Raw genomic sequence first — 72089 nt, 5'->3', positions numbered from 1 at the left:
TCGTGTAGCCCTTGGCCTCTATCACGAAGTAGGCAAAACAAGTAGAGTGATTATCATCACCAAGGCCAGGAAGGGTGGACGGCAACATTGGAACTAATCACAGCCATCTCGCAGTCCTTTTTGCGTTGTGACCTAAACTCATTTGCACCTCCTCTCCGGCTGGCCCCAGAGCATCATGTCTGATGTGAGAGGACGACACCTCCCCTTCCGCCGCCTTCTTCCTGCCAGCCTCTCCTCGTCGAATGAACTCTAAACATGCGCAATTACAGTTTAGGATCTCTGTCCTCATCTTGGGTTCAAAAGACATCTGCTCAGGCCACAAACGCACCGTCTCATGAGCTTTGAGCCAAAGATGAAGCGTTTCGACTGCTTGAGCTTTTCCTGACACCGTGTGTCTCAGTTGTCCAAAACAAGGAGCTGTTACGTGAAGAAGTCACAGAGTGTAGAGGCCGCTATCTCTGATGGCTCAGATAGCAAACCTTGGCTCCATGCTTTTGCTATCATGGACACTCATCTCACACAAACACACACAGCCCAAACAATGACTAGCAACATCTCTGATAGCACAAACAACATCCTGATATAATTACACAATCAGGAAATTAACAAGCCAGCGTGTCTGCTGCAGCAGAAGGATGGGCCCTGCGCTGTATGCCAGAGAGAAACCGGAAGGCAGAGAATGGGTGGGAGAGAGAAGGAGGGGTCAAACACCATTTTGATTGCAGAGTCCCTGAGGCCCAGGCCACTCTGTGCATCCATACAGATAACTGTCTGCCTGGGCTGAGAGATGACAACGGGGATAACCACAACGATTTGCCGTGCTGCTGTGAAATCTTGCATGGATGCTCTTTGTCCCCAGAGGATGTTTCCAACCATTCTGGTGACCCCATGACATTTTCTTTAATTCCTAATCAGGCTGACATTTTTACTTCTATGGAGGAAAATGTCAGAATGATCTCCCGAGGCAGACACTGATATCCATGTTTAGTATTTTGTTTTTTTAAATAGCCGTCCTGTAGTTTCTTTCTTCTGGTTTATCGCTCATTTTTGGACACCCTGTGAGCACGTCATCTAATCAGCAGATTGTGACAGACTCTGATATACTGATGTTCCAAAGAGAAACGGGCAGTTTTGTTACTTATTGGAACGTGACATTTAACCGACTTCCAAATTCTCCACAATTGCAGGTGCAGTTTGGGCCACAAGGCCAGCCTGTAGCCAGAGGAAGCTGGGTGGACCCTTCTTTAACAAAGAAAAAAAATAGTGGGGGATAAGTGAGCAATAAAAATTCTGATAATGGCAGCTCTGATTGAAAAGGAGAAACCGAAGCTCATGTGGCCAAAGAGGCCCCAGCAGTAACTGCATTACAAACTGCAACTACTGCAGTGTGTCAGATGGATAAATATCATCAGTGTTATTTTAATATTAATAAGGACTTGACATTATCAAGCAGCCAAATTAGCGTGTTGTGTGAGCATTCAACAACCGTTGTTACATTTGTGTAAAGCAATTATTGACCAACTGCAGGAAAATTATTAGGACAGTGATCAATGACGGCGCATTTCTCAACGTCGTCCAACACAAAGGCTGACTGCAAATTAATGAGTTCTCTCACGTTGCCTCTCCTTTCAAAGCTTATTTTTTTCCATTCACACTCGGCAACACTGAAAGGCCAAGACTGGAGAGAGCTTTAGCTAAGAGACAGCTGTCAAGCAGACTAAGAAGGCAAACACTATACTTTTATCCATGCTTATGGGTAAACATACACACACACAGACTGGCAGGCAAACATGTGCGCAAACACTATTGAAAAGGTGAGAGGTACAGCTCTCTCCGACACCCATGGGCGCTTCAGCCTGAGAATGTTTTTAAGGTTTAGGCTCCACTCCCTTGTTTGCTCTGCAGCTTACTCTCGTTGCACCTGCGTGCGTTTGTCTTGCTGTTGTATGTGTCAAAGTGTGCCCTCGCTAGGTGAGAGTGTAAGGGCCATGTTTTTCTTCAGATGACACGTGTTTACTTTGTTTCTTACGTTTGGGTTGTATGCTGAGGAGCTGACACCTTTATGACATCATATTATCAATGTCTTCTGTCCAAAGCAGCAAGTTTAACGAAACAAATCTGTTTAGTCAGAGCAGGAAGTAGAACCTAAAAAATGTACTGGTTTTAATATTTCTTTTTTTGCAAACCTACAAAACCTACCGATGGCTCTCGAATGGACCCTGGCTTGGCACAAAACATGAATAAATAAACCTTAAGAAGCTCGGACACTCTTTGTTACCTGTGGAGCACTTTATGTTTCACAGTGTACTGAATTAACTCCTTCAACATAAAGACACTGGTTCAACTCAAATTTGCAAGAGCATTGTCTTAATGTGATTATTATTTATTATTATTATAATACAAGCCCTGCAGCTGAGCCAGGAATAAACTGACCCTGGTCAAGACAGCAAAAAAAGTAACACAGGGTAGATCGCAGTGTGTGTCTACGTGGAAAAAAAATACAAACTACTTGATTTGTATCCAGTAAGGATGCCCAATATAGCCTCAAAATTATGTCACAATATTTCAAGGAAATTTGTGATTTGTGATATTTCTAATAATCCAGAAAAAAACAACATTTGATCATTTTGTCAAATCTATCAGAGCAGTGAGTTAAATATAAGAACAAAAAAAGCCTAGGTAGCATTTTTCCTGTAACTTGTAAGTTAAAGTATAACATAACTCAGTGGTGTGCAGTGACTTTTACAGAAAGCCACTCTACCCGAAGCTCACAGCTGATCTCAGAGCAGTGAAAGCAGAGCCAGCGGCAGCTTGTCTACCACACTAATCTCCCATCAGTCTTCCGTCAAAGACAGGAGGGTTATCCGCTACGTGCATGCGGAAACAACCAGAAAAAGCTGCTGGCCTCTCAGCTTGACAAGCTCAAGTGATTGTTAATGGGAGACGGGCAGGCCTGTGACATTGAGTCACACTACAGTTTCCAAAGGGATCCAAGGCAAGCGCGTTTCCAGCTACAATAGCCAGTTATGGCCACAAGATGGCAGTAATCTAAGAAGAGACACAAACAGGTGAGAAGCTTAATGACCGAATACTGTCTGAGACAAAGGAGAGAGGTCGCTTTCACGTTTGTATCTTTTAATTAATAATAATAATAATAATGACTTTATTTATAAAGCGCTTTCAAACAAAGTGCTGTACAACTAAAGGGATAAATAAAATAAAAGCGATACATAGCAATACAGGTAAGAGACACAATACAAGTTAAAAACAATAAAAATGTAAAAACTAAAAGCCATAGAATTAAGACATATAGGATAAGGTGAACAAATGTGTCTTCAGCTTAGTTTTAAAAACCTCCACAGAGCAGCCTGCCGAATATCTTGAGGGAGGTTGTTCCACAGAAACGGGGCATGAAAAGAAAAAGCTCTCCAATTGTCTTTTTTCTGGCTCTAGGAACTTTTAGAAGGCCAGAGTCCTGAGATCGTAGAGCACGAGATGGAACATAAAGATGTAAAAGGTCGGAGAGGTATAAAGGTGCCAGTCCATTTAAAGCCTTGTAGGTGAGCAGCAGGACCTTAAAATCTGCTCGAAGCTGACAAGGTAGCCAATGCAGAGATCTCAGTACAGGGGTAATGTGCTCAAATTTCCAAGTTCTTGTTAAAATGTGAGCAGCTGCATTTTGCACCATCTGTAGACCTCTGAAACTTTTCTTTGGTAGGCCAGAAAGAAGAGCATTGCAATAATCAATGCAGGAAGACACAAATGCATGGCAGTGTCGCTTGACAAAACTTGTCTGGCTATGTTCCTCAAATGATAAAAGGCGGTCTTTGTTATCTCTTTTACATGAGATTCAAAGGAGAGCACCATGTCAAACCACACGCCCAAGGTTTTTACCTTGTTCCTGCAATTTATGACACTGTCATCAATTTTCAAGCTGAAATTTTGGGACAAGTGCTGAAATTTGTGTGGCCCAATGACCATCAACTCTGTCTTATCAGTATTTAGGAGCAAGAAATTATCCGATAACCAGCCCTTAATTGCAGATAGACAACATTCTAGTTTAGAGACTTCAGCACAATTTCCAATGGTTAAAGGAACATAAAGCTGCAGGTCATCAGCGTAACAATGAAAGGTTACATTAAAAGAACGTAAAAGAACACCAAGAGGCAGCAGCTACATAGAAAACAGCAATGGTCCAAGTACGGAGCCCTGAGGAACCCCATGCCTCACTGCACAGGTCTCAGAGAGATCATTTTTAAAACTAACAGTCTGAGACCTCCCAAGCAGGTAAGATCTCAGCCATGATAAAACATTTCCTGTAATTCCAATAAAATGTTCAAGCCTATCCAATAAAATGCAGTGATGCACAGTGTCAAACACAGCACTTAGATCCAGCAGTACCATGTTCTGACTGAGATATTTTTGAAACTAATTCAAACGTACAGCTCTGCTACCACTTCCAACATAAATGAAGACAGAAACTAAACAGCAGTGACGTTTGTAGGGTTACTGAAGTTGGACTACCTGGTGTATAATGTTGTGCTACGTGATTGCTAGCGACACAGCTATGTTAGCATAACATTAGCACAGTGAAGCTGGAGGATGAACGCCAACTTTTTTTCCACTCGATAAAAGTTAACGTGAGGGATTCTGGTGGTCAGGGACAAATGCAGTCGCATAGCAGGATGCTGTACACGGGCCAAACTTCAGTCAGGAGAACAACTGACATTATTCATCCACAATATGAGGTTAGTTATTAATATACTGCAATAACATGGGAATAGAGCAGCTGCGAGAGAATTCAACATTAATGAATCAATGTTACGGAAGTGGAGGAAGCGCAGTTTTTGGCTTTCCCCATATTTCAAAAGTGCTTCATCTCTTTGCTATGACTGTCGCCCGCCATAATTTGCAGATGATAATGGTTTTAGCCGCTGCGATGCTTTCGACCAAAACAGACGCAGCTTGATGACATCATGTCTGTCGCGATAGAGCGATATAGTCAAAATCTCTATCGTTGGCCAAACCTTTCACGATTTTGAAGGACAAATAAAATGTTTGGGGAAACTTTGTAAAGGTTTTGGATCCATACGAAGTCAGTCTAAACAGTTTTCAAAATTCATTATGCAGTATTTTGAAATAAAACTGCTGCTGTAACATGACTTTTAAGACCCATCCAGACTGAATTTAACATAATTTAACACTTTCAAGCTCAGTTGGTGTGCCCGTGTCTGCTGCACTTAAATACTGTAGAGAAAATAGAAATCAGAACTCTACACACAATCTTAAATATGAATGTGAAGTGAAAGTATAAAACTGAACTACAGTAAGTTAAACCAACAAAAATAGGTCACAAAATGTACATTTTAATCATCAGTGAGGTTAAACTCCTAGACTTTACAATACAGGAGCTCTAAAAACTATAGCCTCTGTGAACTGGAATCAATACTAATACTAATAAACAGTGTGACTGAGTGTCTGTAGCAGCTGAAATTGTACAGCATTTCCCTGTGACGGTGCTTCGGTGCAGGTAAAGAGAATAAAATAAATCACATACAGTGTCAAACTGTGCATGACTGCGAATCATCAGCAATCCCTTTGGTCATCCGAGCAAGCATCCCCTGTGGCTAGAAAGCAAAAACCCAAGCAGAGCAGTCAGAAGTTATGAGTCTTAGTAAGGAGCTGTGCTGATGTCATCTGCGTTGGCATTTTTCAAAATAAACTCTTCGTGGCTTCTCTTCACCTAGTGGCACCCCAAGCAAAACACACCAGTCTGGCTGCAATCTATCTCCGCATGTTTATGTGGCAAGCTAAAGCAGTGCCATAACAGTAAATGGTTTAGAACAACCCCAGGCTCACACGGAGCCATATTCTACAGATCGGCTGTGACCAGTTCTTTTTCCTGCTAGGTGGTGTTTTGAATGGCTCATCCCCGAGGACGCCGCTGTTTGTTTAAGCCCAGAAATGCTCTGCTTGTTTCATTATAGATGGCGTCTCAGCCTGGGACCCTTGACCGCCTCATCACTTTCTTTCATCATTTTTTCTCGCCCCTAATTTCAGTAACATTAAAACTGTTTGGACAGACTGGCAAAACAAAAGTGACAAGATGAACTGAACAATGGTGATGCCTTATCTTTCAGTAAGCCACTCACTTTAGGGAGCTTTATTGGGACAGCAAATGAGCAGAATTAGCTTAAGAAACAGATGTCTCTTTATTGCTGCTGACACAATAGACAACAGGGTAAAACCTAGCAACACAAGCCCAACGCTGAAGCCTTGGCGGCTACAGCTCTATCCACAACTTAATCAGGAGGGTCTCCTCAGGAAAAGTAGGAAAACAGTGCCCCTCTCTGTCCACACTGAGTTACACAAACAGGATAGGCCTGTTCTCTGCAGGGCAGCGTGTCAAGGGCAATAAGGCTTAAAGACTCAAGCAGAAGGTGGGCAAAGGAAAAGACAGTATGTCTGTAACACCTTCATGTCACAGAAAAGGGATTATTAGGTTGGCCTGTGATCAGTATACACAGACGCACGCACACAAAAATACAGACTGCCCATTAACTATAGACGTAGCTATTAAAAACACACCAGGGGTGCGAGGGGCTTTGTCCCGCAAAACTGGGTCAAGATTGAAAATCACAAGAGGGCGGAATAAAGGAAACTGCATACAAATGAGTGGTGTGGGGGTGGGCTTCTCTTCATGGTCTCTGACACCGTCACCTGCCTATCCTCTTTGCACATGGCTGAAATTTCACACAGCTGGGATGAGACTAGCTTAAACCTCCCTTTGTGTTTCTGTCAATAATCATGTTTGCACTCTCATGATCCTACGGCTTTAGCGCTAGTAAGTTATTTGCTGCTGCACCTCTACCACCTACATGACTGACTGATGTATGGCTTCTCCGGTGCACGAGGATCAACATAGCAGTTACTGACATGTTTTCTTTGCTTTGTTTCCTTTCATCTCTTCAGACTGCCCCCAGTTTTACAGAGTTTTGATCAAACAGTGTCTCAAAAAAAACCTGAATAATAAAAGAAGAGCTTGGAAGTTCAAGTCAGGATCCTGAAAACACAGGCGCTTTGCTATTATAATCACATTAGGAAACCTGCGCTTGTTGTATAAAATGAGAGAGACTTAACTGTGGGAACTTCTCAGTCTAGTTTTAGCATGTTAAACTACTTGTTGTTAAAATGGTGCTACAAAGACAAAACTGCATTCCTCATCAGTGAAAGCAGACACAATGAAGGATGGTGCAGTGCTGACCAGCCATGTTTCAAAAGGTATAACGATGTAATAATCAGGAAAAAGATATATTTCTATGACACCATGTTCAAGGTATAAATACAGTGTTAGGAGCAAGAATGCTCTATACAGAATTAGAACCAAACAGAAAATCTTGATTTGGGTCACTTATTGGCTAACTTGTAAATTACAAACCATTAGCCAATTAGCATATTATGGATAATCCTTTTTGGGTGGTCAGGACCATAAACCGATCAGAAATGTTTTCCTACAGAATCTACAGAATGACAAAGACAGCTAATGCTATCAGGGTGGCTTTCAGATAGTAGATAATAATGTAGCTTTATGGAGGCTCCACACTGGCTTCATCTTCCTGACCTGGACGCTACATCCTAGTTTTACACTGTCTATGGTGAAGACGGAGAGTGAAGAGCTTGGATGAGCACTTTCCAGATAGCGAATTCATTTGCAAATGTAGTGTGGCTCAAAAGAAAAACTACAAATATCTGCAGCATTTGGACCAAACAAGAATTCCTACCTGTGCTTACAATTTGATATGAAGTGTCTACCAGAATTATTGGACACTGTTATGTTTTGAAAACTGAAAATTTGACATATTTAACAAATAATAGTAGCAAAGGCTGGTAGAAGACTGAAAACATTCAGAATCTGGACGGCAGTCTTAGGACGACTATTATTAATTATTGGGTCCGTTTTCTTTTTGTACCCGGGTTGCTTCCCACAGTCTAATTGAAATTGATTTAAAACCTAACTGCTTATTATGGCTGATGATACTTAAGATGGTTCTCAGGTAGGCTGTTCCAAGCATCATGGACAACTTGGCAAAGTTCTAGTGTGGATTTAGGCTATCTCAGGGTATCATCATGTAATCCAAGAATGACTTAATGATACCGAGATCCGTGCAGGCCAGACCATCTGTTGGTTGGATTCTGCTGTCTGACTCACTGTTCTTCTTGTGGCAGAAGATAGTGTTTATCAGCCTGGATGGATATTTTGGCTCAATGTTCCACTTTAAAAGAAACTTGGGACTGATTAGACATCTGCTTGAGTTTACTGAGTTGAAGGTATTGGAAAGAATTTGAACATAGAAAGTGCCTTAAACCTTTGTGCAGCACTGCATATATAGAGAAACTGTGACGGAGTACAGGTCATCTAATAACAAAGCGTGTAAGTACAAGGTATATAGAGTAACAAAGACACTGATGAGAATCTACTAATCCTTTTAAGTGAAAGACAAAGCTGAAGGAAGTGAGGCTGGAGGAAAGCCAAGTGACCTGGTGCAAGGCTGATCCAAGGCACTCTTCTTGTAGTTCATGTGGTGTGCCAGGAGGGGCAGGCTACTTCTGTAAGCTCTTTCAGCTCTTAACAGAAGCCACAACGTGCAGTTTTTCTAAACTAGCATAGATCTGACCTTTATGAAAAGGTTCTGTCTTTGAAAGGGTTATGCATGTCTTTATCCTGTCTTCCTTCTCTCACCCCAACCAATCACAGCAGATGGCCCCACCCCTCCCTGAGCCTGGTTCTGCCGGAGGTTTCTTTCTGTTAAAAGGGAGTTTTTCCTTCCCACTGTCGCCAAAGTGCTTGCTCATAGGGGGTCATATGATTGTTGGGTTTTTCTCTGTATCTTTGTTGTGATTTGGCGCTATATAAATAAAATTTAATTGAATTAAATTGAATTGAAAGGGTTAGTGGATGAAAACGACTTCTAACCAGAGTCTTTAAATCTTTTTGTAAATCTCTACTGGAGTCTTGTCTGCAGCAAGACAGTATAAAACTGTATGCTTTATCAGCAACAAGTAGTTTCAGAGACAAATAAGCTGAAATGGTACCCTGAATACTTTATAGGAAATCGTTTTCTGATGGAATGAATCCAAAAGAAAAAATAAAAATAGAACGTGAGAACAGTTCACCACTCTGAGTACAGCAAACAAAAAGAATCTAACACTAGACGGGCAATGACAGGAGGTTATTTAGAAAACCTGACTCACTTTGTAGCTTAAGGACAGGAAGGAACAAGCTAAAACGAGCGCGTTGAACAGGCAGTAGTATGCTCTTTATTGTGGCCTTCTAATATTTAAAAGCACTAGTAGGAGAGCGCTGTCTCACAACAGATCAAACTAAACTGCATTATCAGTCTTTTGGATTACACGTGTTTTTGAGCTGGCTCTGTCAGGTTGTTCTGTCTCTGCTACCTACGCTCTCACTTTTTAACTACCTACAGTCAATATTGACTCACACTGCAGTCAAAAACTCATTTTTGCTCATGAAGACTTCTAACACATTAATACTGAACTGTTGCAGCCCTGATGACAGCTAGTTGTTTCCTCAAAGACAAGAATAGGTGCAAGACTTCTGTACCTTTCCAACTGTTTACAGCAGCAAAGAGCAACTAACATACTTCACCTATTTTGAGTTGAATGAAAAGTGTGTATAACTAGACATGTCATCATTTGTTGTTTTTTAGCTCCAATCCCTTTTTCACTGAAGTGGTTACGTTTAGAAAACCATTAGTGTTAATGACACAATTCAGCTGGACCCGACCAAAACAGTGACGAGACATCGCTGCACTGTAACGGTGGAGTGTTGCATGTGCTGTATGTCATCTGTCTTTAACCATGAATGAAAAACCTAAGACTTGACATTTACTTGATGAAGCTGCCTATCCTAGCTAGATACATGCTACCAAGCTAAGCTGCAGCTCGCCAGCTAGCATGGGTAAAAACTACAGGAAGCCGCTTTACTCTTACTATTGTTTATGTGCTGCCTGAAATCAAAGTTAGCAGAAGATGAATCAACTAACATTTCCTGGTTCATTTTCCTCCATTTTCTCTCAGAATGCATGCTTTTATTTGAAAGACCAGTGTGGTATTGGTATACCAATGACCTTTGACATTCCAGCAACTTATATAAGAAAGCCATATTGAGACCAAAATGAACATTGCAACAAAAATTGCAAAGAGCTGATAATACAGAACACAAAGCAAAAGAAAAAAAGATTTGGAATCCACACGTATCCGCTGGTTGACAAAATCTGGAACAGTTATTGTGATCGTGCTTTTTGACCTAAGACAGATTTCTAGCATTTCAGCTGGTAAATGCGTCGCTTCGTGCACGACCAACTTTCCAACGTTGACTCTGTTTACACGTCACAAACAGTGCATTCATACAAATCTGTACCTAAACACAGTGTACTGCATTTTAGAACAAAACTGGGAATCATAAATGTTTTGTGCAAAACTTCTCTGAACATGTGTCACGTACAAGTTATGAAGGCTGGTCTGTCTTAGAAAATGCAAACAATTCATTGCAGGAAAAACCCTCGCAGGACACAGTGGGACTGTTGGTGGGAGCACGCCAGTGCTCATAATGCTATGGAAAGGAGCACTGAGAACATTTAAACCAGGCTGTGAGTGTTTGCAACGGGTCTCTTAACAATAGGTCAACGGACATCTTGGAGTGGCAAAGACGGGCATGAATATTGATGCACTTTAGCTGGCCACTCATGTTCTGAAACTAAGGGTTTAGCATTTGGTGCACAAGGATTTAGGGGGCTTTTCCCTAAAATAAACAGAGATGGCTGCTGTTGCGGGAAGCGTAGTAATCGTGGACCTGTCACTATGTGCATACACATATATAATCTCTATTTGCAAGCATTTCATTCAACGTTATTTGTAGATCATTTTATTAGTCACAGGACTTCATAGTGACATATTTAATCAGGAAAATCGGAGGAGATTTTTCTATATATTATTTCCATTCTGAAGATGATTTCAGGGACATTTAAACAAATATTTGTCTCACACCACAACGGAGTGTGCGAAGCAGGGTAGAGCCGTGTCATTTCTCACAGGAAGTAGTCGTGTCCCTTCATTAAAATAGCAGAACAAACACGAGCACAAACACAATTGCTCACTTACTAAGCCATGCTTTCATTGTAGCACACCGAATAAAAGGCTGTAGGTTTGCTGAGTGCATTTAGAGAAAGTTACCTACAAAGTCAGCCAGGAGGGCACTTCTACAAAGAGATGGGCTTTTGGAAACGAAGGGACAATGAATCAGACGACCAGCTTCAAGCGGCACCTGTTATGGAGCAGAAGGACCAGGGTGGAGGATTGGAAGGAACAAAGGCCGAGCATTATGCTGCCGTTGTAAAGAGCAGGTAAGCCTGTTTGCTTTAGAGGTGTTGTCCCAGTTGCCCCAGCAGCTATGAATTGCGGGGACGCCCGTGGCCTTTGTTTTCTGACACGAACAGGGGGTGTTGAGAGCAAGCTGCGGACACTGATGCGTGACTGAATTCCTATTAGACTGGTAAAACTGGGTGAGTCTTCAGAGAGCACATTAATGTCCCGCTCTTATATGGGCAAACACGCATCAATGCATCTGATGGAGCATCCCCGATAGAGGCTTCAGAGGACGAATCATGTCACTCGAGTGTTTTGGATGACATAACATTTCACCAAAATGACACGAGAACCGTGTGTGTTCGCCTTTTACTCTTCACAGGATAAAAGAAAACGAAATGTGTCCGTCGTACTGCCACCACGTCAGTCAGTAACGCTCTCTATCAGAACTCAGGTTAATTACTGAAATCTCAGAATGGAGCGACATGCCTCATCATAACAGGAAAAGAAACAGGAACAGGGAAACAATCAAGCAGATTCGAGTTAAGCCACCAGGCTATTGTAGAACGATATTGCACACTGCCCATACACGTCTAACACAAATTACAGAGCAGCTTCCTGCTGCAGCTTTCGTAGTAATCATAATAAAAACAAAAAGTTTATTAGTATGACATTTATAGCAGTGTATTTTACAAAAAGACACAACTGTAAGCAACTGATGTAGCAAGAGCAGTGTGACACATGCATGCTCAGTAGCCTGTGGTAGCTGGGATGATGTTTGCAACTATTACACATACATACAACGACGATCGCAGATATGCACATGTGGACGCTGCAACCTGACTCATGCATCTGTGAGTGTGAAAATGCCAAAAGATATTATTAATGATAAGTGCATGCTACCACGTCACTGCACATTATAAACCACCTTTTCACTGTTTGAAGCTCGTCCCTCCATCCACAGAAGCACCTTTTTCTACGTTTTAATCTAACGTTCACACACTCTCAGCCTGCCAGGCCATCAACAATAAAACACAAATCACCTGCACTTGAAAGAGAGCAGCAGGCGCTATCGGGACACAATTAGGACTTTATGTTTTTGAAGTCTGAGCTTACGCATTCAGCTAGGGTTCTATTATAACTGGGAAAAGCTGCTGAATACCCGACGCAGAGCCCAGAGAGAAAGTGGAATCAACCTGTTCAAACAGAGATGGGCTGAGAAGTGTCATTCCCACGACGAGGTGTGCCAGCAAGCTTTGAAAGTATAATGAGTCAGGGCAAGCTTTCAGGTATGTTGCCACAGAGTTAAACACCGAGTGTGTCCTGTTTGATTTGAAGAGCTCCTGTTCTTAAATAGTCTTGTCTGTCAGCACCAGCAGATTCCACTAAGAGGCCAGAACAAAGAACTTTCCCGTCATTACTGCTTTGGGATTTCTCTCAATGCTTTGAATGGCTGTGTGGTGAAAATAGGTGTGAGATAACTGGAACAAGGAGGATATAGCGTGTTGTCAAAAACAGCCGTAGAGGGGCAAATGTTGGGTCGAGTCCCGCAACTGTCGGGAGCTCCTCTTTTCTTTGACGAGCCCACATGTTGCATTTGTGAATCCTGCGATTTATTATCAGTCCTCTTGAAGCTGCAACATGTTTTGACACAGTGTCCAGAGGCTTACTTAATGTACACAGGCCCGGACCACCAACAGCATAGCGCTTTTCACTCCTCCGTTTCTCAACACATTACCTTGTAAATCTGTTAGTCCCCAACACTCACTTAGCTTTCTGACAGCTGTTAATACCCCAGCATTCACCTGCACTTTGTCAAAAGAAAGGCAGTCCATCATTCGGAGCAGAGAAAAGCAGAGCATTTAGCAGGGGATGAGTGAGAAGTTACATGTTTGATCTGCTGAAATATTTGCAGAAGGATTCCCATATGTAGAGCCAATTATGTGTGTCTGAGGGAGTTTCCCCACACCTGCCCGATGTGAGCTCCAACAGACTGCACAAACTCCACCCTGCCAGCACAGCCGTACTCCAAACACTTATTTTATCTGGCTTTATCGCATTGTGCTGCGAGCCTTTTTGCCCGAAAGCATGCTTATCGTGGATGATTGCGCAGCTCCCTGCATTACTCTCAAACTAAACTGTGATCACAGTAACTAAACACCAAAAATTACACCAACGCAGCCCATCACAAATCAAAAGTCACATCATCATCATCATCAGTGTCGGTGCTTTTGAACTTTCTGCTTGCAAAAAGGCCAGACGTCCTTTAGCCTTTTAAGACTGCAGCAGACGGAGTCCGTCGAGTTTTGACCGGTCAGAAGCCCTTCAGAAGCCAATAACTACGTCCATTATGGTGTTTTCAGCAGGACTTCTCGCCAGTGCCTTAAAACAATACAGCCTCCCAACACGGCTACCTGCAGTGATTTAGTCCAGCACTGTTTTTGTTACAATCCCTCCAAAGTCAAAGAGCTTGAGTCTCCATTGTAACTGTGAGGACTGCTGGGTAATTTACCATCTAATGGCAAATGGAAACGCACTGTTAAATAACATCCAACTTCTGCTTCTCCAGTATAAAAGTCTGTGACTAAGTATTCACAAAGCCTTTGTGCTAATAATTCAGTGCATCATAGAGCAAGATCCCTTTCCTTTGTGAAGCATGCCAGGATAATGGAGCGCTGTTAAAAGCTCGACAGGTCATCCGCCCTGACCAAAACCTCAACTTGAACCTGAGTCCTGCTCCCAAATAAGAAGCAAATGTTTTTTCTGGACAGATTTATGAGATACTGTCATTTAATGTAATGCAAACTATGCAGCTCAGTAAAACATATGCCGACTAAAAGTAGGACGGCGGTGAAAACAGGGTTGATGCAACGACCCACTAATCAAGCTGTCACGGAGAAAAGCTGCCCATGATGGTAGAATTTACCGTGGCGTGCCTGTGTGCACAGTTTACCAGGTTAAAGCTTTGTCAAAGAAGAAGCCTTATGTGAGCATTACCCAGAAATGTTGCCTGTTGTCCAAAGCTCTTGTAAAATGAGTAGTGTAAAAATTCTCTTTGGAAAACATAAACAATGCTACAGAGGGACCGTCTGGCTCGTTATCAGGGCTCATTTCAAAAGTTTGTCTTATGATGTGGGAGTTTATTCATGCCTGTGGAACAGACACACCACCAGAGTGGAGATGCTTTACACAAAACATGCGCTCCCACCTGGATGATGTCTCTATAATGGAAGGCCTCTCAAATTTCAGTAAAACACGGATAAACTCCATACTGTAGTTTCCCAACACGGCTTAGTCGTAGACAAACCCAAACCTTTGCCACATCACCGAACAAAAAAACAAACCGCAACAAAGAAGACTCGGGACAGTTAAACTGATATAATCCTGTATCAGACAAGAACGGTACAATATTCCTCTCCCAACAGTCCAACTGGTCTCCTCAGTTCCCGGGCATTTTAGGACGGTTGTTAAAAGAAGAGGGGATGCTGCCAGAATTACAAAATTGGGATCTTTGTCCAAATATCAATTGTTGTGAAAGAAATTCCTGACAATCCAATTAAAACTGGAGATATCTGAGAGATGGACTGACAAAGAGACTGAGAGACTATGATGGTTAAAAAAAACTGAATCTGGGGTAGATCAAAGCTCTTAGGCCCATCAAATTCTTCCTCTCTGTTCACAGCAGATCAATCAATGCTATCAATAGGTTTATGTGGCAGAGTGAAACCTCTTATTACACCTCTAAATGAAGAAGTTCAACTGTATTGATTGGAGAGGAGAAAGGATGAGAACAATGCTACTCCAAAATCAATACGGGATGAAGAACATGGAGCTAGATGATTGTAGATGTTGCCATGACATACACACACTCACAGGGTGAAAACACAACCAGCGGCTTGTAATCGTGCATTGAAAACAAACCCGGTGATCTCTCCATTAATTATGCGTGTAATCATCTACCATTTTAGCTACTTACGGTAGTTTTTAGGGGGTTTTGTCAACATGGTTAGACTGGAGAGTATGAAGTTATGTGCAACTAGACAACAACTACAAAAACACTTCAACGTGATACTGCACAAAGACATTAAGACGTTTAATGGATCAGAGTTTCTTATCTCTGTCAGTGATCTACCATAACTAGGGTAAGGCTGCATAAATGGCTAATTGCCAGTACTTAATGGTCTCCTGCTGAGACCCCTTTACAATGTGCGCAACTAAAAAGGCATCAGGACTTCAGTTGACAAATGGTTGCCACAATCACACTTATAGCATTAACTGGCTTATGGTGTAAGCGCACTAAGATGAGCCCTAACAAAGGATGTCTATATCAAGATTAGTCAACTTATTAAACCACATAGGCAGATTAGGTGTCTAATTCCACTGACCCTCTGAAATAAATCTGGATTTTTTTTCCGAGGAGCTCCAAACCTCTGACCGAAGCCAAGTTCTAACAGCTGCTGCAGTAGACAGACCGCTAAAGAGCCTCCACAAACAGATGATCCGGTCAAGCAATCCTCATCAGGCTGCGCTTAAAGAAATCAATTTCATTAGCTTTTCGCTCTACGTAACACACTGACTGATTCCCTTTATTTAAAAGGATGTGTCAGTGAGTTTAATTCGACTAAAAACACAAAAGTCACATAAATCTTTCTGTTCAGATTCCTACACGTTGTACACTTGCATGTTTTTATATTTTAGACTTCTAGTTTAAATATTACTGTGTAGTTAGTAAAAGGATTGACACCAGAAATATGAAATGTTATATTTAATATACCTTTTTACATTCTAAGAAAAAACTGAAGCGGCTGATGAAAGGTACAGACTTAAAATATAATAACTTTATTATAAGTCTGTTAGAATTAATGAGCATGTCGGTACTTTAAAAGAACTCAAATTGACGCATTTTACAGATTTACAGTTGTGGTAAAAACTTCAAAGTAGCTTCTGTAAAAAGACAGTCAAGGGCAACGTTGGTTGTGTGGCCATGTGTCTTAGATGGTTACATTTAAACAAGTAACAGTTAAATATGTCACTTATGAAACTAGAAACTTCAGTGATTTTATGTTCAAAGGGAAATACTGAACAGAATTCATTTTGTACAATAAAAAAAATCACTCACATGAAACTAATCACCTTTATCACCCACTGGGCGGTGAAGATTGGCTTTTATGAAAGGTCATGTGCTTGGGAGCCTCCATGTATTTCTGTAAGGAACATTAAAAAACGACTGTGATGCATGCAGTCACATATATACTGTATGTATATGAAATCAACTACAGAGAGAAACAGGTTTAGCAGGGATGTGCACACGACAAAGTGATAAATGATGAGAAGGGGAGGGGCGTGTTGTCACAACAATGGCAGATTGAGATGAACAAATCAAAATGACAATAGCCAATGATGATAATAAAGTTGTGGAGAGTGTGTCTCGCCCCACGCCAAGAGTGTTGGGCCAGTTAACTTGGCTGCAGGCTAACTGGAGTCTGGGTGTCTGGCCATTGCACCCAGACAGGCTCCAAAGCTTCACGTGCAATATGGTGTCTGTCAGTTTGAACATGAAATGTCTCGTGCAAGTGTTCAAAAAGCAGTGAAGGCCGGAGCAAAGTGTGCCCTAAACCCCCTGGTTGCAGAGGGGGGCGTTTGGCAGATGGGCTTAGTGAGATTCACACTGAGATCCAGATGGCCACCGCTCAAGCTCTTTTACAAAAAAACACCAATATTCGAAACTTTGAATAGATACGTACACACAAATTAGTCGTGCACAGCCGAGATTTAACGCAACCTTGTTTTCAAAACGAGTCACAGAGCAATGATGGCATGATATAAGTCAAATGTTGGAAGTGAAACATGCATTTTTTAAGTTTACATTGATTTGAATGCCGGCACATTTTTAAGTTGGGCCAAGGTATCTTTCATTGTACTAAGTAACCTGTTCCTTCTCCTCTTTAGACCAGAGATTTTCAACAATTCTGATTGGTCAGATCACAGCACAGGTTTCCAGTCCACCTTAACAAGCTTAAGGAAGCCAACAGTTTTTCTGGATCGTGTCTAAGTATATTTTTCTTTTTGTGAGGATTTAACTTAAAATGAACTGTCTTCACTGACTATGGTGTTCCTGAGCACACAATCATTTCTATGCATAATCATAACCATGTTCAGTGCTGACTGAACACCCAGCAACATGCTCGATGCACGCTCAGTCACCCAGGTAAGCAAATCCGGACGTTTTCAGTGGGGGACACGTTTCGTCATCCAGGTGACTTCTTCAGTCTCAGCTGACTGCAGGTTTCCAACCTTATAAACAGTGAATGAAGAATGGGCTGTGAGGTTCTTTCATTTAATAGTTGGAAAGAGGCACAAAGTTGATTTAAAATCAAGATGTTTGTGATTAAAGTGCAGTTTTAAAAACGTGTATTTGCTGGCTTGGTGGCAGCTGTCAGGGGGAAGGACAGGACACGCCCACATACAACACCTGCTGGAGGAACAGCGCGGTGTTAAATTATTTACTGTTTCATTCTGTTTGTACAAACCTGTTTGCTGTTTAATGACTAAAGTTGAACGCATTAACACTATAAATGACATTATTTATTATACATTATATTTGTTATTAGAATTATTTTCATGTTTTATTATATACAGATCGAATCGTGGGGAAAAGACTGGCGCAAGATGAGTATAAACCCAAAGATTTGAAAGTAGCAGAAACCTGAATTTTCTGGTGAGCTGGGGTTAATCTTTATAATCTCACAGGTCATAGTGTTAATCTGAGCAGCGTTCACATCATAAGATCTGCTGAAGCAAAAGGACTAAACAGACATGTCACATTTTTGGATGGTTTTCAATGAGACAAAGTGGTAGCAGTTAAATCGGTCATTAACCATAAAAAGCAGCCGATTGCATCAGAGTCACGCTTAAGTCTAACTGTTAACTATTAACTCATAGCATGTAGTGATCATTTTAAGAAACATTCATTTTTTTTATTTACTTATTTTTTACAATGCAGCAAAAAATAAAAATCTGCGTGTCTTATGGTTAATATCTGTATGAATGTAGCGCATAATGTAGCACGCTGTGCTTTATCTGTTTCCTTTTTCTGCTGTGAAGACAGCTCAGACTTTAAGTCCCGCTGACCGTTCAGTTGCATTTATAAATGTTTTGTGTGGTAAATGAGCCTCGGGTCACACAACAAACTGCCTGAGTTAACCATTAAGTATGAAACGAGTCGGTCTTATTCACACATTCACAAACAACAAGCTTTTTGCATAAATACTTAGAGTTTCTAAATGATGCCATGAACCCTTAACATCGCCTACATAACATTTTTATACTTCGAGGAAAATTGTTTTACTTTCATTAAACATGTTATATATGAGCCTTTTACACAGGACTGAACATTTAGATTGTTTTTTTTTATAAATGACATACAAGGAAGGAGCAACGCTTTAAATAAATGATGAGTTAAGTACTAACTAATATTTAATGTGTAATTCTGTGTGGTTATAAACGTGTTACCAAAAACTGCACATACAGAACCTGTCACATTTATTGAAAAACAGTTTATAAAAAGAAAAAAACATCAAAAGTATAAACTTATTTAAAACTAAAACTTTTATTGTTATTAAGCAAATAAACCGAAATCACATTTTTATACCCAAATTTGATCACAGTGTTCTTTGAAACGTCAGAAATGAATCAAGCATAACTTTAAGGCACTGAGACACTTTTCTCTGTTCAAGGATGCAAGTAAATACCTGTAATGTAGCATCATCTGAAAATGTATGGATAACAATAATGATCATATTTGAGCATTAACAGGTTTTGATGAAAGAGCTTGCACATAGAAGAAAAACTTATTAATATTTAGGGTAGCTGTGCATTAACTCTACATTTACTGTGGTCGAATAAACTTGTTATCGCTGTACATATGAAACTTTGTATAAGATTCTAAAATGTGGCCACAAAAATACAAAAGAATACAGTGGCACAGTGTACCAGTAAATAAATTAAAAAAGTTTTTGAATGTCTAATATAGTCAGGACATAAAACCAAGACATGCTGTGAGCTGTTACAGATTACAGGGAGTGGGCGTGCTCATTGATTAAAACTGAGCTCCTGCAACAGCAGTGTTCACTTGGTGGTACAAGTCAAACAACAATGCTGTCACTACCCAGATTATTTTCTTATTAAATAACAGCGCTGTGCAGACTGTCACCATAACACTGAATTTGCAGCACATTTAAATATGGATCTCTCACTGCGTTGTTTTCCTTTCAGGAAACTGAAAGGAAAACTGTCCAATAAAATGATCTTTGTGTGTCTGTGTGGATAGGGGTGAAGGGCATGACTTGCTACACTGCTGCTGCTCTGCTAATATAAACATATTGGCACAGTAAGTCCCTAACACGCAGAAGCAAAAGACATCATATATCAGAAAGAAGAATTCGCCTGTAGAGCATCTAAAATGAGCAGACAGCTGACGGGTTTAACTCCAGTCTTTAAAGTAGAGAAGTAGCTCAAGTATCTGCCTCCAGCTCTACTTTAGAAAAGGAACCACGGGTGAGCCTGAAGTCAGAGAGCAAAGAGCTGTGTTAGTATTAATAAGGTTTATGGGGTCTTTCAGATATAGCAGGTCCTGATTATTCAAGATTGAGAAGCATTTTAAATTAAATTAAATAAACTAATATGTAGTCCCAGTCAATACTCTGACTGTAGTGTTCTGGATCATCTTTAGGGTTTTCAGGGAGCTTTTAGACTTAAACGTAGATTCTCCTGCACCGTTCGGCGCATTGGGTGGCAGATCTCTGTCGGCGCATTTGAAAGTCCTCCACCTTGTCGTGCAGGAGCAGCCTGGTTTGCGTCGTCCACGTGATGGTGATCTTGGGCAGTTGGTGCGTTTGTTGGTGTAGAATGTGACTTCCAGAGCGCATATGCCGCTCAGTCACTCTCAGTCATGGAGGGGTGTAAGGACGAGGACAGGGCCGCCTTGTTACAAGGGCAATGTGTGGCAGTCCAGAGGTGGACTTCTTCATTGGTGGCCTGGTCCCGGTAAGAGACCTGCAGGATAGTCTTGGCCATTGATGTTGGGCCACATGATGTTTTCCACGTCTCACAAGCTTTTAGAGTGACCTGATAGTACAAAGAACGATTGTCCAGCCAAGAACCAGCTTTACACTGAAGTGGGCTGTTTCTAATTTTACTGATATTGTGGAACTGAATCAAGTCACACAAATGTATCTGTGTGATGCGCACGCTGAAGGACATATCCTAGTCTACAATAACTCCAGGATTTATCACAGTGTTAGTGGAGGCCGTTCATACTCTGCTTTTAACAGTCATAACTCAGTCACACGGTCAGTCCACCTGCCTGCTTCATTAGAACACATACAAACAAACAGATCTAGCATCATCCTGTAAAAATAATGTGTGTTAAGAACTGGGAGATGTGCCTGATCTCGAACCACATCCCTGTGGTGGTGCATCTCTAGAGAAGTAGCTTTTGCACTCCAGAAGCCTGGTGACAGAGTGGTCCTCAGGCACAGCATTATATGCTGTATGAATGAGAATGGGCAAATCATGTAACCGTGCTGACGTTAGAGGGGAGAAAACAGAGTGTTGACATGTTCACAGGAAATCTGAACTAAATCAGAGGCGACGTGTAAAGATGTGCGTTTACTTTCAACCCACCAGTTAAACTACTGCTGAGTCGGCCTGCAGAGCAGTCTGCAGGGCATTCACCGCTGAACGATTTACACTGCAAGCTTAAGTCTGCAGCTCGCACTTTCAGACAGCTGAAAGTCAAAGTTGTGCTGCACACAGACGTCAGTGCAGCAGGATGTATCCACCTCCTGTGAAAACATAGATGCTCTGATATACAAAGCATGCTGTACTGCACCTAAATTAAGACCGAAATAAAGAAACAAAGGGCTTGACTCATATTCTGCATCTGCGGTGAACAAACTGAAACTAAAGAGGAATTTCTCAGAAACCACCACGAGCCACAGGAAGTAGCTCCTTTTCACACACTGAATACTCGAGTCCTAAGAAGCTCAGATTTGTGTCTCTGGTGATGATGTGAGTAGAAAACTTTATTGTTGTTTTAAAGTTCTGACTATTAATCCAAAGCTTTGTCATGCATCCACAGCTTTACTTCTGCCAGGATTTAGCTAGTTATCAAATTTAAATTGTTTCAAAACATGAAGGATGTGAGGAGTTTTTCAGCATTCCAGCTTTTAGGGAATAAGGTTACAAATATCTAATCTGGCCGTGCAGTTGATTAGTTCTGGTTATGATAACAGCACAAAGCACTGAATCTCACACAGGATGTGAAATGTGCTGATATGACTCACCAGTGAGAAACCGTCCTTTCTCTGTGCTTGTGTGAAACATAAAATCTGTGTCGACTTTAAGGCTCATGAAGAAATCACAACAACGTTTACTGTAGGTGGACGCCACACTCACAGGGCTCAAACGCTGCCTCCCATTTGATTGCAAACTTACTGCAAGGTGATAAATTATGTTTCTGGTTATGGAGTTTGTGGAAGCTCAGCAAAAGCTTGCACAGCGAGACATCTGCTGTGGTTTGACTGGTCTGACATCAGAGTTTAAATGCAACATGATGGAAAAATCGACTGTTTGTGCCGTAGTTCACAGAAATCTGAACCAAATCAAGGCAAGCACAGCGCACAAACAGCAAGCTCATCTCTGCTGAATGCAGCTAAAACTTACCACTGCTAACTAGACATTTGTGTCAACCCTTGACAGAAGTGATGGAATCACCACATTTAAAAGCTTTTCATTCATCCTTTTTGTAACAAATAAAAAAAATCTCAGATATGACAATTTCCCATCCACCATAGGGCGAGAGGTGGGGTACACCCTGGACTCTCCACTAACTGCAAGTCTTTGGTCTGTGGGAGGAAGCTGGAGTACCTGGAGAGACCCCACACAGAAAGATCCCGGCCAGGAGGTGGAGTCAGACTCACGACCTTCTTGCTGTGAGGCAAAAGTGCTGAATTAAGTTGTTTTTATTAACTGTATATTTTTTGTAGATCAAGGAGAAGATAAAAAGACAGAATCATCATGTCATTTTCATTTCGGGGGGGAGGGCACCTGCACACATCCAAATATGTAAAATAGTTTGCCGTTACAAGAGAGTGTTTGCAGACCTTAACAAGCCTGACTGACAGGAAGCATTGCAGCTATACAGGTGTTACATGAAACAGTGGCGAGGATTACACAACACCTCCAAGAAGGAGATCCAGCACACAGCACAGCAAAGGATGTTGGCTGTTCCCCCACAGCTGTAACTGGAGTAAGTGCAAACAATATGAGAAGGTCATAAAAGGAAAACATGCACGCAAGTATCAGAGCAACAGGACAGAAAACTCGAAGCAATACGCCCTGAAACTGGAAAACAAAAGGTTTGGTGTCTCTGCGGTTTGTTTATTAGGCACAAAGTAAAGAAAGCTGAATGAACATCCTTATTTCTGCCCTGGGTTGAGTTAAGCTCCCTGCACCATGTTTTAATCTCTTTACAGTAGAAACAAAATCCCAACCTGAGTAGAAAAATGTCTCACTGTGATTCGACACACACATACGAGTCAAAGATATCGATGCGTTACGTTTGGAGGACGAGACAGAGACAGAGTGCTTTCACTCTGACTCGCCTTCCTGTTGACGACATCCAGCCTGCTCCGGCATGCTCTCTACACTGTGAACAACAAAGTGAACAAGACAAACGGTCTGCTTGTAATTCGGATCTTTTTTGTAAGAAATCTGAATAAAAAACTTAACAGAGGCGACACAACACAAATGTTTCCTGATCATTTCCTTTTTTCCTTATTTATTCAGTAAGACTAAAATTCTTGAAATGCAAGCAAAGACTAAAAAGCCCATGCAAGCATTTGACCTGCAAACCTGGTAGGGGAGACCGGGGATAGTTGTAACGTGGGTCAGTTGTAACACTTCCAGTTTCTCCAATCAGGGCTAAGTTTCAAATGATGTGACTCATCCTGTGCATGCCCAACTCAGTTCTGCTATCACATGTGAAAAATCAGCACATTTCGTCAAACACAGACAATTTAACATGAAAAAAAGTAATTTGTATGCCAAAAAGTAAGTTTTTCTACTTTATTTCAATTTGTAATAGCATTATCTGCTTTGCAGTTAAACTCATCAAACTTAAATTATGTTATTTGTATGTCTATGGGGATATATTCTGTGTAGGTCTTTAGTGCTAATGTTTTAGCCGTTGGCTGTAATGTTAGCTAGTTCATGGCTATAGGAGTCTGGGTCAGTTGTAACAGCAACAGTCTGGGTTAGTTGTAACAATAATGCAGATGTTACAACTTACCACACTATTACTTTAACTTATATTAAACAAGTTGGGGCAACAACATCAGCAGAGAGACGTTCACTGGTCGCATTTGTATATGTGGTTAATGCCATTGGCAACACAATTCCTCCACTGTTTGTGTTCCCATACATACATTATGCAGACCACTGTGTCAGAGATGGACCAGTAGGACTTACTGGTAGTGGAAATAAATCAGGATGGGTGCAAGAAACAGATTTCCTCATCTTTCTGAAGCACTTTGCAAACCACACCAAGGTAAGCCATGATAAAAAGTAATGGAATTGCGATGCTGGTGAACAACTACATTTTTAGGCTTCATTGTTATGTTTAAAATTGGTGCAAGAGTTGTAGGTTATAATGCCCACTGAGCCAATGAGGCCAAACTCAAGGAAGACCAACCAAAATTAATGAAATATTCAGTTGCAGAAAATTCCATAATTTGTCTTTTTTGGGGGGTTGGAATATGTTCAAAAGCTAGATTTCTGCATTCTGTCACACACACACACACACACACACACACACACACACACACACACACACACACACACACACACACACACAGCTACATAAATGGCTCTCAGTGCATTCATGTGTTGAATAAACAAAGATTACATGTTAATGTTTTGTTAGTACCCTTATTTCATTGTGTTACATTTCACCCCAGGATATGTTACAACTAACCCAGAATAGCTGACCTATTTAATAGCAGAGACATGTAAATACTTTGCATTACATTTTGAATCCACTACCTTAAAAGAGCTCCAATTTACAGACAGAAATGTCAAAAATGTTACAACTATCCCCGGTCTCCCCTACTAAACTGGTGGTGGGAGGTAACAAATATCTGTATGGTTTAAGCACAGTGGTGCACACAGAAGGGCCGAATGCTACCACAGGGCGAGAGGCAGGGTACGCCTGGGACGGGTTTCCAGTCTGTCGCAGGGCTAACACACAGAGACGGACGGACAACCATTCGCACTCAGATTCACACCTAAGGGAAGTTTAGAACGGCCAATTCAAACGGCGACTAACTGCATGTCTTTAGTCTGTGGGAGGAAGCCAGAGTAGCTGGAGAGAACCACACAGACTCGGGGAGAACATGCACAGAAAGCCAGGTGGTGGAATCAAACTCAGGACCTTCTTGCTGTGAGGCGACAGTGCTGATGCAAAAAGCCCACATTAAATACCCACAGTTGTCTTCAGCAGGGCAAACATTTGGACAAAAACCATTCTGAATCCTACAAACTGCAGACAAAATGTGACATGCAGGAGAGCCAAGCAGCGTGTTGATAGATGAAGGGGCTCTGTTGCTATAAAACTGCACTATAAAAATGAGACTGTTGGCATTGATGGCTTTACCGAGTCCGAGCGCTCGTCTTTCTCACAGGCGCGCGAGTGAGGCGAAATAAAAAGCACAAACAGGCAGCGTCTGCTTGGAGTTCTGTGCCTTTACTTTGTGTTTTTCAGTTTCTATGTTTTTGATATTGAGATATTTTATGCTCTATTTACACCTTATGGAAGAAAGAACTACATGCTATCTAAATAAAGTGATTTGACTTCACCCAAGCTTTGCTTTGAACACACATCCAGAGCTTTGAGATCAGTGGCTCAACAAGGGAACGTAAGGAGCTCTGGCATGAAGTCCCTGAGCGTTTGAAAACAAGCATTTAGTTCCACTTTCTCTCACTTGGTGTGAAACCAGATGACCAAAAAGTTAGCTCAGCATTGATCATCTAACAGGTTATAATTGTTCTTTTAGATGTATTTCTTAATAAATAACTTTTCGGACGTATTTGATGTATGGGACTTGGTATCTGAGTTATTAGATCACATTTGTTCCTTAATAATAGGATTTTATGCTTTTTCATTGGTTCCTTCACCCATCCAGGCAGTGCAGATGCAAATTAGCTAAATCTTACATGCATCACTTCTCTGAGGACGTTAATGTTCTACATGACTCCTGACAGCCTACCCACCCTTTGCTGGCAGCAGTCGCGACAAGGCGCTTTAACTTCTAAAGCACGTTGCTGCAGTATTAAAAAGAAAGCTCACACGATCCCATACAAACAAGCACCTGATGACAATGGGACAGAAAGAGGAAAAGAGCTCAGGGAGGGCGAGTGAAGAAGCGCTCAGAGCGTCCCGTGAAGACCCTCAGCAGGGCGACCTTACCCAGCGCTGCTATGAGCTTCATCAAAAAGTTTTATGCTTAATTTAAAAGCAGGGTCCAAACTGGGGGTAATGACTGTTTGCACTTTGCTTCACCATCACAATAATTAATGACTTCAGTCTAAAAAAGTGTGGAACGAGCAGAAAGAGCACGTTATTGAAAACCTCTGATGGCACAGACCATTTCCAGCACCAAAATTGAATTTAGGCAAGCAGCAAAAATCTGTAAAATTACTGTTTTTTCTGTTGCATTTCCAATTTGTGACTTTGGCTCCAGTGTGTGTCTCTTAAATAAAAATGTTTTATAGTGTAACTTTAATGACTTGGTTAGGGAAAAGGCTGAATTAGGTTAATGGCAAAGAACACAGTCATCCACAGCCATTACTGGGCCTTCCTGTAATGCGGGTTCCCTATTAAGTGCTTTTAATACACATTCGCCGGCCTCTCCGCGCTCCGAGTTTTGATTATGTTAACGAGTGGTCATGCACGATTACATGTACAAGGGTCTTGGGTAGGCAGCTGACGAGCAAAGAAAGGCTTTAATGGAACACTTGTCGACTCTGCTCGTCTGTGCAAATCACACATTGGTGAAGCTCATCCCGTAATGAGACGAATCACATCAGCGTAATCACGTTTAATGTCATCGTTCTGCCTCCTTTCAACTCGGCCCGTTTGATGATTCTGTATTTAGCATTGGTTTGATTAAACGACATGCCCTCTTTTGACACAAACACTCAAGTCTGACCTTTACACTGATTACACACAGTCTGCTATGCACACGCACGAGCCACAAATACCAATTGTTCCTCTACAACTGGAGGATGACGGCAGGAGTTACCGTCAAACTGCGAGTCAGTCACACAGAAGTGAAATCAAATCTATGGAAATGATCGTGTCAATAACTAGTGAACCACAGCAGGGATGGGACAACAAATTCACTCTTTATCGACTTCCTTCTGAACGTTACCGGCTGTACTTGCTGTTGTTGAATAGTGCGCGATGCCGGAAAAGTGGGACAATGCCAGCCTCATCTGGATGAGCGGTTCGGATGTTTTGGCAGGGACGTCGAGCAGCCCTGGGCCTGGTGGCCATGCTGACTTGTCACTTCAGTCCAGTAGATTGTTTTCCGTAGATGAAGTTATTAATTACTCCATTTTTTCAATAAATTGTGTTCTGGTCACTACTGTGGTGATACCAGCACTACACAGATGTGCAGACGTCTAAAAACTATTTCTATCTGTAGAGAATCTGCTTGAATCACAAAGATTTAAAAAACTACAATATGCAGAAGAGCATCTCTGAACACAGCAGCTGTTACTCCTGGAGTCTGAGGCTACAAATGATGTGTTGCTGCATCATCCGATGGTGGGCTCAGACTTTACAACATGGATCCATTGTGCCTTGTGTCAGTGGGTCAGGTTGGTTGTGGTTTAAGGTGTAGAGGATACACTTTGGGCCCGTTAGTACAAATTGAGCATCGTTTAAATACCACAGCTTATCTGAGTGCTTTTGCAGACCACATCCATCCCTTTACGACTACAGCGTAACCAGCTTTTGTGGCTGCGTTCAGCAGGATAAGGCGCCACGTTACGAAGCTCAAATCATCTGAAAGTGTTTTCTCAACATAACATTAAGTCCACTGGACTCAAATGGCAGCGCCGCAGGAACGAACCGTGGAACAAGAGACGCCGAGGCTGTGCAGTCGGCATGTTTGTAAAATCTCAGAGCAGTTTTCAGCGCCTTGCTGGATCCACGCCATGAAGGCTTATCAGTTCTGACGCCAGCAGGGGTCCAACATGGCGCTGCAAAGGCGAAACCTTGTGGCTGTTAGTTTTGCTGATCTGGCCCAGTTGAGATCAAACTGGTTTCTACGTCGCTCGTGAGCTGACATGACTCTAACTCGCCTGCCTGGACTGATGGCTGCTCAGCCATGTTGAAGAGGACAACTATTGACATTAATATTAGTTTAAGTTCAAATTAGTGACAAACTGACAGCTGTTTATGTTTTTATTTCAAATAACCAGCTTTACTCAGCTATGATAAACACACAACCTACCTGCTGCCAGCGGCGTAAGACTCATATCTGTTTGAAACAGACACAAAAACATCAAACTAAAAGAAATTGTCACAAAATCACCACAGGAATAGAGATGAACAATTTTATTGTGAACTAACAAAGTTTATGCAAATATTTGTACTTACTGCACAACAAATAATTACATGGTTGTAAATGAGACTGAAAAAAGGCCCGTCTTTGGTTCACTCAGACATCTAAAACATTCCCCTTCCTCACCCATAATCTACAAACACATCATTAAACAGGACTAAATGATGAACTGAATGTAGGGCTTTCTATTGCACCTCAGCTGATTTTAACATGAATCTGGTTTCCATATTTTGAATGTTTATTGTAGTGTAGGACCTTCTGCCTCGTCTTGCTGAGCAGTAGTTAGACCTGTTTGAGTGGAGGAAACGTTCTGTCTGGACCTGGACAGCCTGCTGCTTCTCTGTCTACCCTCTCCCTCCTCATACTGCTTCTGTCCTCTGACTTCTTCCTTCCCCTGCGACAGTCCTGCACTCTGCTCACTGACTGAAACAGCACTCTGTCCATCCAGAGCCGAGGCGAGCCCTCGCACGTGGGTCTGCTCAGAGCTGAGGAGCTCTTCGGTCACCGAGGCTGTGCTCGTTGCTCCTTGGACCGACTCTGGAAGTGACTCTGCCTTCGTCTCCTCCTGTGCACCGCCTTCATCTCCTTCACCCTCAAAAAGTTCTGGAGTAAAAAACACAGTCTGGTCCTTTTCGTCTTCGTCTGAACTGCCTGCTGCAGGTGGTTCGTTTTCACAGCTGGGCGGGGCCGTTACTGGAGCGGGCTCTGGAGCCAGACTGGTTTGGTCTCCTCTGGCTTCATCTGAACCATTAGTCTTCGGTGATGCAGAGGCGATCTGCTGGTTTTCTTTGTCGTCACAACAATTGGACGTTTCCTGGCCAGGACTACTCGGTGCACTTCTTTTAAAAATGGGCTTCCTGAAGGTGTGGTTGGTGGGGCTGGAGGTGAAAATGGAGAACAGAGGCAGCGCTGCTCTTTTTTGAAGTGGGAGAGGCTCTTCTGAGGGACGGTGCTGCTTCTTCAACTGGTCTGCATCATGGAAAGAAAATGACATAATTTAACATTCACAAGGACACTTTTTCTCCTTAAAGCAGCTCGAAACTGACAGAACACACGTTTATACTGACAAGGTTTTGAGACTGTCAGCAGTGTGTGCTAGGAGGTCAGTTTATAAAGAAAGATATAGCAAACGTGAGCATACGCTCAATAGAGCCCGAACAAAGGTTAAGAGGATTTAATTAAAAGCAACAGTCCAACATCTGCTCATCAGCTCGCTCCAGCGCCACTCAGGCATGCAAAAGACCTTACAGTAATGAGGCAAGCCACTCAACTGATCCCATGGCCCCCCGCCCCCAACGTCCACTCCCAACTATGACGGGTGGGGGGGGCTACTGCTCCTCTACCACTCTATCCACCACACTGAACTCAAACAGACTAACAGCTCAACCTCGTCATGACCCCAAAGACAATGGGCGTCGCCAAGGCGATGTGCAAACACGTCACCTCGGCGTATTTCCTCCGCGTGATGTCATGCTCCGGCACACCCTTGACAAAAACGATACGCACCTTTTGATCCCCGTCTTTCAAAAGCGTCTGTGCATAAAAGGTCACGATTCATGAAAAATTAAGTTGGACTTGCCTCACACCGTGCAAATCTAACATTACCTCCTTCCACACATCTGCTGAAGGAAAAAGACGTCTGAAAGCGGTAGAAATCTCTCTATTTTCTGACCTTTATTTACACAATTTGAAACACAAGTGAGGACATTCAGCCAACCGGAATTCAAATCAGGGAGTCTGTGTGATACGCAACAACCTGACTACCAGGTCACCCAAGATTGTTGGACACAGATGTGAAAGACTGAACTGTGAAACGAACCCACTCTGTCTCAGTGGAGCTCTATAGCCACGGTTCGGTACGCGTCTGCTGCCTGTACGGTAACGAAGCCCCTTCTCCGTGTTTTTTTCTACATATGCATGAGAGTCCACGGACATCACGGCTACTTCACTGATCTTTTTAAAGGCGTCGTAAGTGCCGGTAAAAGAGACGCATTAAAGCAACATGAATTTGATTGGCACGTGTTTCTTACTGCTGTACAGCCTATTGGTCAAATTTAGTATGCTTTTACACAATGCAGCACACCACAGTCAGGTCTGATAACGTAAAACTTTGCCACTGATTTAGCAGATCACTTTTAAAAATCCACATAATAACTTTTGTGATTCTTTGAAGGTTTTTGACATTTTTAATGAAAAATAAGTCCTGAGCTGGAATACATCTTCATGTCACTGGTGGCAAAGTATCTGGGCACAGACAAAAATAAACAAATCAAGAAAAATCAGGACTGTATCAAACATTTTCCCAAGTGCAGAAGAAGAAAGAAGAGGATGATATGCACAAGAAAAGGGTGGAAACACTATGGGTGCCTCCATTGCTACTTGGCCCTCAGTTACTTCATCGTTACTGCTCATGTAAACCTCTCGGTACCATTCAAGGCAGCATTATTGGACAGGCCTTAACAGAGAGGACAGAGCCCAGCTTTGATGATCCGAGATCTATACCTGCTGTATTTTTTAGGTCCTTCAATAAGACTTTAAAGAGATATTGATCTTCCCGAAAATTCGTCTCTCAACAGATCCATCAATCTCACCTGCTTTTTCTTTCTGTTCAGCTTTCAACTGTGTATGGGAACAAACGAGGTCGGCTGAGGGGCTTGAGTGCTGCTGGGGTTCAGGTAGTCTGACACATGAGATAGGTATCTGAGGTTCTGAAGCCTCAGGCAGACTATGTCCCTCTGCAGCGGCTGCTAGGTGGCTGCTGGGAGACGAGACAGTAGAGCTGATGGCCTGCCTGTCAGCAGGAGCCCCATCCATCTTCTTCTGCACCTGAGAGAATGCAACCAAAGACTGCATTGCGTCGCTGAAGGTGCTGTGATGCTGGACAAGCTGGCGGACCCATTTAGACAGACCTGAGATTACAGACACACAACAGAGACAAGTGCTAGCAAACATCTTGCAGTGGATAACCAGTGCCATCTAGTGGTAAAAGTGGGCGGCTGAATAGTGCAGAGTACCTGTGATGTACTTATTAGGATTATTCCTGTACCGATCATCCACCAGAATTAGAGCTCCCCAGTCATTCCTGTGGCGAATGCACCTGTAAAATCAAGTGTGGAGTTTTCATTTAGAAGTGCAAAAGGCTCAGTTTTAAATCTGAAGCAGCTGCAGAGGTTTACCTCCCCAGGGCCTGGTTCAGGGCTCTGTAGGCCTGAATCTCATACCAGCGACTGCCTGGGAGAAGACCTCTGGACTTAGAGTGCAGGTCATTGTACTTCATCTTCAGTTCCACCTGAAACACAAACAGAACAACTTTTAAATGTCTGTAAGTCACTTGTGTTGATGGAGAATATTTACAAACAACAGGAATAAAAAAATACAAAAACATTTCATCGAGGCTAAAATGAAAAACAAGAAGCGGTGAAAGCAAAACATCAGGGCAACACGACAGTCACATGCCTTTAGGCAGTGAGTGTCGGGTTCAATTCCCGGCCAGCCCAGAGTTCACCAAAATCAGACTGAGGTAAGAGTCGGGGAGGTAAGTCAGTAAAGCACAGCTCGAGTTAATGAATCAAAATGACTCCATACGGGTCCGTCGAGGGCTTGTTAATGAAGCTCAGTGGTGCTGCAGCTAACTTCTGTGGGGTTTATAAGGAAAGGGTGTGCTCGTATTAATCGCAGTTGTGTTGTTTTGTTAATTTTTGTTTGTTTGTTTTCTTTTCCTTTACTTATGTTCTAACATGAGAAGCTTTTTTCTATTCAATGTAACCAGTTTTTGTGTTTCCCTTTTTTCTTTTCTTTTCGTAAACTGTATTCATAATAACTCAATAAAAATATTTGGAGTAAAAACTCAGAGGGCTCCTCAAACTAAACTGAAAACGAGTGAAGACGGCTCGTCTTTCAGTCGCCGGTGGTGCGGCAGGTGTCTCTGTTGAGTGTCCCGGGACGCTCAACAGAGAAAGACTGAGATGCAACCAGCAAAGTATGGAGTTGGAGGTCTACGACCCATGATGGCAGCAATTTGCATCAAATTTTGGTTATTGTTGCTCTTTGTTTTGATTTTTTTTGCCCCATATTCATTTTACTGATTCAGTTTTTAAAACACCCAAAAATATAAAGAATGGTAACAAATAAAAACAACAAGCTACAAACGGCTGGTTTCTTCAGACCCAGAGTACAAAGTCAGGGAGTTTACGATGTGTGTGGAGGAGCTGTAAACTGAAAATGTCTAGATTTTTGTTTTTACTGGATGTCTGAAATGATCATTTCTTTACAAAACTAACTAAATATCTGGGTTATAAATCACAGCTTGGTCACGAAAGGGTTTCTGATTTGACTACAGCCAAACATAATACCCTGCCATACATATAACTGTATGGCAACACCTTTGGTAACAAGGATTCATGCACAGTTAATAATTAAGAACAAATTGAATTAAAACAGACTATGAAGGAGAACATCAACTGGGTAAACCTTCCCCCGAAATATGAGTAAGCTTGAAGCCTGAAGTGGTGAGGTATTGCCCGTCTGCACAGACAGATGTATTCTGAAAGGGTAACAGAGGGGCTAACGAGAGGCCATGACAGAGTAGAGCGGAGGTAGGAGGGGGCAGACAAGGTGGTCGAGGCGACATGAAGCATCCCTGCGCAGAAATGCCAGGAAAGCATCCAACCATTTGCATCTGTCGCTGCTGATTTTAGCGCTAACCTTTCAGAATTGACAAGTGAAAAGTTCAGCTGGCGTCTGACGGGATGCCGTGCAGGGCAGGCTGCTGAACGGGGCTCTAACTGCTTTTGACAGGTACCGTGTGTTTGCCCAGAGCCACCAAACACGGGGCCATGACAGGTACGGGCTGTTCCCTCACGCCAATCACGCAATGCCACTGTGGCCTTCCCGGGCTTGTGTGCGTAAACAAACAAGCAGAGTCACAGGAAATCCTAAATGTCACCCTAAACTTGGTTTGTGACTAATCACACCTCACCCAACAAGCATGCAAACATGCGTGCAACACCTGCTGCTACCTTGGAACACACTAAAACCAATAAAAAGGTTTTTATAGGTTGAAGACTGCAAGCCGACGCTTATCAAGAGATTTAAAACAATAACAGAGGTTTTCAGTAGGAGGGACGTCCGTGTGGTCGTATCGCAGGAAGTCTCGAAAACGCTGCCGGGTTCACGGTGAGAGGTTTGCCAACATGTGAGACACCAAAGCAGTTAAAGAATCTACTTCTAGAGCCCGAGAAAGGCCGGTAGCCTCGAGCCGGTGGTGTCATCTAAATCCAATCACAGTCCGTTTCAGTGTTCCAGCCATCACATCCCTGGTCTGTCCCATGTCATCGTCCAATCTGACATGACAGGTTGCATATGTGAAAAAGCCAATCCTGGCTGCTAGCAAATCTAACAAATGTGCAAGAAACCACAAGCTAGAAGGGATTAGTTAAAATGTCAAGAGATCGCTCGCTTGCCTTCGCCTTGTCCTCTACAGCAACCTGTTCATCCCTAAAAACATATATTTGACCACTAGGCATGATTCGCATCCGTTTGAGCTACATTTTACGCAGGGCGTGTGCATGCACGTCAGTGTCAGCGTGCACGCCCCTGGCAGTCCGGGACATCTTGTGCCTGTCACTGAGATTGCTGAGCGCCTCATCTGCCACATGTGGCCGAGCTGACAGCTGAGCGGCTCGTCTCCGACAGCCTCCGTGTGTGTGTGTGCGCTCACACTCAGGACATCAGACTAGGACATCAGGCTATCGCACTCCAATCTGCTCATGGATCAGCTCACACTAGAGCTTCATACAGACCTACTTATTCTTTAATTGTTCCTCTCAAAGGAAATATCCATGACTAGTATATGGGCTCAAATTGTGGTCATAAATATTTTGTACTTGTAACTCAAATGCGTAGTTGTGAGCTGGATTTTGTAACCTTGTAACCAAAAATATCAGAAAATGTTGTTTGTGCATCCACAGATGAGACTTTGTTACAAACTGTTTTTGTTAAGGTCTGCTCACAGATACATTTATGCTGTGTGAGTTTCAACTTACAAGTACGAATTTTTCTTGCTTTCAGCTGATTGGTCAATCACAAATTTAACAATCCAATCAGATGGGTTTGGCTGTCGGTGGGGTGCTTTACTGAGCTTCAGGTCCTCCAGCTTCAAACTGTATTTCCAGGTAACGCAGTTTGAAGCTGGAGGACCTCTATAGGAATATCCCATAGGGGTCATACAAGCTAGGTCCCTTAACCTTCGGTAGCTGTTGAAAGGATAAAGTTGAAATACCATTATTACTTTAACACACAGTCAGGGCTGACCCGGGACCACTGCTGCGAGTCACACTGTGCAGCATAAAGGCCCTTTCGCAACAGACGCACTCACCGCTGACTAAGAGCTAAGGATCCAAAACTTGTTGCGCTGGCCGCTGTGCTCTGTCGTGTACTAGATGCACCTGATCCTTGTCGTTCCAAAGCATGTATCTCTCTGTCTTTATGTCCTCTACAAGAGTTTGTGTTGTATTATCTTCAAACGTTCAATAAAAACGTATGGCTCATTCATAACGAAGAAAGCTTTGTAACTATCACAACTAGTGAAGAGTGTGTCATTTCCACAACAATGCTTCCCCCCCCCGAGGTCCACAGAGCCGCTGAAAAGGCTCCGGAGGTCCCTGTGTGAGCACGTAAACCTGCAACAACAATTCACCAAACTCGGACACGCACAGAATGTTTTCCTTGTGCTGATGAAGGAAAACGCCGGCATGTGAAAGGGCATTTCCCCTTCCAGGACCTGAAGCTCAGTATAGCATCACTGACAGCCAAACCCATCTGTTCTCTGATTGGATTGTTACATTTGTGACTGACATGACATTGGCCAATCAGCTGAAAGGAAGAAAAATTGGGTCAAAATTTGTACTTGTAAGTTGAAAGTCACACAGCCACGGTGTGCGAGTGCAGAGTTTTACACTTCGTTCTTTGCTTCGTGTCTGTAAGCAGACCTTAACAAAAACATTCTCACGAACAAATTCTCATCTAAAGATGCACAAACATAACATTTTCAGATATTTTGGTTTACAAGGTTACAAACTACTCACAAACTCACAACTACACATTTGATTTACAAGTACAAAATATTTTAGTGCTGTCAGCGTTAATCTCGTTAAAATGGCATTAAAGCCATAACCGCATCAACGAGGCAAATCTCCGTTAGCAAGGATCGCCCCGTGCGTGGGGCTGGACCGCGGTGCGAGTTAACCGCGCTAAAATATTTATGACCAGTTTGAGCCCATACTAGTAAAGTCAGGCTGCGGGACTGAGCGTAAGGTTGAAGCTTGCTGATCTGACGCTTAAGTTCAAGTTGGCAGTGAATGGTAAACCACATCAAAAAGAACGTAGAAGCTGAACTTCTGCTTCAAAGTCGTCTTTGTTTCACAAGTTTTCTTGGTAAAAATCAGCTCGACTCTAGTGTAGGCATTAACTAAAGGTCTCGAGTCCTCTTTAAATTTCATTTTGGTCTTTGTCTTAAGTCAGTCTTGATTTAGCCACGATTACCACCTTTGATTACCAGATCTCAAAGCTGCTTGGATTAAAGGACACGCACGGCACCTACAAGGAGTAGCAGACGCGTGAGGGTGGAATTGGCGAGCTGCAATGTAATTGAAGAAACATGTTTTTGAGGTGCGGATATGTATTTAGTAAAAAAATTGGGTGAAAGGAAGCTACTCTAGCTAATGACATCACGATGACATATTGAAAAAAAAAGAAAGTGACAGTATGTTGGACCTGGAGACAGCTCCTCAGTGATATTACCCTAAAAAACATATTTAGAAGAATATCCTATGATTGTGGGGTGCGGACAGGTGGGTGTGGGTTCGCTGAGCTGCACACAATGCAAAGCAGACAGCAGACCCCGAGCTGCTGCAGGGTTGGAGGTTTCGGGGGGGCTGACTATCTATCCACCCCCAGGACTGCATGCTGTGTGTCAAAGCTGGACCAGCTGTGCGTAGGTGCAGCTATCACACTTCAGCCGCGCTCCCAGGACTTTTCCAGGCTCTTTTTAAATGTGCTAACAGAGTTAACAGTAACAGAAGGGCAACTGCATACATTACGATAACACCTTCAGCTAACAACAACATGCTAAAACACAAAGCTGTCTCAACCTTAAACACATGCGTCTGTAACGTGCAACCATGCAAATCTTTTAAAGTGTAAACTTTAGCGTTTATGTTGAAATGGGTCATCCTTCTGTAGATGATAAATCATCTTCAACCTGTGTGGATTATTTAGGACCAATATTTAAATAGCTCTTGTGAAAAAAACAAAACATAGTCACCACCAGGACAGCTTTTAATGAATCCCTGGTTAGACTCATTTGATCACATGGTCACGGTTGCTTGTTTTTAGCATTAGACGTCTGAGAGCTGCTTTAACAACACGGACAGTTGGTTGGTGTTGTTTCTCTGAGAGAATAAACAGAGTTTTAGACACTACTGAATAATATCACGAGAATGCACTAACAAAAGAAGAACGAGGATTAAACAAAGGATACTCATGTGTTATGTAGAAGTACTTCAGCTACTGATGACAAAGCCACATGTACAGTGGCTTGAGCGTGCCTGGAGCATCCATCAGCACCTATTCTTGAGGAGTTCCATGAACTCTCCAACATTCTGCTAAAATCCCCGTTATCCATTCGTTTTAAAAGCTTACAGGCAAATGCTCTCGTGTCTCTAATAAAGGGCAACCACAAAGGTTGGCTGTGTTCTTCATTAAACTGAGAGAGATGCCTTATCAGTTGTAAGTGTCTTTTTATTGCTTGTTAAACCTACTTATTGTTTGACTTACTCACGCAGGACGTGACTGTTCACTGTAAAAACTCAACATAAATGTAATACCACCTTTGGCAAGGCTTTCTCTGCAGAGGACTTTTCAAGTTCAACCTTTGATCTTTGTCACAATAACACAACAGGCCAGTAAAATGCTACGTGCTCCAGCGTCTACAGGTTATGCCCGTCTGGGAATGCAGGCCGCGCAGGCATCGAGAGCGCTGGAGTAGTTTAAATGGAGAGAACAGGGCTTACACCTCTTATCCTAGCAATGGGGTGCTGTCGTATAACAGCAGAATGAATGCGTTAATGTGTCTGGGTCCATTTGTGCTCTCAGGAGAATGCACAGGTTAGCACTAGTGCATGGAAGTGACTATGTAAGGATATGTCACATATGTGTGTGTGAGCCTGTATGCATTAAAGGAATGTCACTGTGAGACGTGCGGAGTAAACGTGATAGCGTGCTAATACATGAAAGGTGTGCACAAACCCAGACACACTAAGACTGCTGGGAGAAAGCAGCATTACTCCTGGGAATTAAAGGCAGGAAAATCAGTGAGTAAAGAAAACGTTTTAATATGAGAAAGAAGAGGTCACATGATCAGCTCGTGAGGCACTTATTCGATCGTCATCTACACGTCAGAATTATCAGTGCATCTGTGTATTGGGTCGCTATGACCGGGGACAGAAGAGGCTGGCTTCAGGACACACTGTGTAATGAGCAGAACTGCACCATGACAAAGATCACACTTCTTTGTAGCTGTTTCAGAAACAACATTAGTACAACTACAGGTAAGTTCTGTAACAGCTTTGGCTGCGTGCTGGTCTGGAGTACAGAGCCGTGTGTTCTCACAATGCTACAATCTTCCCAGGAGTGGATGTACCTGCAAATTCATCATAAGGTCCACCTGATGTTCAGAGCAACATCTCAGACTCTACGGGCCTCAATTGGCATGTAAAATTTAAACGTTTACCAGAGTGCACTAAGAACTGTCAGGAGACAGCACGGAGCAGCTCAGCTTAGGTTTGCAAACCTCGTGACTTCTGGAACAACGGCCTTTTGACAGATGCAAAGCACCACGTTTGACAAAAACCAAACTGTCAGCACGGTGGCAATGGGATAATGATTTGGGCTCGTTTAGCAGCCACTGGACCTAATAGAGAAAGCTTGGGCAAAATAGGGTCATACAAACTGGACAGTGATATCGAGCACATCAGCAAATCTACAACCGAATGGCTGAAAAATAAAGAATCAAGGTGCTTTATACATTCTGCACAGAACCCCATGAAAACTTTATTTTGTCATATCTACAAATATTGACTGATCTGTTAATGGCTACATTATTATAACTTTTGTTTGTTTGAACTTTTCTGTCCCTTAAAGCAGCTGTTATGTGTCTGACAGAGGTCTGTGTGCTAGTTTAGCATGTTATGGGAGCTAGCTACATAGGCTCAGAGTCATTAGTGTCAATGTCCTCTTCCTCTCAACAGTGTAATGGGGTTAGCTCAGAGACCTTTAGAGCTCCCAGGGCTTCTCTGGTGGCTGCCTCTGTGGCTGAAAGAGAAGATAAGAAGAGGACGGAAACACGACTAGAGTGCAGTACAAAAAAGATGGAAAGACAATGTGAAAGTCAGGTTTCAAAGTGATGATGAAAACAAGCAGACCGTTATGGATTCCAACACATTCAGTCCACAGTAAACAGAACGTTTGACAGCCAGTCTTTTCAAATATAAATGACATTTTTATGACTTCTGTCAGACTGCATCCAAATGCATTGTGTCACATTGCTGTATAAAGCTGAGACTAATAAAAATGAACTAGCTCCTTCTGCTACAATGGAAGCTAGCAATGCTGGTATAAACATAAGTGATATAGATGGGTCTAACGTGACTACAGTTCTGACCCTGGGGAAAACTACGCTAACAACTGTGTTCTTGTTGTGTAACTAAGGAGGCAAAAATGAAGGACAGTCACGGTGAGAAGCAGGAGTGTCAGCAGGCCACCTGGTCACGCAGCAGCGATCTGTCTGTGGAGCTCTGCGCATGTTGCAAATAAACAAAGGCTGTTGATGCACAGTGTGTCATTAGAAATGCAGCATCTTCATGCTTGGTCAGCTCCACGTCCCCCTTAACTAGCTTTAGCTTCCTCAATCCTCCCCCCGGTGTTATGTTCCTGTTTCCTGTCTGAAACATCGCTTTCAACATACTGTGAGTCGGCTTTTATTGTATTTATTCCATAAATTTGTCAGCCGAATGAATAAATAACACCATATAATTCAGTACAACCAAAAACCAAACCACAGCAAAACTGTACAAAAGAGCCAAACCTCCTCTCACACTAACACTGGCACAAAACTGTGAACTGGGAGCTTGGACAGCTCTTGGACCCACTTCTTCAACGCTAAAACCAAGAACACCCCCCAAAAATCAAACAAATAAAGAAAAATCAGCAAAATTGAAGACATGCCCTGAGAGCTGACAGAGGTGAAACTGACAGCTGAGGTGAAAAGCAAAGGTGAAAGGACCGAGGAAGCCTCAATCAGCCACACATCTTTCTACCCTGACAGAAAAGGTTAGTGAAAGCTTCATTGTGCTCTGACAGCAGGATCAGAAGGAGTCAAGGGGAGGAAAGTGGGAGGCAGGAGGGGAGGAAGGGACTCAAACTTAAAGGTCAACTTTATCTGCTAAGGACAGGCCAGACACGGCAACATCGCTTTGGGATTCTTTTTCATGGATCACCTAAAAGGGATGCTCTTATTTGGTGTGTGTTTGTGTGAGCGTGCACGTTCATGTCTGTGAGTTATCGTGTTCAAAGTGTTCAATACCAGAGGCAAAGAGAAAAAACTGAAGAGCAAAGAAGGAGATGCTTACAAACTAAACAGGCCCAACCTACACTGTGCTGCCAAAGCCACCCTTTCTTTACAAACAACTGCTTTACAGGTTTTGCACAGGCACTGTTAAAGGTGGATGACGCTGTGTCAGTGATAAACAGGTGGAGAGCTGCAGATGTTACATATACTGTTACATGTCTAACACTTTTTTAAAAAAATGATTTCTATCACATCACACTTCATGTTTTGGCTAATTATGTAAAAATGATTCACATTTTGGATTTTATAACATTAAAATCTTACAACATTTTTATAGCCTGAGTTCCTGCAGCCCTGAAGCACACGCCCCACAGCTTGTTGTTGGGATTCTACTTGCCTGGAGGTCTTTAATGTTGGGGAAGGGAATTCCAACGGCGACTACTGCCCTGGCGTTGTCGTCCGTAAAATCAAGCCCTTCGCTCACTTTACCCCTACACACAGCAATCAGCAGTGCACCATCTGTATCAAACAAACACACGCCATGAGCCGTGAACATGACGTGGGAGAAGGCGTGTATGTGGTGCGCAACTATGTTCGAGTGGTACGACTCATTGAAATGGATGCTGGGCAGATCTAGCATCCATTTGAAGGATTCATTATCCAAGTTTTTGGATAGTAAAACAATTTCTGTCATTTACTTTTTTAGCCTCTAAACACAGATGTAACAAAGAAAGCAGAGAAATCCCCAACAATCATATGACCCCCTATGCCTCCCATTCGACTTTAAATACTCTAGGAACAACAAGTAGGCCTGCAGTGTGAGAGCGAAGTGCTCTAATGGGATGATATGGTACTACAAGGTCATTAAGATAACCTTAATGAGCTTATAGATCCTCGTATAAGAATAATATTAAATCACAGCCATTGAGAAGCCCCTTTCCAAAGAGTGTGTCATTGGTCATTGGCCAGTTTCTTATTAAGATTGCTTCTAACAGAGGCACACAAACTTTGTGACAATAACAATAACCTGCTGAATTCTGGATTATTCAGCTGTGGATTATGCACATTGAATCACTAGTAAACAGCAGCTGTTCCAGAGTCAGCATAACAATGTGTATCAGTCTCACCTTTTTCTTCACAGTATTTGATGGCACTGTAGTACGTGTGAAGCAACTCATCAAAGTCTCCCTTGCCTCCACCACCACGGGGCTCTGTGATCACCGTTTTCTGTTGCTCTAGCTTGTCCCAGAGACCAGTTTTGGTCCATCGGTCTCTCAGTTTATCCAGCATCTGATTAGAAAACAGGAAATACATCACCACAGAGGATTTTAGCAAACAGAATGTCCATCCATCCATCTTCTTCCGAACCACCTCACTGACTCCTTTCGATGTGGAGGAGCAGTGGCTCTGCTCTGAGCCCCTCCCGAATGGCTGAACCTCTCACCCTATCTCTAGGGGAGAGGCCAGCCACCCTTCGGAGGAAACTCATTTCCACCGCTTGTATTTGCGATCACTACCCACAGCTCGTGACCATAGGTGAGGGTAGGGACGTAGATCGGTAAATTGAGAGCTTCGCTTTTACACTCAGCTCTCTCTTCATCACAACAGACCGGTACAGGGTCTGCATTACTGCAGCCGCTGCACCAATCCGTCTGTCGCTCCCTTCTCCCATCACTCGTGAACAAGACCCCGAGATACTTAAACTCCTCCACTTGGGGCAGGGTCTCATCTCTGACCCGGAGTGGGCACTCCAGCCTTTTCCGGCTGAGGACCATGGCTTCAGATTTGAAGGTGCTGATTCTCATTCCCACTGCTTCACACTCGGCTGCGAACCGTTCCAAGGCGAGCTGGAGGCCCTCACCCGATGAAGCCAACAGAACCACATCATCTGCGAAAAGCAGAGATGTGATCCTGAGACCACCAAAGTGAAAGCCTTCCACCTCTTGGCTACGCCTAGAAATTCTGTCCATAAAAATTATGAACAGAATCGGTGACAAAGGGCAGCCCTGGTGGAGCCCATCACCCACCAGGAACAAGTCCGACTTATTGCCGGCTATGCAAACCAAGCTCTTGCAACGGGGAATCACACTCCTCAGCCTCCCTGGGAAAGTCTATGCCAGGGTGCTGGAGAGGAGAGTTCGTCCGTTAGTCGAACCTCGGATACAGGAGGAACAATGCGGTTTTCGTCCTGGTCGCAGAACACAGCTCTATCCTCTCGAGGATACTTGAGGGTGCATGGGAGTTTGCCCAACCAGTCTACATGTGTTTTGTGGACTTGGAGAAGGCATTCGACCGTGTCGCTCGGGGGGGTCCTGTGGGGGGTGCTCTGGGAGTATGGGGTGCCTGGCCCATTGCTACGGGCCATTCAGTCCTTATACAACCGTATTTCACAGGCAGGTGTGGGCAATTCCTTCGTTATGTCATTATCAATTAAGCAGACAAAAGGCCTGGAGTTGATCTGAGGTGTGGTGCTTGCATTTGGAAAATGTTACTGTGGACAGAAAACATGTGGTCAAAGGAGCGCTCCATGCAGGTGAAACAAGCCATCCTTATGCTGCGAAAATAGAAAACAAACATCCGAGAAAGTGGCACAATATTAGAAGTGGCAAAATCTTCAGTTTGGTACATCCTGAGAAAGAAAGAAAGTACTGGTGAACTCAGCAATGCAAAAACACCTGGAAGTCCACGGAACATAATAGCAGTGTATGATCGCAGAATCATTTCCATCTCTTCACAGCAGCCAGTTACAACACTGTCCAGGAGGTCAGCGTATCGATATTCAAGTCTACCATAAAGAGAAGACTGCGTGAAAGTAAATACTCAGGGTTCAGGCTGTTAGCCACTCATAATCCTCAAGAATAGAAAGGCTAGATTGGACTTGGCTAAAAAAAAGCAGCACAGTTCTGGAAAATCATTGTTGGACAGAGTAAACTAAGATCAACCTCTAACAGAATGATGGCAAGAAAAAAGTAAATGTACTGATTCTTTTATAGCGCTTTTCTACTCTCCTGGAGTACTCAAAGCGCTCTCTACAACACGCCACATTCACCCCATACACACCCATTCACACAAGCACTATTATCTATACTGTGAGTGCTTTCTAACTATTATTCAAACGCATTCATACTCCGATGGATGCATCGGAGAGCAAGTTGGGGTAAGTATCTTGCCCAAGGATATTTGCCATGCAAACTGGGGGAGCCAGGGATCGAACCACCAACCTTTCGATCAGCAGCTGACCTGCTGGAAGAGGAATATCCTTGAATGGTCAAGCCAGTCCCTGATATTAGCCCAACTGAACCTGCATTATACTTGTTGAAGACTAAACTTTGGACAGACCGGCCTACAAAGCAACAGCAACTGAAAGCCGCTGCATCCAAAAGGAGGAAACCAGCATCTGGTGACGTCCACCAGTTCAAGACTTCAGGCTGTCACTGGCAGCAGACGGTCTTCAGCCAAGTATTAGAAATGGACATTTCCTTTTCAGTTTTAATTTGTCCAACTGCTTTAGTTCCTCTTTCTGTTCAACCCACTGAATTAAAGCTGAAAGTTGTTTCATTTAAATTTCATTGTGTGATGCACAGAACCAAAATTAGTCCAAATATTTATGGGCCTAACTGTATATCTGCAAATAAGTAACCCACCATCTTCAGACAGTGTCAATCTGTACCCTGTGCAAGGTACCACACTGTGAAATATTAATACACCTTCGAAGTCTAAAACAACCTTGCAACAAGAAAAGCAATTATGTTTGCTCCTGTGTCCTCACACTGCTTGGATTTCTTCTCTCGACTTTAACTTGGCAGAGAGCTGATGTATTCAAACCTCCTCTGCAATAAAAATCACTGTTGCTGTACTATTGTTAGCGCAAAAAGTCAGCAGCTCTCCGGGGAGGCACATTGATCTAAAAGCCCTCATCCAAGCCCCACTCGTGTTGGTCCTGTGCAGATTACATCCTTGAATAAGCATGGCTTCACAACCAGAAAGAGGCTTCACTGGCGTGGAAATGTGTTAGAAGGGTCAAATAAAAGTTCTTCTCATAGTCAGCAGAAAACTTCTTAATGGGTTAATAGTGTCAAACTGTCGATCGTAAGCTAGCTGCAGGTGAGACCTTCGGCTGGGAGGAATGCAGAGGATATTTGCACACTTGTAAACCTATTGCGTTCACCTGTGTTGCAACCAAAACACCACAAACCAGCAGACCTCAAACAGCACAGAAGTTTACTTTTTGGGTTTTGTGCAGTACTGAGGAAAACAACAGAAGCAAATGGGACAGCAGGGGAGCGCTGATATATTTTTGCAATCCAGTGTGACGGCCCCACACCGATCAAACGAAGCGTGGGAAAGATTTCATCAGGTTGGTGCCTACTAAAGCAAGCGAGGTCAGAATGTTTGCATCAATAAAACATGACTCACTCACTAAATATGCAGCATTACATCAACAAGGACCCCCCTTACGTGCATCTTCAACTCAGCAAACTGTTTGCCCTGCAATTGCTTTGCAATGCAGTCTTAAGCGAGAGATGAATAATTCAGGTTATGTACTTTAGGCTGATCTACCACTAAACAAAACAGCCATTATCTGCCAGGCTACGCTTGGAAAGGAGGTGATTCCACATGGAGATGAGTATGGAGACAAAATGTTCCTACTGATAAAACTGATGTGACGGAGTCTGACGGTGTTTTATACTCACTACACAAAAGGTCGGGGTTTGTATTTTTAGCAATGAATAACACAAAGGGCCTTTCAAAATAAAGGTTTGTGGTGAACACTTTAGTCGCGGATCGGTTTGGGCAATCTAACGTCTGTAATCTGATTGGTCTCTGTATTGATCACCTAAAGATGATGACGATCGTCACAGTTCATCAGAAGATCATGGGGTTTTTAAAGGGATAATAGTCGCCTAATGCACAGACAGGAGACCAGTCTCGACTACAAACTGATCGCCTGGGCAAAAAGGCTAAAGTCCTGCAGAGAAATTAAACACAGAGGCCTTGGTAACCGCACTAGAATCACCATCTGGCAGTTAGATAAGCCCTTTTCCCACCTGATTGGCCGAGACATGGAAGTACAACATTGGTCCAATAGAGCAGCGGTCCCCAACCCCCGGGCCTCGGACCGGTACCGGTCCGTGAGTCGTTTGGTACCGGGCCGCGAGAGTTGAGGCTCAGGTGTGAAATGTATAGTTTTCAGGGTTTTTATCGGTTTTCAGCGTTATTTTGTTATCGTTTTTATCGTTTACTCGGTTTTCCTGGGTCTTTTCACGTGCGTTATGAATAAATTTTCTTTTTTTCGGTACCGGTACTGGTTTTATTTTGTTGTGTTTATCCGCGACACCTTAAAGGCCGGTCCATGAAAATACTGTCGGGCATAAACCGGTCCGTGGCGCAAAAAAGGTTGGAGACCGCTGCAATAGAGGACTGCGGTGGCGTTTTTAAACCTGTCGACTGCAGCCCCAAAAGGATTTGCGTCCTCCTGTCATGTCATTTTCGCGATTTCTTTTTAAATTTTGGTAAAGATTGTACAGCATACATCATTAATGCGTTAAAAATAATGAAACGAAACAAGAATTGGGTGCTTGATATTTAATATAATTCTGCCTGAATACTTCACTCTTCTTGGCAGAATTAATACAGTTCATATAGACTGGTTGTTTTCCCGGCACAGACCCGGCATGGTCCATAGCGTCTGACCACAGCAGCAGACCTGACCCTGGCTTTCAAACCTTGTGTTACTCGTGTGTGGTTCCTCACATTTACAGAGTTGTTTGTATATAGTGTGTAAATTAGTTGACTTGTAAATAGACACTGAAACAGAAGGGCTGAGCTGATTTATTATTTTCTTGTACCGTTTCCTCCTGTTTAGGGAGTTAGGTGTAGCACGTGTCTTTTGTTTGGTTTTTGTTTCACACCTCCTTTCCTGACTTAGCTTGTTTTTGTTTGTTATTTTGTCCTTTGTTCACCCCAGGCTTCAGTTTTCAGTGTAGACACAAATAAACCACCGTTCACTTCAAAGGTTGGCTTCTGGGTATGGTTCACTTCCTTTCTACCCCTTATGTTATGTTCCTGTACCCCTAGACTGGGGCGTAACATATGGGATCATTTTCCTGTTGGATCACAAAATTGTGTCCAAGTTTCAACCATCTAGTGGTTGATCTGAGGTAAAGTTAAAGAATTTGGAGCTAGTCCTCCTTCATTGTTCTACTTTATGAAATGTGTTGGGGTGTCGAACTCCAGGCCTCGAGGGCCGGTGTCCTGCAGGTTTTAGATATCACCGTGGGTCAACACACCTGAATGAAATGATTAGTTCATTACCAGGCCTCTGGAGAACTTCATGACATGTTGAGGAGGTCATTTAGCCATTTAAATCAGCTGTGTTGGATCAAGGACACGTCTAAAACCTGCAGGACACCGGCCCTCGAGGCCTGGAGTTCGACACCTGTATGTTAGTCAGTCTATGACTGCTGTCAAACAAATCCTTTTATACTAGCAAACAAAAAATACCGGTTGCAGTTAATTATGTCCACTGGGAAGAAGTTAAAACGGCTTCGGCAAGTTACTGTAGAACCTGCAGCATTATTTTTTAAAAGATTTAAGTGATTTTATGTATTTTTCACTCTGTGTGGATTAAACGAAATCTAAAATCAATTCAAACTTCTGCAACATCTGTCCTGTACAAACAGTCAGATTTACCAAAGTTGGAATCGCCAAATTACCACGACATTCACACAAGGACTGCGGATTTTTCTTATTTTTTAAACACAATCACATTTTATCAGCTTATATCCTTATACATGCTGTCTTTGTACTATTCCACTCTCTTCATTTACATTTACATTTCTCAAATTCTTTAGAATTGTGGAATAATTTGGAATTTAAACCACCCAGTGGGGGTGCCATAGGAATACTTGTCTGCATTTCTTTAACATATCTGTAAATGGGTTAGTATGGAATAAAATGTGTGATGCTATCAAGATGCATGGCTGCATGTGTGAAAGTGACCATTGTACAGTCAAACAAATCTTCAACACCTTCAACAAAGACTTTCAACCAGGAGTGTGAGACACTCAACACAGAAACTGCAGCCACCAAAATGACAGACATGAGCAGCATCATGAATAATTCAGGGGCATCATCTGAAGACCTGCTGTTTAGATGTCGGACCTTGGTTATAAAATGTTAATCTAACGAATAAAACAGAAAATTCTCCCATCCAGAATTTTATCATCAACTTAATTTAAGAAAAATAAAACAAGTGAGGCTTACCAATTCAACACCATGGAGACTATACTCGGTAAAACTGCTCATTTTTATATTTGTATAGGTATATATTGGTTAAAAAAACCTCTAATTATAATTATGTTTCACTGCACATCCAGGAGAAAAGCATTTATTGAACTTGCTTCTAAAAAGCAGCAAAGCTGTCATTTAAAAGTGAATTTATCTGTGAACCACCATGTTTAGACTTCAGCAGGGATCTCACAGCAGCAACGTTATGATGCCCGTACAACATGAATGGGAATGAGCAGTATTTAGCACATAGGAGAGCACAACAGTGTTAATAATGCATTGCCCTTTCTAGGCATGGTAGGTGCAACGCTCAGCCTCTGCCGTTGACGCAGTAAAGTGGGCCAGATCCTTCTGCCAACTGGGACGGGGTGGTGAAACAACGCGGCGGAAGCAGTGAACTGTAGTCTTTCTCGCACTTTTACACTTCCCCTCTCTTTCTCCCCTTACTATCGCTCCATCTTTCACCTCCTCTGCATCTAGCCTCACTCTATCTCCTTTCCCAGATCCCCTGTGTCAGTGAGCTACGTGGCGACACATCAGAGCTCCTCTAGTGCCTGCTGAATTATGGAAAGGGATAGGAGGCAACGGCATTAATGAAACATGCTGCTAGGAGCCACATTTCGCAGTGGTGAGGGGAGACGTGTTGTTGCGGCTTAAATTATTCACCCTCAAAATATCACAGCAACCATCACGCCAAGACTGGTGGCGAGAAGCCACCTGCCACCTCTGAGATGCCGCTCTTCCCTCGTCGTCTGCCCGGCCACATCGGCGGTGACAACAGAACGCTGCAAAAACGCTGCATGCTGCCCAAAGAGGAGGACGTCATCTGCTACGACATCATCTAATTTTCATAAGAATAAATGTCAACTTAAGTGTTTTGAAGCATTATTCAGTTATCTTTCATTTCATTATAAAATGAGTTATGGTCGTAATCTCCACTTCGATGCGGTGGATCCGCTCAAAACTCGAACCTTCATCAAATGCCTTCCAACGTGATTATAAAATAAAGTCCAGATAATAAGAAGTATCCACCTGCACCAATCACAGCCTGCCAGGCCTTTACTATCATCTCGTTCTCTTTATTGAATAAATCTGAAGATTTTTCTCCTCACAACTCCTGAGGTGTCTACCACAGTTTGGCCTAGTTTCATAGACCCATAAGAACTCTATAGGATTAAAACCAATGAATGCATTGGCAGATTATCATCTTAAAGTTCCAATCAAACAGTAGTGGTGTGCGGATCGATACTGAAATATTGATTCTTCCGATACCAGTAATTTATGTTCTAGAATCGATTCTCATACAAAAATATCGATATTTAAGTACTCTGGGGTAAATTTGTAGTTTATCATTAACAGGAACACAGTTAAGAAAGAAACTATATCATTCAGATCTTCTAAATTTGAAGGAACTACTTCCTCTTGCGCCTTTCATAGACATATGCAAAATACAGCTGTATAAATCTGTCGCAGCCCCTGGCATGCGCACTCACAACAGTGGTTGAGCGTAAACGGAGTCATGTGTGGACATTTTTTACCTCCACAAACAGCCAAGATGCGATTTTCGATACATGTGGCAAGACAGTGAGGTGTTGTGGAAACACCACTAACCTCGTCAAACACCTCAGAGTAAATCATATCAATGAACATGATGAGCTTATGTTGAGGCGAAGTGAAGAGGAGGAGAGGGACAGGTGCTACTAGGGCGAGACAGATGTCTCTCGAAGAGTCCTTTAGTGCTGCAGGCAGGCAAGGTGTTCAAACAGCGCAAAACTTCAATTTTTTTTTATTTCTATATGATAATTCTGCATTATTAAGCAATATGAACAAGTAGTCTGATGTCCTTTAATCATTATTAAGCTATATCCTTATATTATTACTACAATTACATAATACAATATATAATTGCATTATGAAATACAATGAAACATTAAGTTTTTGTACAGAGTATTGGTATCGGATCAGTATCGTCGATACCACCCTGAATTTTACTTGGTATCGGATTGGAAAGGAAATCAGTGGTATTGCACATCACTATCAAACAGCATCTTCAGGTCGTGTCATTGGACTACAAAAATGTACAAAAAGCATTTTCTCCATCCAACAGCTTTACATTTGTTCCGAACTCTCGAAAATCTCATTTAAAACCAAAGTGAACAAGAGTTCAGCGAAACATTGTTACAATGTTTGTGTCTCTGAGCCCAGCTTTTCTACTTTGTTCATATTTAAAGATGCGTTTAAATATGAACAAAGACATAAATGTTTAAAAACATATTTTAATTTCAAAATGTTGCTTTCTTTTTAAAAGGCATCACCACACAGATCACATGTTGTATTCAGACAGAAAGGAATAGCTACATTTTTACTGCACTGCTGGAATCACAATATAAGAGACGCTGTTAGAGTTTTCCTAATCATAAAAAGCTGTTGGGGGTTTTACACACACATACTCACAGTGCATAAAGAAAGACGAGGCTGTGCAACATTTTTGCCATCTGGTAAGCAAAAATGTACTTCATGCTTGAGTAAATTAAACGTCTTAACCAAACCAAGCAAAACCAAAGATCTTATATGAAGGAAGGTCAAGGAAGGAATTTCGGGGGCACCAAAATTATTAGTTTATTTTATATGTAGGAAAAACCGTGACAGTGTGGAAGTAAAATGACATAACGCTGTGTGCATATACACATTAGATGTGTTAGAGACTCCCATCTTCGGTTTTGGAGTTAAACTGTTGGTTTGACAAAACAAGCAATTGGAAAATTCCATCTTGAGACTCGGAAAACTGTGACGGTCGTGCTCATTATCCAAAATGCAAAGCAGCACTGCCCTATATTTGTTTTTACATGATCTGCATATGTATACTTTATTTCATTTCATTTATTTCAGTCGCGGTGACACGAACAAATCTTTGCTACAGTAGATTAGGCAACAAAGAGATGACTCGCGCACCATTTAATATGTGCTTTTTAACTCTGAAAATATGAGCCTTCCAGAAAAGAAGCCCCAGCTTAGTCAGACAGCCGTAACGCTGAAGTTTCCACTGTAAAAACTCAAATAAAACATCTCGGCTCTAAAACAGCCAGGAGGGATATGCTACACTGACCCACGCTCCCTAAAACAGACAGCGGCAGCCCCACACGTGGAGCTGTGATTGGTGCTGCTGAGGACAGTGGTGTTGCTGGGTGTTTGCTCTGTAGTCCGCTTTGACTTTGATTTGACACAAACTCGGCAGAGCCAAGGCGCCGGCGCTGGGTGCGTCTTCGCGCAGACAGGGAGGCGACATCACCTAATGGCCCTTATCTCAGTCTCCTTTAAAAGCATCTTTTATTCCCCACCATCTTTTCACCTCAGCAAAGCTCTGCTTTTTTCTTTTAATAAACCATCAGTCTCCCACGGAGCATCGGTCTCTTCCCTTGGCGGCTGAGACCAGACGGCAAAGCCTGCTGTGGTTTTAATGGGCATTAACTGGGGGACAGTTGAAGCCTAAGTGTTAAAAAACCCACAGCGTCTAAGGGAAACTGTGATTATGGGCTTACATGTTTCTTTATAAAACTAATGCTAATGTCCGCTATAATTCCAAGTCATTTTTTTCTAGTAAAACACTTAAAACTGCACCAATGCAACCTGTGTACTGTTGACTCGTATGTGTTTATGTGTGTGAATGTGAGGGCAGCAGCGTCTCGAGGGACACTTCTTTGGCACACTCGCCTCACTGCTCTCTCCGTCTATCGCAGAAGCAGCTTTGCACGAGGGGTTGATAGGCATCACCTAGACACACTGAACAGGGATGTCTGAAGATGACCTTTCTGTTGACTATGCGCACATAAAACGTGCACATCGCAGGCCAGACGGGACTCAGCGGCACCAACGAGGCCTCCGCGGACTCCAATTAATACTCCAGCCCTTCATATCCCCTCATCTCCTCATCTTTAAGAGCTGACTGCAGATTAAATATTTATGCATCAGCACAGAGAGAGAGATAGAAGACTCCTACACGGCTATCAATAATAAAAAAACATCCCACAGCTCATAGTCGCTGCTCGGTTGGCATCAGAGGCTGACAAAAAGGAAGGTAAAATGAGAAAACAACAAGGCTCAGAGTCTTAGCTTTCCCTCACAGTTTGCAAGCTGGTGTCATCGGCTCTTTAAGAGTGCAACTGGATAGCGAGCCAACAAGGACTGCAGAGAAATCAAATCAGCGATCACTGCGTGGGACATGCTGAAATTTAAGTCCAACATGGACCGCGCACACGTGCCAAAGGCAAAAGACAGAAATCCCAAAGGCAAAGCACAGCTGTGAAAGTCCTCTGTTTGACTCATCCCAGCAAAACAAGACATCAGTGACGGCTGGCTTTCACGACAGTGCGCCTTTCCATTTCAAACAGGAAGTGAGTGGAGAAGATAACAGCACGAGTGGTGGCCCACAGATGAGTGGGACACTGGCTGAATAAGTAAGATTTAGGTTATAAAAGATAAAGCTGATGATGTATTCATCAAAATGATTGCGTGCGATTTGAGGCAAGCAAAAAGTTAACATAACGCGGTTTCTTTTTCTCTTTGCAGGTTGCACGCTAAAAAGCACAACATGCATCGTATCATTGCTCCAAATGTGTCTGACGTGACTGACAGTCAAGGATTTAAACATTTTCCTGCTGCGTGGACGAGCCTGCATGCTGACTCTGTGCTCACACAGAGACAACCATACAAGGATATCCGGTCTCAGTGACAAACAATATACAGAACCAAGAACAGAAAATATCTCTTTGGCTTTAACCTTTAACACACAGGGATTGTGCACATGTTGTGCTGCATATTCACTTCTGACCTTTTAGCCATATGTAACATGAACATGTACCACTGGAACGCTACATATGACTGAAAATAAGAAAAAAGCTCCACCTTGAGTGGTTCAGAGTGCCAAAAGATCAAATTGTTGGATGGTTGGACTTTATTCGAAAATAAATATTTCAGGTTACTTAAAAACATTTAGAGTGACTTTTATAGGGTTTCCTGCAGTTACATGTAACACTTTGGTAGTGGACAAGCACCCACGATGTCGTACGAAATCCACTCGGCTCTCTGTAAGCTAATGTGACAACTGAGCTACGGTGGACATGAATGATTCACAGCCAAAAATGAATGACAAACGTAGGGGGGACAAAGCCTCTATGAGCGCGCTCTCAGAAGCAGCATCATTAACTGAAAGAGAACACACTTCTGTGAGGATGACGCCATTTTTCCTTACAAGCTCCTCCATTGATCAGTGGAGATCTGTTGTAACATGCGATACGGCAGCATCTTCACAGTGGGAGTGGAAGGAATGCCGTCCCTTAAAGAGGTACTTTGTCTGTCACATGTTCTTATACATGCCAAAGCATTGCATGTTACCTAAATCTGTGGTCTCTAGCGCCTCCCAGTGTTAAGCTACAGCACTACGACTCATTTTCAGTGTGAATTTAACATCATGCAGAGGATGCCTCCACACAAAACAGATCGTTTGCTTGTAATTGAAAGTAAAAAGACAACAACAGTTTTATTTTCATTTATACTGCATTTGTTTGTGTTTTTAGGGGACTATTCCTTTGAGCTTAATAAATAATGTTTAATAGTAAGAAGAAATAAAAATGCCTACATTAAGTCATTTCTAGAATCTATTTTATTATGCACAGGAGCCAGAAGCACGACTGCAGATTATAGTCGAGTCGAGTCCTGAAGCACCAACAAAAAATGCTAACTGGTTACTTTTACACACTAAGCTGTCTACACATTGGTAAATAGGCTGTTTCTCTCACAAATAAAAACAGCTTTATATTGTAAGGTTACAATCCTACAATAATTCAAAGAGAACCCCAACAATCGGATGCTTCCTATGAGCAAGCACTTGGCGACAGTGGGAAGGAAAAACTCCCTTTTGCATCATGGGAGTCCCCCAGCAGCCTATTGCAGCATAGTGAGGATTCAGGGTCACCTGATCCATCCCTAACTATATGCTTTAGCAAAAAGGAAAGTTTTAAATATAATCTTAAAAGGTGGGGGCTGGTTCTGCACAAGAGGGGTGTGGAAGCTGAAGGCTCCGCCTCCCATTCTACTTTTAAATACAGTGGAACCCCGGGCTTACGAAGACCCCATTTAGTTACGAAGGCACTTAACGGCAATATTTCTGCCCCTGGTACGGCAAAATGCCCACGTAAGGTAAAGCCATACCTCCCGGCTAACGTCTTTGAGCGTGTTATTCACCTTTTCCTTACTTGCAGATTAGACTACTGCAATTCATTGTATTATGGTCTAGATCAGGCCACCATCCATCGTCTTCAGATGGTTCAAAATGCAGCTGCTCGCCTGCTAACTGGTACCAAACGGAGAGAGCATATAACCCCAGTTTTAGCTTCTTTACACTGGCTTCCTGTCTCCTACAGGATCCAATTTAAACTTCTACTTTTTGTTTTTAAGTCACTTAATGCCCGAGCCCCTCCTTACCTGTCTGAGCTCCTCTCTGCCTATGCTAGCTCAAAACTAATGCTGTCCATCCCACGGACTAACCTCAAATCCCGTGGTGATAGATCCTTTTCTGTGGCAGGTCCCAGACTTTGGAATAGTCTCCCCTTAAATATTAGATCTGCACAAACACTTGAGCAATTTAAATCTTTACTAAAGACACATTTCTATGCCCTGGCTTTTAACACACTATGACCCAGGCATTCTGGTCTTATTTGAATTAGTTTAGTTATTGTTTTAATTCTTTTATTGTCCTATTATTGTTTTTTTACTGTTATTATTGTATTACATTGTTGCTTTTTAATACCATTTTTATATTGTTAAGCACTTTGTGCAGCATCGGCTGTTTGAAATCTGCTATATAAATAAATTTGACCTTAACGAAATAGATAAAATAGAAAATGTCAAAAAATTAAATAAAATTCCATAATGTTATGTACATGTACACATACGTATGCTTTCTTCAACTCCGCCACCTCTTCCTCCACCAAGAACTTCGTCTTCAGCCAGCATTGCATAACTCAAAAGGCGATGGAAAAAGGTGCTTCTACTTACGAAAATTTTAACTTACGAAAGACCCTCTGGAACGAATTAATTTCGTAAGTCGTTGTTCCACTGTACTCTAGGAACCACGAGTAAACCTGCAGCGTGAGAGCGGAGTGCTCTGTTGGGGTGATACGGTTTTAAGATGTCTTTAAGCTGGAGCCTGATTATTCAAGACTGTGTATGTGCAGAGAAAGACTTTCTGGATTTAACAGGGAGCCAGTGAAGAGAGTAAAAGGAATTACTAGTAACTAATAAAACTACTAACCAGATAATCGACCCCTGTGGGAGTTTACAATTATTTTAATTATTAAAATATTAAGTTCATAAACTATTTTATGAAAAAAATTGTGAAGGCATTGTAAAGAAGCGTTACAAATGTACAAACGCTAAAAGGTGATATTTACTAACTGCATGTTTGGGAGGAGAAGGTTTAAACGGCACATTTACCTTGTAGGAAGGCAAAAAGCAGAGCACACCCTTGGCCATGACCTGGCAGACGTGGAGCAGCAGGCCACCCACTTCATCCTGGAAGGCATACGTCTCTGTGTTCTGAAAGGTGGCACAGAGCTTCCTGCCTTGAGGTCCTGTGCCAACAGTGCCCACCCAAACCTGCAGAGATCAGACATATTTCTTATCAGAGACACAAACGTGACGCACTGTTCCACTCTCATGTGTGCTGCTTGATTAGTCTGCTAAGTTATCAAAGGTCAGCTTGTCAGCATTCCCTGTAATCGTATTAAGAAGATCCACAATAAATCAACTGTGCTCCAATTTGTTAGGTTACGCTGACATCTGCTGGACAAAAGTGGAACAGCGGAAGTGGAGAAAAGACATGTAAAGTCTTGTTTAGTCGTAGCATGCTATCATTAAATTAGAGCTGAGGTCAGAAAGCCTTGTGGAGCCTCTCACTACATATTTTTTCATAATGAGGTTTATGGGTAAACCCACTCACCTGAGACTTATTGATCACATGGTTGGCCTCCAGCTGGATGGAGAATTTCACACCAAGTTCAGAGGAAAAGGAGTCCATGGGTGACAGGGTTCCAGAGGTCAACACAATGCTGTGCACAGACCCACTCAGGTCAGAAAAAGCCTTGGAGGTTCAAACACAGAGAGAGATCATGTATGCACGGCCAAAACACCTGATGTGATGGACAAACTGCTAATCCTTCTTTCATTAAAGTTACGGCTTTTTCCTGTGTGTAGCCTCAGTAATCAGTTATCAATCTAAGTCAGCCAAGTCGACCGTCTCACCACAGCAGGGTTAAGGCACCAGAAGCTCAGCGTCAGGACTTCAGCCTTGACCCGGACAGTCTGGCGTCTATTACGTGGCCGAACTATAAAGCCCTGGGCGTCGGGGACATCGGGGGGAGCCTGGTTTGTCCAAGCATAGCTCTTCTGCAGAGCAACACGATAGTCGTCAGCAAATCTACAAACACACACAGAACAAGCGATTAAACCGTTAAACCAGAACAAGAAGGATTCATCTATGGCAGCGGCATCACTTAGCTCACATCCAGAGCGTGTGTCTGACCTGCAGCTGTCTCTGAAGAGGAAGTCGAGCACCATGAAGAGGTTTTTGAGCACAGTTGCAGTAGGTGGGCTGATGGTTGGAATCTGCACCACGTCTTCTCTCCCATTAACGACTCCAACACGCTCCTCCTTCTCCAAGACTGCTGCCAGGTTTTGCTGTCACACAGAAAACGCAAGAACGGAACAGTGTTGTCCACACGACAGCCTGGCAATGTTAGCGTCGCCATGATTACAGGATGTTCTATGTTAGAATGAATGAACCGTTTGGTGCTGCCCATTCTGGTCGATATGCTGTGCGTACCTTCAGAATGTTGAAGGTGTCTGCAGTGATGCCCAAAGTGTGAAAGATGCCCACTATATCCTTCCCACTCCAGACTTTACCGGCAGTCTCATAGCCGCGCTCAGACATCAGGCTTTGGCTCTCCTGGATCCAGCTGGAGTGACAATCAAAAGACATCCTGAGTGCACGTGCTCGCTCGCATTAGGATGCGCAGAGAGACAAATGCAGTCACTGACTTGATCAGACTGTAGCAGAAGCCCCTGAGCAGCTCGTGTTTGGAACGTCGGATGTTGTTGTTGACCATGCTGTCCAGCTCGTCTCTGGACATCAGCAGACTCTTGTAGTCCAGTGTGTAGCTGGCGCTCTCCCTCGCACAGTCCTCAATGTTGTGGGCCTCATCCAGTACCAATATCTGGCCTTCCAGGTCAATCTCCATCTGGTGGAGATGGAAAGTAAGACAGAATCAGTGGCCTGCGATCTGGTTTGTTGGTGAGAGAAATTTACTCAAATCTATTTGTACAGTTTGAAATGTACACATTCAAAGTGGTTCACAGGCAAATATCAGGGAAAACGGAACATGGCGATCAGATATAGTAACAGTAGAAACTACAACAATGGTGTCATAGCTCTTTAATGTGGATTCATTAACATGCTGTAAAATTAAGTTGACTTTTGCCTCGTTTCCGTGGTTTTACATACGGAGTTTGCAACGCCACCACAGCCTGTAAAGCTTTTAAATGAAGGGGACAGGTTTCACCATCTTACGTCTACAAATCTGAGTTTGGACGTGGTCATACTGATGAAGTTACTTGAACAAATATTTTTGCTGACAGTCCAGAGCTGCTCCTCCCGCTCTTCCAAACTCTACTCACGCTTTCTCTGATCATTGGGTCCAGCAGGTAGTTATACGGACAGAAGATGATCCAGGCGCTCTGCATGAGCTCACGGGCAGCAAAGTAGGAGCACGAGCGAAGCCGTTTGCCCAGAGTCACCAGCTCCTCAATGTCCCAGGCTGCCCGCAACCCATGGACATGTTGTAGAGTGTTCTGGTCCCGCATCCTCTGCACACCGTGGTAGTAGCGGCAGGACCTTCCCTGCAACGCATGCACAGTGTTACAACAAGGTGTAACATCTCCTATATGTTACCAATTCAAAGGTTCATTTCTAAAACTGGGACTGTAAGATTTCGTAAAACATTGAAAAAACAGTCTTGATTTTTCTGAAACTCAAAGTTTGAAGCTTTTCTATTGAAATTCATCGTCCGAGCCACAGCCCCTGGCAACGTACTGGGATCACTGGCTTTCTTGTTTCCAACATGTGACACAAAACTGTAAAAACTAGTAAAAAAGAAATAAAAATCTGATTTGAACTTGATTCTAATGCTTTTACTTTTTCACAGCTACTCCACATGGTTACAATATCTAACATTTGTTGCATTTCTGTGTTGCTGTTCAGTCTCAAGTTTCCACTCTGTCCAGAGGTGACATACAGAACTTCAGAGGCTGCCTCTGATCAGGTGTTGCAGCAGCTTAAATGTCCTCACTCATACAGTGAATGTAAGCGGCGTGTAAAGAAGCGCCATCTCATGTACCAGCCCTCAGTTACTCTGTCAGCGAAGCTTTCGACGTCCCACCCTGTCCTTGGTGAATTTGCAAAGGTAACCTCTGACACAATAATAAAATAATCTCTGGATGAAACGGCGCGGTGCTACGCTCGACACTCTGCTGACACTGAGGCCTGTCTGCTGAAGGCGAGTTGGAGGATTAATGACCTCTCGAGCAGTCGGAGGGCGTTATGACTAACGATGGCATTAGCTGAACCATGAATCTCTGAGCGTGTGCAACATGGTAACCAGAGCCGACCCTGAGGTGATGAAGACACATTGTATGATTGACACACAGTAAGGGGTTAAGGCTGGGACAGTCATTTCATATGGGAAGCAAACACCTGCAACGACACTGTGATTGACTCCTTACAGCAGGCGCCTAAACTCTGCCCAGTTTAGGAGACTACAAGCGTCTCATGCCTCTAAAAAGCATTTTCCTCAGTGGCTCTGACAGAGTGTTAAAGTGTGTTCTTGCTGCTCCTCTGGGTCCTCTGATGGCAATTACAAACAGGCATGGGCAGTGAGCTGCTAGCTTGTTGGAGCAACGAGTGAATCTGCCTAACACATGTTGCAGGACAGATTCACTGCGAGAGTCTGCGTGTGTGTGTGTCAGTGTTCATCCTCACATCCTTGGCCTCCAGCAGATCCTTGCAGCGTTCATTGCGGTTTGCGTGAGGCACCACGTCTGGGTTGACACAGGTGTGGTCTCTGCTGGATAAGATGGTCATAGGCACGCCGCAGTAAAGGGTGCGCTTCAGCTCATGGGTGATCTGAGTTATCTGTTTATGTGTGCGAGTGCCAAAGAAGATCTTTGGAATCTTTCTTCTGCCATCTTTCTCTTTATCCTTCACGCCATCCTCGGTTGAAGCGCACGGGCACTGCGAGCAGGGTTCAGGAGCCTAGTGGGAGAAAATCATATAAATACTAATACTTGGCACTTTTGTTTAACAGCATGAACCAGATGTTGCTTCAGGAACTGAAAAACATGCCAATGCCAACTGTTGCTTTATGATAAATATCACTGGTCCACAGCAGAAATCAAAGGCCACTAGTATCGCAGTCTTAAATCTCATTTTCTTGCCTTAATTCTGGATTTTCTGGAATAAATAAGACACATTTTCTTCTCCATCACTGCTTGCTTTGGCCTAATATTATGTATGTGAACATTTTCAATGAATTATGAGGAATATCACAACCACCTCGACACCGTTTTGCTCCTTTGATAAACACACAGGCAAGCATAAAGAATTTGCATCCATACACAAGGTGTCCCGTCACTTTTCACCAGGTGACCTTCTCTCTCTCTGAAAGATGATAGGTCACCATTGTGGTGGCTGAAAAAAATCTAATTGGCTGTCCGGCGGCGCGGTGGATCCTTTTTTCCTCCGGGTCACAGGTGAAGTGCAGCCGGCATGGCTTATGAAACTGATACTCTTTATGTGTTCGGCCGGTTTTTGTTCCGTTTTAAGTCATCTGATCTTTGATCACTCGCACATATAATGTAAAACCATTGGCTTCTCCAGCCAGGAGAGTACAAATCATTATCAGTGTTATCAGCCTTTAATATTAATCTAGTCTCTCGGAGAATAAAGTTAAATGTATCCCAGCGAACTGATGAAAAGCTGATTTACAAAAACATTTATATATTCACTTAAATTCATTTATTTCTACCAGACTTTTTTCTTTAATAACATTTTGTAGTAGAAACATTTTCTGTGCTACATTTATTTTGAAACACCCCAGCTGAACACGCAGGTTATGGAGATTATTAACATTATATTTTATTTATGTAGCAAAAGTTCAAAAGAAGCAGCATCTCTTATTATAATTATGGGAGAGCCATTAGGTATTCATGTGTCATCTACACGGCTCTCCACCATCATCCACCCTGAAACCATCAAACACATCTTTGTTCACTTCAGCAACATCAGAGGTGTTTCTGCTGGTCTTTCAAACGTCTTATAGAGGATATGCAAAGTCTAAATTATATAAATTCATTAGTGCTAAAATGCTGAATGGTCTCATGCTCTGATCACCTGATCTGATTTGCAGCAGACGTCACAGTTGCTTAATATATATAAAATGCTACGATCTAGAAATCTAGCTCATTTCCATCTCCGTGGTCATTTCCTGGGCCCTACTAGAGTAGCTTTGCATTTTTTTTCCAGCATCATAATAAACCCTATTTATCTTATACTAAGCCTGGGTGCTCCTTCCATTCACCCTTAGTCTTTTAAACTTGTCTTCTTTTTTGCTGTAGTTCACAAACAAGGTTAGAACAGCAGCGTGCAGGGCAGTCTGAAGCTTTTCTCAAACATGCTGTGTTTAAGTCAGAGTTCTGTGCAAATTATATGAAGGATCCACGTAAGAATGACTGGTATGTGATGTCATGCGTTGCAGCTTATCACGAGGATGAGGAGGTAGCACTTCTGACGACAGACGAGCGGCTCCAGTTACCCGGTGGCTCAGATTTTCCTAACGTGTTTGCCCATCAAATATTACAATGTGTGTTGGAGTGCAGGCCAAAGAAAGCCCTGAGAGAGCCGCCTCTCAGAGTTAAGAGGGATAACGAGCCCTGAGCCCATGTGAAAAATAAACAGAGGTGCTGCGGGGCCCCAACACCAGTTCGAGTTACCTTTCTCTGCTGAAACAGTTACGCTCCACAGTCTGGGCCCCGGGCCCGATCACCTTACCTGCTGCTGCCACGTTAAATAGAGCCATCCAAATATCCTGCCCCAAGATGGCCAATAATTACTTATTCATTGGCAGGTGGGGGGAGGAGGGGTGGGCTGGAGCAGTGCAGAAGGGCTGGCTGATGAATAGAGGCCCTTGTGAAAAGCTGCAGCAGGAAACAGCTGACACAAGAGTATCCTTTTACGCGGCTGCCTCCTGAGATGCCAGGACAACAAGGCTTCGAGCCTGGCCCCACAGCCCAGAGCAGACACCCCCTAGAAAGGAATGCAGATAACTGGCAAAAAGGCCAAGAGGGGCACAACCCTGCTCAGCAACAACAGCATAGTCCTGAACATGGTTCTCTTCTGAACCTGGAGCAGCTCCGTTGGTGTTACTCTGAGTGTGCAGCTACCTGCGGGAATACCCTCATGCTCATCAATGCTCTTACTAACATTGCATTTACAGGTCCACTGCATGGCACAGAGGTACTTTCAGCTGCTTTGCTACACTAAGCCTGCAGGGCACACCTACTCTGCCAGGTGTAAGCGCACGCAGCAGCGAGAGCTCTGGAACTGACAGAACAGAGGTCAGCAGAGTTACCGAACACCTCCGAATATTCACAGGTAGGCTACTGTTGCTCTGCTCCCTGCCAACACCTGAGAGATGGAAATCTCACACTCCGGGGGGCCAGTCGGAGGGCACACAGGGGCTGCAGGCAGTTGATCACTGAGGTATCACTGGCGCCTCTCGCTGGACGCCAATTTGCTCCTCATTCCACAGCTTTCGAGAGGCCTGGAATTCATTCCAGTAAGGGTGGTCTTCAATAGCAAATAACTCTGAAGACATGACACCCAACACCCCCGCCTCCCGATATGGCCACAGCGTGCAGGTAGGGGCCCTGGCAAATACCTGCCCTCCAAAGCACCTGTTTATCCCTCGGGCGCAGTAACCAGCAGGTGAACCCCATTCAATATTTATCCCCGTGGCTTTCACAGATCAGCAGCCCAGGCGAGGCAAACCCTCTTAATTAAAACTGGAGCTTGCTTCAAAGGGCCCCATTCAGGCCGTCAGTCAGCGCTCACAGGACAAAAGAGCCCGGGTCACGTAGCTGCAGGGAAACCAGAGAAGGACGCACTTCTTCGTCTTCACTTTCCCTCCTCCTCTTTTTCCACCTCCCACCATCTGATCCCAGCCACACACCTGCGGCAGGTTACGATGAAGTTGTGAGAGTGTAACCACCTCTGCAAGCTGTGCTGCAGCATCCTAAAGCCAAGCACGCCTCAATCATTAGGAGCAACTTGGTAGTCTGTCCAGAGAGAACCTCCAGATATCCACTATTGATCACTTTTGTTTTTGCCCGTCCCGTTCACAATTATTGTCTGAAGGCCAAGAAAAATGCCCAATGGATTTGTTTTCCCAAGTGGATCATTATGGCTTTGCCAGACTGGTCCACCTGATTCATCTTTATTATTTATTTATTTTTTACTTTGAAGTTATTACAATCTGAACAGTTATGACCGAGGGATGGGAAAGATGTAGACAAAAGAAGGGCAAGAAGAGGAGAGGGAAAGAAAAACAGAGGGGAAGAGGGACAGAGAGAAAAGACGGGAAAAATCCACTGCTGCAAAAAAGAAGAAGAAAACAAACAAAAAAAGAGAAGAAGACGGTAGGAGAACCGCAGCAATAAGCAAGATGAGCATAAGTATAGAGGCAGCAGCCAGGCAATATAGTGTGTCTGTGAACACCTGTGCGCTTGTGCTCCAAAGGTTTCTACATGTAACGATCTAACAGTAGGTGTGGGGAGCCACAGCCCTGCCAGCAGGCATGGAGGAGATCTACTGATCACTAACGGTGCCGTGAGACCTTTGAGAACATGCTGTGACTGGTTCTGCTTCACACAGGACAGCGAGTAAAACTTCTCATTTGCAGGAGACGTCAGAACTGCTGACTCATAAGAAATGCTCTGCATGGAGAAACTTGTTCTATCTAATTCTTCAAAAAATTCAACACATTTTGAATATTCTCAGTAGAAGCAGCTAAAAGAAGCAGTCAGCTTATTAATCAAAGTAAATGAATCAGCTACTATTTTAATAATCGTCTCAAAACTGTTTGGTTTTTTTGCATCTTTTGCAACACAGTAGCTTGTTACATTTTTTACTAATATGACTTCACATACAGTAAAACTCCCCAAAATATATACCAACAAATATGACACAGGAGTGATGGTGTTGCTAGTTGTTCAACTTCTGTTTGAACAGGTTGTTTCCCTTTCCAGCAGTTTGAACTGAACGTTGGCCGTCTGACATGACAGCACTGATTTCCCTCATATTGTAAAACTGCAGACTTTTACAGACTCAACAACATGAAGGTAAACCAACAATGACGGCCTGTAATATTAATTATTCAGTCTGTTTATCCTTAATAGACCAAAGAAATAATACTACATGATGCTAAATACTACTGTTTCCTAGAGGGGTGTCACCATAACAATCACTAGGATCACGTCAACAACCCACCTATGATAACGCTGTAAATTCTAATTTTGTGAAGTCATTCGATTCAGACTCGGCGCCACGCACTTTCATTTTCATGTTAACAGAAAAGATAAATACAACCAGATTTCTGATGAATTTGACTCGTGACTTTTTTGCCATTACTTTGTTGTTTTGTAATGTTTCAGTAGTATTGTATAGATATTACAAGTGTTTGGCCCATTTTAGTCTCTGTTATAAAACGTTACATAAAAGGATCAGCGTAGTCTTGTATGTGCATGGATTCCTTACTCAGCTTTTCTGATAACTGCACTGCTGCAACACTGTTCAGACAAGTTCAACAGGTTATTTGTGATACTATCTATATATTACATTCCATAATACTGACAGATTTTCTTTCATTAATTAATTATGTTAGAGTCATTTTGTAGGGCTGACTGCTGATTACTAACTTTGTGTCTTTGAAAACAGGATGGTCCCATGTTTATCCACATTAGACATTTATTATGTTCAAATTCCTTTTTTTTGTGACACAAAAAGTTGATGGCACTCATATCCTTCCTCATGATTTCAATTCTTTTAAAGCCATTTGAAATAAAAACACATTTTATGGTGAAAGACATGAAAACAGCAGTGAAAAGTACACGCTGTTACATTTTCAGTTAGGCCGAAACAAGTTCGAGCCTCTGACCACAGTCTCTATCAATCTGGTGGAGTATACCGCCACCCAGTGGTGATGCTGATTATCTGAAAACCTCTAATATGATCGAAGCGAGAAAATCCACCATAAGAGGGTCAGCCCGTGGCACCGTGTAGCAAACCTTTAAAGCACAACTAACACCAGTGTAACGATGTCTCAGTGAGCCAGCACACAGGCTGGATCTGTCTCACACACAGCATTTTCACAAAGCCTCTGCAACAGAACATCTCAACTATCAGGCTCTGGTACGGTTGTCACGATACGGGAATTTCAAACAGAAGAAAACCACGGGGAAGATCGTGACCCCATCCTGGAACAACAAAAGCTGAAGAAGTCATATCCTGACTTGTTAACCTGTTAATTTTCAACAGATTTTCTAAACTCAAACAACTAATATTGGATTTAACAAAATAGGTATTTGAGATCAAGCTTTGGGGGGTTTATTGATTTACAAATTGTTTAAATCATTTCATTACACATGGTGAAGTTAATTACTGTTTAAGTTACTGTAGAATTCAAAAGAAGAGCATTCATGACATTTGGATGAAGACCGGTATTATAAATAAAGAAGCTATAATAAGCAGAGCGCTCACTGACAGACTGCAGCGATCACAGGCTGCATTGTAAAAATGACCTCACAGGTGGCTACAACAAAACAGGAAACACACTTTAATAAATGAATGTAAAAGCAGAAAAATTAGAGTTTGTCATGCTGTCTACATCCACCTGTCCCACTGCTGCGCCTCAGTCTGCAGCTCTGCTTTTGCTCTGATTGGTTCTCCACACTCTGAACTCTGATCAGCTTCACTTCCCCTGCTGCTCTGCACAGCCAGCAACCCTCTGCTTCTCCACGTGTCCGTGATCCGCTCTGTCACAGCTCAATATTCCATCTGCCAGTCGTGCAGTTTGCAATAATTATTAATCTTTTACCTGACTAGCGGCTATGTTAATAATAACAGATGGCTAATGTGGCTATCGGGTAATTGCTAATAGTTAAACAGCTAACGTTAACCCGTGTGCTGGTCAGGTTACCATTGATGATAACTGTTTAATATTTTAATGTGGTTGAAATGGGAGCTGATCTCTGAAATTCCTCCTAAAGTGGTGTTCAGTGTTATGAACTTTAACTACTTCAGCTATTAGTGAGGAGAGGACCTGTGAGCCTGTCTGGATCGTACTCACGCAGGAAGTAGAGGAACAACCGGGAGCTTGGTGTTTCGTCTCGGCATTCCAACTCTGAGGTCCCGCTGGCTGGTTTTCCAGCTCCGGCTCATCGTCTGTGAACACGACTCCCTTCTCCAGTCGCTGCCTTTTACGGCTCTGAGAAGCAAACACAGGAAACTTTACTGATCTGTGCATTTCTTATTCTAATGAAACCAGCACAGAAGCTGCTAATGCTGCATACGATCACTGTTTAAATGTAACGCAGAGTAAATCTGGTGTTAGTGAACAACAGGCATCGGTGCCTACCGTGTTCTCTGCAGTGCGGATGCGTTTCCTGTCTTGCTGGAAGTCATCATCTTTCACACAGTCGGAGCTGAGAGATGCCTGGAACTTCTCTGACAGTCGAGAGGCTAGAGACTGTTTTCTTCCTTCTTCTTCTGGGAGAAGCACTAAAACACAGAAACAACACATGCAAATGGATGTTTTATATACAGTTAGTAAGATAATCTTCCACACTGGTTTAATGAAATGCTTTAAGTGTCACAAGCCTCTGTGATGAGTCCTTTAACAACTGTGCCGTTGTTGGGAGGCACCTGTTGCTCCAAAACACTGGTGTTGGTTTTTAAGAGCTTAAATAATTTAACTAAATTAAATTGATGTAATTCGGACGCCAATCTCCTGGTTAAAAATGTGTGAATTTCCTTTAAGTCCACCAAAAGGATTCTAGAGAACGTATTACTTTATAACCGAGCTAATGAGGATACACAGGGTCGACTGACTATATAACAAAAACATTGTAACTGTGAGTCGTTGTCATTCTAATGCCAAAGTGAAAGTTATGCCGAGGTTAGCTGGTCGTTGTTGTAGTTTTTCTCTGTATGTTCTGCTGCTGCATTTCCAGATGACTTCATATAAAAACTAAAGTTAAGACTGGACTAATGGTCCCAGGGGGGGTTTTGAGTATCGATTTTCCGATTAAAATCGATTCTAGCTTGAAATGTGATATCAATTCATTAAAATCCTGAATCGATTTTTAAATATACATTTATTTAGCCTGAAACGCCAGAATCTCAGGTTAAACCTCACAAGCTTTCGACAGACACCAAACAGCTAAAGTGAGAGCAGGCACAGGGATTCTGCACAAAGACAAACGCAAAGCGCGGACCCGCCAACGCATCATGAGGTGTCGGCTTTCCCGACGGCGTGTCCGACCGTGGACGTGCCGTCGGGGCTGAAAGCCGACAGCTCACAGATTCTGATGCGTCTGATTGCGTTTACGTCTTTTTTTGCGTTAGATTCTGAGTGGCAGGTTTTGTCTCTCCAACCATCCCCCTGACTTTTCCTGTTTTGCTTCCACCACGGTGAAAATCGCACTTCCTGCAGAGCTCTCTGTCTCTCTGTGTACTTCGAGAACAGTTTCCCATCTAAAAATCTCTGTTTTCTGCATTATTCGCTTGCTTGTTACGCACCAGTCTACCGTTATGTACAGCGCTGTCGGCCAGTTTTTCTTTTTTTAATTTAACTGACTTCCAACAAGAAAGTCGTAATAAAATAACTTTGCACTTCTGTGTTTTATCCTCAGTTACTTTGACACAAAGGCATCTGCTGTGATGCTCACACCTCTGATGACGTCTCACAAGTGTCAGCTGTCTTTTTATAGATATAAAAATATAGAGATGTGCTGATAAATGCTCAGAATTATAATATTTCTGACTGTCTGAAGCAAAATTTTCCCGATTCAAATCAAATCAAATCGTGGATCGAACCGAATCGATCCTAGAAATCAGTGGCGACACCCAGCCCTAAATGGCAGTAACTGAAAGGGTGATTTAATTAAGGACATGTTCAAATATCAGTCATCCTTGGAACTGTTGTGATTGATTGGATAGTCCGTGCAAGGAGAGACATACCCACTCTCCCTCCTATTTAATTATTCTGCCCACAGAAATAACATTACTAATGCCAGAATTTCAGATTTGCTCGTCTGAATTTCTACTCGAATGCCCCTTAAAGACGGACTTTAAGTCAGAGCAGCCCAACCAGCCCCAATTTAACAATCAAAGATAGTGGCAGTGGACATAAACACCAGTAAAACTGTGAACCGTATCTGTGCTGACACAAATAAGCCATACACAGAGCACTGACCGGGTTCTGCAACGTTTTTAAGGACAAAAACCAAACGCTGCACTGTGTAACATAAAACTGCAGGTGATCAACAGCTAACTACGAGTTAATCGAGTGACTAGTGGCTGCAGGTACCATTGTAACAACAGGAGTACAGGTTCAGGTACTGTATGTTTCACAACTAAAACCCAGGTCTACTTACTGGGTTCTTGTGCTGAAGTCGACGGCTGAGCCGTGTCTTTAGAGGGTGACACAGTGAGGTCCACAACAGCATGTTTGTCTGCTGCTGTTGCCTTGTTCCTGCTGGATTTGCTGTGACACCCACACTTGCAAGACGTGGGGGAGTCGGACTTGTGGCTCTTGTCTGGACCGGTGCTTCCTCCTTCCTGCAGTTTGGCTATAATCCGATAGTGAAACAGAGAACTGTCAGTAACATTGACCCTGAGTGGCTATTAGTTTTTTGGGTATAAGAAAAAATGAAATTATACTTACAAGAAAACAGTAAGAACAAAAGAAATGAGTCAGTGGTTAAACTAAAGTCTTAATTTACCCATTTTGCTCAATATTTTTATCACATGAATCATAATTTAAAATAATCCGTACTGATCTTAATCCATTGTTTGAAATAAGTCATTTTAGCTCCCTCATCATTACCTTTAATCTAATATTGTTTTAATAGGCTGCCAATCATAAACAAGAGGTACAGTGGGGCAAAAAAGTATTTAGTCAGCCACCGATTGTGCAAGTTCCCCCACCTAAAATGATGACAGAGGTCAGTAATTTGCACCAGAGGTACACTTCAACTGTGAGAGACAGAATGTGAAAAAAAAATCCATGAATCCACATGGTAGGATTTGTAAAGAATTTATTGGTAAATCAGGGTGGAAAATAAGTATTTGGTCAATAACAAAAATACAACTCAATACTTTGTAACATAACCTTTGTTGGCAATAACAGAGGTCAAACGTTTACTATAGGTCTTTACCAGGTTTGCACACACAGTAGCTGGTATTTTGGCCCATTCCTCCATGCAGATCTTCTCGAGAGCAGTGATGTTTTGGGGCTGTCGCCGAGCAACACGGACTTTCAACTCCCGCCACAGATTTTCTATGGGGTTGAGGTCTGGAGACTGGCTAGGCCACTCCAGGACTTTCAAATGCTTCTTACGGAGCCACTCCTTTGTTGCCCGGGCGGTGTGTTTTGGATCATTGTCATGTTGGAAGACCCAGCCGCGTTTCATCTTCAAAGTTCTCACTGATGGAAGGAGGTTTTGGCTCAAAATCTCACGATACATGGCCCCATTCATTCTGTCCTTAACACGGATCAGTCGTCCTGTCCCCTTGGCAGAAAAACAGCCCCATAGCATGATGTTTCCACCCCCATGCTTCACAGTAGGTATGGTGTTCTTGGGATGCAACTCAGTATTCTTCGTCCTCCAAACACGACGAGTTGAGTTTATACCAAAAAGTTCTACTTTGGTTTCATCTGACCACATGACATTCTCCCAATCCTCTGCTGTATCATCCATGTGCTCTCTGGCAAACTTCAGACGGGCCTGGACATGCACTGGCTTCAGCAGCGGAACACGTCTGGCACTGCGGGATTTGATTCCCTGCCGTTGTAGTGTGTTACTGATGGTGACCTTTGTTACTTTGGTCCCAGCTCTCTGCAGGTCATTCACCAGGTTGCCCCGTGTGGTTCTGGGATCTTTGCTCACCGTTCTCATGATCATTTTGACCCCACGGGATGAGATCTTGCGTGGAGCCCCAGATCGAGGGAGATGATCAGTGGTCTTGTATGTCTTCCATTTTCTGATGATTGCTCCCACAGTTGATTTTTTCACACCAAGCTGCTTGCCTATTGTAGATTCACTCTTCCCAGTCTGGTGCAGGTCTACAATACTTTTCCTGGTGTCCTTCGAAAGCTCTTTGGTCTTGGCCATGGCGGAGTTTGGAGTCTGACTGTTTGAGGCTGTGGACAGGTGTCTTTTATACAGATGATGAGTTCAAACAGGTGCCATTCATACAGGTAACGAGTGGGGGACAGAAAAGCTTCTTACAGAAGACGTTACAGGTCTGTGAGAGCCAGAGATTTTCCTTGTTTGAGGTGACCAAATACTTATTTTCCACCCTGATTTACGAATAAATTCTTTACAAATCCTACCATGTGAATTGATGGATTTTTTTTTCACATTCTGTCTCTCACAGTTGAAGTGTACCTCTGGTGCAAATTACTGACCTCTGTCATCATTTTAGGTGGGGGAACTTGCACAATCGGTGGCTGACTAAATACTTTTTTGCCCCACTGTATAAACACCAAATCGGTGGGGCTTCTATACTCACAGCCAGAGCTATGAGCGGCTCTGGCACCATAAAGAGTTAAGAGCAGAAAAACTTTAAGACCTGGTTTTAGACTCACAGGGAGTCTTCGTCCATACGCTAAGCTAAACAGTTTTATGAGTATCCACTGGAGCAGTTTAAATGTGACAGAAAAAGCAGATTTCATTGTATAGATAAAGTGCAAGTATATCATCCAACTTGAATTTTACATGTACATGCACTCAGTCATACCAGGCTTACCAAACTGTGCATGCTGCCAACCCAGGGCTGAACAAAGCAACGCCAAGCTCTTTCCACTTCCAGTTGGAGACTCTAGTAAACAGTACTGCCCTGTGTTCAAACCTCGTACAATCTACAAAACAACAGAGAAGAGCTAAGTTAAAACATACAACGCTGAAGTGAAAAACAATGAAATGTCCACTACAGCCACGGTTTATGCTCCACATTATAATGTTCAGGGTGATTTTTGTTTTAACCAGTTATCACGTTCCCTGCGAGCTAATGTGAATGTGAGATTAGGATCTTGGAGGACTGTACAGGAGTATGTCTAGGATGGGTGAAAACCTCCCTTCGCCTATCTCAAGGGAAACATGTTATTAAGCTTGCAGGTGTAGCAGTCTGTTTGCTTTGTGCAAAGGGTACATGTGGCTGTGCAACCATACCAAACTTTATGAAGAACTTAGGGAGAAGACCCAAACTTACATTTTCAAAATGCAAATACATGCATAAGTCAGACAAAGGAACAGCGAGGTTTGCAGGATCGTAGTAGAAACTATGCTATGATTGCATGTTGTGTATTTAGCTTATAATAAAGTGGTTTTCCTGTAAAAATTGTTTTGATATCCAAACTTAAAAAAAAAAATCAAGAAAAAAAACACATTACTAAATAATAATGTATAATGAACGGTACTAGTAGTGAGTCAGATCACAGCAGACTGTTGTTTTTTTTGGTAAAATATTTTAATAATGTAGTGAAGCAGTGCATCAGGAGGTGAGCGTCATTTAATCAGCATTAAGTGTGGTTTTGAGTTTTTTCATGACCAGAGACATTGAAAGAAAGACACGTGTAGCCTGGCACAGCCTCTGTCACTGCACAAGCAAGCACAGATGGATGCGACTCACTAAATTCATCATAGCCAGCTGGGACGGGTAAGCCTTGCAGGGGAAGTGGATCTTCACCCCTCCAATGGTGTACTCCACTGGTGATGAAGTCATGCTCGCCTGTCCCGACAAAAGTTCAGAGTAACACGAGTTAGGTGTGTAAGGTACAGTAACATACAACTAACGCACTACGAAGTAGCCTGCAGTAGTTACACTATTTCTTCTGTCTGAAGACGTCACCCAGATAGGTAAAGCTGGAGAAAGTGATGCGTTAGCTTGAACGTTTTTGCTCGAATACCAAGCAAGAGCTAATACTACGAGCTGCACCATTACTGTACTACTAGAGTATCCCATGGTTACACTGGTCACGCCTGTCACTAAAGACATATATTTGCATATTTGTAAACAAAACAGCAAAATATACAGCTGTTTACATCTTCTTTACTTACTGTGATTCTTCCCGCTCTCACAAATCACGGTAAGGATCCGGACAGGAAGTCGGCTACATTGCACATTAAAACTTCACGCGAAAGCTTTCAAAATAAAACTGGTATTGGAAAAGATCACGAAACATGTTGTACGTTAAATGCCCATTTGCTCTATATTCTTTTGACATGTTAACTTATACAATTCTCAGAAGTTAGGCAACGTTAAAAATACGTGTGCAATAGTGTGTACAATAATGTAAATTCATCCCGCTATTTTACGCTTTTATTATGAATAGTTAGCGCTGACCAGTGACTGCAACTTATGTGGCTACAAAACGCCGGAAATTACGTCAGTAAACATTAGCGCCGTTGACTGGAGAGTCACGTTGTTATTCCCGGAAGTTTAGCGGGCAATTGGAAAAAGTGAAAGGAGGCCGACGGTGCTGCATTTCAGTAGTGATCAATAAATGCATTGATCTGCAATAACTTGTATACCAGAGTGGAGTACATGTAGTTAAATCTATGTATATCTAACTATTATATAATATTCAATAATCAGTGATAGCTTCTTGACATATTTAAGCTTTCATTACCACATTTCTTTTACCATACTTATTTTATTTATTATTTTTTTAAACATTGCATGCTAACCAGCAGCAGTCACAACTTAATATTTATTGTTGTCATTTTGATTGAATAGAATAAAGTTGGCTAATATTTCACTCGATAATGTTTCCATGTTTTTAAGAGTTTTTTTTCTTACAAAGTAGCATCAGGGCCCCAATAATAAATATAGGTATAAATTAGGGGTGCAACGATATTCGTATCGATATTGAACCGTTCGATACAGTGCTTTCGGTTCAGTACGCATATGTATCGAACAATACAACATTTGTAATTTATTTCATCAACTTTCCTTCTGACGATGCTGTCTGTGTTGAGCGCTCAGTGAATCTGCGTTCGACTACTCCGCCTAGGCTGCACTGTTGAGCGCAGATCCACTGAGCGTTCAACACAGACAGCATCGTCAGAAGGAAGAGCGCAGGGCAAGCTAGCTAGACAGAAGTTAAGCTCTCCTTGCAACATGGCAAATTGAACCTCCCCCACCCTCATTCAGATCTGGCATTTGGAATTATTTTGGTTTTCATGTGACGTATGACCCTAAAGGTAAGCGCGTCATGGACTAAAGTAAAACAGTATGTTGGATGTGCCACGCAATGCTCAATTACATGGGTGGGAACTAGTGTGTTAGCACAGTTAGCTCGTTAACGTGTTGGCCGTCTAGCCCCACGCAGGGGTAGCTCATTAACGGAGATTTGCCGTGTTGTGGCGTTAACGTCATTTCAACGAGATTAACGCTGACAGCACTAGTGGGAACACAACGAATATGACTGCACATTTACGCCGACATCATCCTAGTGCAAAGACAAGTGGAAGCAGACAAAAACAACAAGCACGCATGCTACAAACTTTACCCGAGTCATTTAGGCAGCCGTTAGCACATGATTCTCCTTATGGGGACCTGATATGTTTAATATTGTGGCGAGCTCAGACAAGGAGGAGACGGAGGTATCGTTTGGTCTTGCTTCCCGTGAGCTAGCCAGGGAGCACAG

The 72089-nt window shown here is 42.8% G+C and overlaps 1 protein-coding gene across 1 annotated transcript; it reads right to left on the bottom strand.

The window, feature by feature from the left end:
• Nucleotides 1-28054: 28054 nt before the first annotated feature.
• brip1 (BRCA1 interacting helicase 1) lies at nt 28055-70596 on the bottom strand. Its single transcript, XM_004537977.4, has 20 exons — nt 70498-70596; nt 70070-70168; nt 69188-69299; nt 66811-67005; nt 64791-64933; nt 64503-64640; nt 58082-58354; nt 56722-56943; nt 56086-56285; nt 55871-56003; nt 55571-55725; nt 55291-55465; nt 54989-55129; nt 54484-54645; nt 40830-40992; nt 40100-40221; nt 31253-31365; nt 31091-31173; nt 30668-30985; nt 28055-29045 (listed from the first exon to the last, which is right to left on the bottom strand). The coding sequence occupies exons 2-20, from the start codon at nt 70160-70162 to the stop codon at nt 28315-28317; spliced, it is 3672 nt and encodes a 1223-aa protein (XP_004538034.3). The 5' UTR covers nt 70163-70168; nt 70498-70596; the 3' UTR covers nt 28055-28314.
• Between the last annotated feature and the right edge of the window lie 1493 nt (nt 70597-72089).

This window comes from Maylandia zebra, linkage group LG14, assembly GCF_041146795.1.
Source record: "Maylandia zebra isolate NMK-2024a linkage group LG14, Mzebra_GT3a, whole genome shotgun sequence".
NCBI classification, from domain to species: domain Eukaryota; kingdom Metazoa; phylum Chordata; class Actinopteri; order Cichliformes; family Cichlidae; genus Maylandia; species Maylandia zebra.
Note: the sequence above shows the minus strand (reverse complement) of the source record. Positions and strands in the feature narration are given on the sequence as shown.

Coding starts and splice junctions, on each gene's coding strand:
- brip1 (XM_004537977.4), bottom strand. CDS start 70,162: ATGACTTCATCACCAGTGGAGTACACCATTGGAGGGGTGAAGATCCAC. Junction 54,646..54,988: donor ATGTGATCAATAAGTCTCAG/GTGAGTGGGTTT, acceptor TGATCTCTGCAG/GTTTGGGTGGGCACTGTTGG. Junction 40,222..40,829: donor CAAATACTGTGAAGAAAAAG/GTGAGACTGATA, acceptor TGTTTGATACAG/ATGGTGCACTGCTGATTGCT.